Raw genomic sequence first — 60,948 nt, 5'->3', positions numbered from 1 at the left:
TCAGGTGTGCGTAATGAGACAGTTCAGTGACGCCTAGAGGCCGGTGACGTAGATCTCCGGAACTGGTGCACAGAAAGAGCAGCAGTACCAGGGTAATCCGTGACAATGCCCATCTAATGAGAAGATTGAACAATGTGTGTAGTTTGCCCATATTTTTATTCTCTGTGTTTAACCAGCAGACTGCAGTGGAAGGAGAAGCAGGCCTGATGTAGGCCAAACATAGCTAAAGTCGGTCATTAACTTTCCAAACGGGTAAAAACAAGACACTCAATGCTTACAGCATATAGTAAAATGTGATGTATTTTACCATTTTATTGTAGACATAAATCTCAAAGACAGCAGCATCTGAAAATGTTATAATTTCATGTCCAAGGTAAAAACTTTACAAAAATAAATACCTTTAAAAAAGATAGCTACAATAATAATAATAATATAGTATTATGGTCCTTCACTGAAGGTATATCATATTGCCTTTTTTGTTTTATGACATACAAAACTGGAATGAGAAATCAAACATATACATAGATATCTGACAAACAATAGAGCATTCTTCGCATTATGAATAATAACATTTTAAAACACAACTATGACATTATTACAAAGGAGTTGTTCTTTATGCAAATAGATCATATTTTACACATGTTTATAATGAATTTGGGTGTACTTCCAATTCTCTGTAGCCATAGAATTTCTTTAAAACACTACATAAAAAAGGTGCAGAACAGAGGAAAAGTCCCCTGTTACACTTTTGCCTCAGATCAGATTCCTGACCATTGTCTATGCTAAACAACATTTTACACAAAGAAAGTGTAAACTCAAACTAAAGTATTTTTTTAATGAACACTAAAATGTCTGGTTCATTCTTACTACTAACTATGCTGGTTGCTTTTTTGTTACAAAGTACATTCTTCTATTTAGTGTCTGTCAACGTCTAATCTCGGAAGCCCAGAACTAAAATCGTAATTGCGTCAGATTATGTTACGTAGTCTGTCCATGAGAGATTAGTTAATAGAAGACCTAATCACCTGTATGATTTGAATGATAATGGGAGAATTAACATTTATCTGTAAGCATATCAGTACCACATATCATTAATCAATAAGATAGCAGATATTTTTTTTTTTTTACAGGCAGTAACACAATCTCACATTTAGAAAAAAAAAAAAAAAAAGAGCAAACCACAAATAAAGTAGGTATTTTACAAAGTTTTCCATATTGTGTACACAAACCCCTTTTACTCTAAATAATAAGCACTAAGTAGTTGTCTTGCAATGGTAATGTCACATGTTATGGTACAAATAGTATGCCTTCAGACTAACTTTATTTGCCCAGGTCATTTATTGGCTCGGAGTCTCTGACTGTATAGTTCTGGGTTATATGCTGGAAAATTGAGGTATATTTAACCGCAATGGTGTTTGTCAGTAGGTTTTCTGCAAAGTAATAGCTTTTCGGAGAGAATAATAAGTTGCACACAGTACCTTTGTCTATTTTATCAAAACATGTACATCCTGAGGTAGATCTCTATTGGTTGAAATTTCTCTAGTGGTTGTAAAACAAAGTCACAGGCCAGTGCCCTGAACCTGTCCGGGTTAGTTAGTGCACTCTTCATTTCCTAACTAGGGTTTCCCTGCTTTTCTCTAAAGCACGGTCGGGTCGGAGTGGTTAAGGGTCCACTACACTACCCCTACCAAAGTTCTCTATCTCCATGGCTCCTCGCTAGCACATTTGGTAAACACACTCTCCCGACACTGGCGCGGGTTGCTTATTGGTGTCGCACTTCTCCGACTCGACAGTCTTGCCGGTGTAGTCTATACAGACAACACTGCGTCGGCGTTCCCCCTGGCCACAAGTTTGTGAACAGGACGACCAAGGCCCCATTTGCCAGATGGGGCACGGCAGATCAGCACAGGGTCTGATATCTGTGGGTTTCAGGTCCTTATCGCAGGTATTGGAATGGAAACCAGCGTTGTCTCTGCATTCGACGTTCCTTCGGGACCACCCAGAGCCGCAACTCTTGGAGCACTCTGACCATTCGCCCAAACGCCACTGGGGCACACCGAAAGCCTGGATCATATGCAACGAAGCCTTTCTCTCTTTGGATTTAGTGAAAGACACATCTTTGGGGATAAAGAATGTGTATTTGACCTTGGGTGGAGATGCCTCCCCAGCAGTGGCCAGCAACTGGATGGTGATGGCCTCCCTCAGTTGTCTGAAGCTCTGGATTCTCTCCAAGGTGGTGGACGAGCCACTGTACTTCAGCACAGCCCCGAGAACAGGGATATCCTGCTCCACCGTGGACACAGAGAAGTTACCATTCAGTATGTAGCCACCGCTCTCTCGCTTGACCGCCAGGTAGTTTCCATCGTGTTTGATGTTTCTATGGCTACGCTGTTTGATGTCAATATTGGTAGCCCCGACAGGAATGGTCACAATGTCGCTGTATCCGTAACTGAAAGAAAGAAGCTAAATGTTTCATTACAGCTGTAATCACATCAGCAGCACAAAAGACTATCAACCAATAATACTTTCTAAATATGCCTATTATTTAGTTTGGATCATAATAGCTATTAGGGTCATACATGCTTGTTACCAGAAATGTAATTAGAATATTTAGGTGTACTCACGTGGCTTTGTTGTATGAACCAGTGATCTTCCTGCAACTGAGGCCATTCCCACCACACAAGCCACACTTGTCAAGCCTCTTGTTGGAGCCGATCTCTTTGTCACAGCCTGCCTTGACACATTGGCCTTGTACACAGACAGACGTAGTGTCGGGGCCACATGTGGTGCCGTCGACAACCTATGGACCACAAATGCACAGTTGAAGTCTCAATTGACTAAACACTGTGATTCACCAAACAGTGAAGGCAAGCTGTAAAATTATTTATTTACAGTGGCTAACTTTCTACAGATGACTTTTAGTCAACATACCTTGGCTTCAAAGACTTTGAATTCACTGCTGCCTTTGGCCCGGCAGAAGAGTTTACACCTGTCCCGGGGCGACACACCAGCGTACTTTGGAATCCATTGCTTCATGTTCCCCAGAATGTCCAAATAGTTGAAGGTGTTGTACTTCTCACACTGCTCCTCTCTAAAACTCTTCGCTAATGTTGGAGAAAATGACAAAGCAAAAAAATAAATGATCCATCAAACTAATATCAAAGCAGAGACATTTATTGAAAAACCTAGGTTACAAACATCACTATAGCTCACCACTATATAAAAAAGTGAAATGCTATAGTGCAAGTATGGCTTACCATCATTATCCTCACACGCCTGGGTGTTGCAAGACTGGTACTGAACTCTCTGGCCCTCGCAGTATTTGCCACCGTTCTGGGGCACGGGATCTGTGCACTCCCTGTAGGAGAACTCCACACCCCCCCCACATGTCCTGGAGCACTGTTGCCATGGCCCCCAAGCGCCCCAGCCACCATCCACAACCACCTGTGGTAAAGCCAAAACGTAACAGATTGAGTACTGAGTGCCATGATAGCATGAGCCGTCCAACTCAACCACACTCTAGGCTGAGACATCAGCGTCTCTTGGCATGCCATGACTTGGGTAAATCTGTCCGTCAGTGTGGCACGCTTCTGCTGTCTACCACATTCCTGCCCTGTGTGTCACCACTTGCAGAACCCGTTGCGCCCTTGGCAATGCTAAACTGTGTGTGTTCATGTGTGTGTTTTCACAAGCTTTTATTAGTGGGTGAGAAAAAAGTATATTTACTGACAGCATGTCAGTTTATAAATCCAATTTATTGACATGCTAAAGAGCTTGTACTCTCAAAAGTACGGTCTTCCTTACAACGCAGGAAGGAAATACTCTATCACAGATAAATTAATACACATACAGTAACTAACAAGGCATTCTGAGCCAGTGCTGGTATCAAAATGCAATACTACAAGACCAAATATGGGGGATTTTTTTTCTCCCCCCTTTTCTGAGAAAAACTAGGGCTTACCTTTGGCTGCATGACCTCGTGGGCTGCCATGCATGCACCGTGCAGACAGCTCTTGTTGGTGGCGCACGTGGTGCCATCTGCCCAGTGGAGGCTGCCGTTTCTGGTGGTGCAGTGGGGCTTGCCCTCCTCCCGGCACCACAGCTGGCTGCAGACGTCACTGTCAGAGGTGTTGGGGCAGTGCACAAACTCCTCCCCAAACATCTGCTGGCACTGGCGGTCGAGGCCGTATGTGGTGCCTGGAAGTACACTGGGTAACGGTAAGATGCTCTCCGGTGGATCCAAGAGGCAGTCGCCTGTGATTCAACACACAAGAGTTCTGTTTTAAAAAATCTGAAGGTTGTATAATGTGGAGATTTGACAGTGACAGAAGCTGACTTTGTTGGAGTCTTCTCACAGACACATTCTGAACAGTTGAAGCTTCTCAAACCCATGATTACCTAAACTCAGCAAGAAAAGAAACATCCTCAGCAAACTTTACATGTGTAAATATTTTTATGAACAGAACAAGATTCAACAACTGAGACAAACTGAACAAGTACCAAAGACGTGTGACTAACAGAAATTTATTCATGCGTCCCTGAACAAAGGGAGGAGGGTCAAAATCAAAAGTAACAGTCTGTATCTGGTGTGGCCACCAGCTGCATTATGTACTGCAGTGCATCTCCTCCTTATGGACTGCACCAGATTTGCTGTGAGATGTTACCCCTCTCTTCCACATAGGCACCTGCAAGTTCCCGGACATTTCTGGGGGGGAATGGCCCTAGCCCTCACCCTTCAATCCAACAGGTCCCATACGTGCTCAATGGGATTGAGATCCAGGCTCTTCACTGGCCATGGCAGAACACTGACATTCCAGTCTTGTAGGAAATCATGCACAGAACGAGCAGTATGGCTGGTGGCATTGTCATGCTGGAGAGTCATGTCAGGATGAGCCTGCAGGAAGGGTACCACATGAGGGAAGATGATGTCTTCCCTCTAACGCACAGTGTTGAGATTCCCTGCAATGACAATAAGCTCAGTCCGATGAAGCTGTGACACACCGCCCAAGACCATGATGGACCCTCCACATCCAAATCGATCTCGCTCCAGAGTACAGGCCTCAGTGTAATGCTCAATCATTCGACAAACGCGAATCCGACCATCACCCCTGGTGAGACAAAACCGCAACTCGTCAGTGAAGAGCACTTTTTGCCAGTCCTGTCTAGTCCAGCGACGATGGGTTTGTGCCTATAGGAGACATTGTTGCCAGTGAGGTCTGGTGAGGACCTGCCTTACTACAACAGGCCTACAAGCCCTCAGTTCAGCCTCTCTCAGCCTATTGCGGACAGTCTCAGCACTGATGGAGGGATTGTGCATTCCTGGTGTAACTCGGGCAGTTGTTGCCATCCTGTACCTGTCCCATAGGTGTGATGTTAGGATCTACCAATCCTGTGCAGGTGTTGTTACACATGGTCTGTCACTGCGAGGACGATCAGCTGTCTGTCCTGTCTCTGTAGTGCTGTCTTAGGCATCTCACAGTACAGACATTGCAATTTATTGCCCTGGCCACATCTTCAGTCCTCATGTCTCCTGCAGCATGCCTAAAGCACGTTCACACAGATGAGCAGGGACCCTGGGCATCTTTCTTTTGGTGTTTTTCAGAGTCAGTAGAAAGGCCTCTTTAGTGTCCTAAGTGTTCATAACTGTGACCTTAATTGCCTACCGTCTGTAAGCTGTTAGTGTCTTAACGACCGTTCCACAGGTGCATGTTCATTAATTGTTTATGGTTCATTGAACAAGCATGGGAAACAGTGTTTAAACCCTTTACAATGAAGATCTGTGAAGTTATTTAGATTTTTACAAATTATCTTTGAAAGACAGGGTCCTGAAAAAGGGACATTTCTTTTTTTTCTGAGTTTATTTGTAGAAATGTTCAATGAGCTTTAGTGTGATGTGTTCTTGACCCAGTGATCAGACCACATTCTTAGCCACATACGCTCTCTTTGGAATCACTGACTAACTGATAAAGAACATTTGCTTGTAACAGCTGTTACTTTTGGCTAGTGAGAAACAAAACCTTCTCTGTATGTATGACTCAGAGGAAAGGAAGGGCTTGAGTAAATGTTACAAAAAAAAAAAAATCAAATAAACACATTGCCATTCACTCCCAATTTCAAGTAGTAACCACAAACAACCTGGCAGCCAATCTCTAATTTCCTTATGACGTCTCCAATGTACAGTGCATTCAGTATTCCGACCCCTTGACTTTTCACATTTTGTTACGTTACAGCCTTATTCTAAAATTGATTAAAATTGCTGTTTTTCCTTCTCAAATCTATGCACAGTACCCCATAATGACAAAGCAAAAACTGATTTTTTGACATTTCTAAAAAGGCCATACCATAAAGACCTGATTTAGTGGAGTGCTGCAGAGATGGTTGTCCTTCTGGAAGGTTCTCCCATATCCACAGAGGAACTCTATAGCTCTGTCAGAGTGTCACCTCCCTGACCAAGGCCCTTCTCCCACGATTGCTCAGTTTGGCCAGCCAGCCAGCTCTAGGAAGAGTCTTGGTGGTTCCAAACTTCTTCCATTTAAGAATGATGGAGGCCAGTGTTCTTGGGGAACTTCAATTCTGCAGAAATGTTTTGGTACCCTTCCCCAGATCTGTGCCTCGACAAAATCCTGTCTCGGAGCTCTACGGACAATTCCTTCAACCTCATGGTTTGGTTTTTGCTCGGACTTGCACTGTCAACTGTGGGACCTTATATAGACAGGTGTGCCTTTTCAAATCATGTCTAATCAATTGAATTTACCACAGGTGGACTCCAATCAAGATGTAGAAACATCAAGGATGATCAATGGAAACAGGATGCACCTGAGCTCAATTTCGAGTCTCAAAGCAAAGGGTCTGAATACTTATGTAAATGTTGTGTTTTATGTAAATTGTATATTTCATAACTTTGCAAACATTTCTAAATACCTGTTTTCGTTTTGTCATTATGGGGTATTATGTGTAGATTTATGAAGATTTTTTTGAATAAGGCTGTAACGTAACAAAATGTGGAAAAATCAAGGGGTCTGAATACTTTCCGAATGCACCGTATCTCCATATTGAGATTTTTTTGCAAATGCAGAGAGTCTTTTGCATATAAGCAAACCTGAGGTGAGAAATTAGGTAACATTGTGAACACTTGTGAAGCCCGCAGGTATAATGCTTTTAAACTTGTTATAAGCCTACTGGAAGAGTATTTTCAGTGGCCATATTTAGTTTAATTGGGTAGATATTGTAAAAGAAAATAGAGAAGTGAAAACTGGGCCCTCATACGAGTGGTTTAACCTAGACGGCTCTAGTAAAAACAGAAGGCTCTAGTATAAAAAACTAATATTTAAATAATATATATATTTTTAATTCGTTCTTTAAAATGTATATCAGATTTCATTCACGTCCAGTCTTCTGACGTCACTTCCTCCTAGGAAGTGTTACCAAATAAGTTTTATTTGCCTACATCAGAGTTGTCAGTGTTGTTTGTCAGCATGACATACCGTGTCCGTTGTCAAAGAACTCTGTGACGTAGAGAGCGCTGCAAGGGGACCAGGGGAAAGTCTTGTTGAGGTGAACGAACAGAGGGGCCATCATGTGATGGCCGCCTAGATTCCCAAACATCCTCTCGCAATTCTTGGAGTCGTCGTGAGGCATACTCAGCACATGGCCTAAAGGAGAACAATACTGTATCAGTATTCAGTACCGATCATGGGACGAAAGAGGCACCCTGAAAACCCATTCAAATTAAATTTGAACTATTTAAGGTATGCTATGGAAGTAAAGTTACTAATAGTTTAGATCTACATTAGGCTTGGGGGTTGACTATCTTATCAAGTTATTATCTCCTTAAACCACACAATTATTAGTTGTAGGCTAAAACTTTTGCATAATCTTTCGGCTCATGGGTGTGCCCCTTTCTGTCCAAATTACGTTATTTGTAGACAATATTTCTGTGCATATAGAGGAACATTTTTGACAAGAGGCAAAATGTATGTAGACCTATAGTATCTTTATATATGGTCGCTATAGAAGTTTGAGAAAGTCTAATTTTTTAATGCCCAAGTCATACCAAGTTCATGGGCAGCAGTGAAGGCTGCTTGAAGTCCATTGTCCTCAATGACAGAGCAACTCCTTTTTGGATCGCACATGGTTCCCACATCAGCAACTCCTAGGGTGTCACAACTCTGATGTCCACAAATATCCTGGAAGACAGACAGCAGCAGTTTCAAACAGTGAATCTTTAGACAGCATTTGTATTTGTCCCTGGTTGTTTTTTCTCTCCCCTTTTCCATTATAAAATGAAGCAAATAAATATTCCTGGCAGACAGAAGCAGATATATGATGTGGGGAAAGTAAAGGTGTGGTATCAGAGATATACACTGCTCAAAAAAATAAAGGGAACACTAAAATAACACATCCTAGATCTGAATGAATGAAATATTCTTATTAAATACTTTTTTCTTTACATAGTTGAATGTGCTGACAACAAAATCACAAAAATGATCAATGGAAATCAAATGTATCAACCCATGGAGGTCTGGATTTGGAGTCACACTCAAAATTAAAGTGGAAAACCACACTACAGGCTGATCCAACTTTGATGTAACGTCCTTAAAACAAGTCAAAATGAGGCTCAGTAGTGTGTGTGGCCTCCACATGCCTGTATGACCTCCCTACAACGCCTGGGCATGCTCCTGATGAGGTGGCGGACGGTCTCCTGAGGGATCTCCTCCCAGACCTGGACTAAAGCATCCGCCAACTCCTGGACAGTCTGTGGTGCAACATGGAGTTGGTGGATGGAGCGAGACATGATGTCCCAGATGTGCTCAATTGGATTCAGGTCTGGGGAACGGGCAGGCCAGTCCATAGCATCAATGCCTTCCTCTTGCAGGAACTGCTGACACACTCCAGCCACATGAGGTATAGCATTGTCTTGCATTAGGGGGGACCCAGGGCCAACCGCACCAGCATATGGTCTCACAAGGGGTCTGAGGATCTCATCTCGGTACCTAATGGCAGTCAGGCTACCTCTGGCGAGCACATGGAGGGCTGTGCGGCCCCCCAAAGAAATGCCACCCCACACCATGACTGACCCACCGCCAAACCGGTCATGCTGGAGGATGTTGCAGGCAGCAGAACGTTCTCCACGGCGTCTCCAGACTCTGTCACCTCTGTCACGTGCTCAGTGTGAACCTGCTTTCATCTGTGAAGAGCACAGGGTGCCAGTGGCGAATTTGCCAATCTTGGTGTTCTCTGGCAAATGCCAAACGTCCTGCACGGTGTTGGGCTGTAAGCACAACCCCCACCTGTGGACGTCGGGCCCTCCTACCACCATGGAGTCTGCTAAACGGTCAGAAACAGACACATGCACATTTGTGGCCTGCTGGAGGTCATTTTGCAGGGCTCTGGCAGTGCTCCTCCTGCTTCTCCTTGCACAAAGGTGGAGGTAGCGGTCCTGCTGCTGGGTTGTTGCCCTCCTACGGCCTCCTCCACATCTCCTGGTAGCGCCTCCATGCTCTGGACACTACGCTGACAGACACAGCAAACCCTCTTGCCACAGCTCGCATTGATGTTCCATCCTGGATGAGCTGCACTACCTGAGCCACTTGTGTGGGTTGTAGACTCCGCTACCACTAGAGTAAAAGCACCGCCAGCATTCAAAAGTGATCAAAATATCAGCCAGGAAGCATAGGAACTGAGAAGTGGCCTGGTCACCCCCTGCAGAACCACTCCTTTATTGGGGGTGTCTTGCTAAATGCCTATAATTTCCACCTGTTGTCTATTCCATTTGCACAACAGCATGTGAAATGTATTGTCAATCAGTGTTGCTTCCTAAGTGGACAGTTTGATTTCACAGAAGTGTGATTGACTTGGAGTTACATTGTGTTGTTTAAGTGTTCCCTTTATTTTTTTGAGCAGTGTATTTCAACAACATGCCTTTCCCTTCACATGTCAGGATGGCTCTCTGTAACTGAGATACATGTTTCCTGGGGAATATGACCCAAACCACAAGACACAACCATACATGATTCAAAGGACATCTGGACTTTGAGCGACATGCTGAATTCAACTCAGCATGTGTACACCTTGTTTTGTAGAAGCATCACTCACTGGAGACCGCATGTACAAACTACTTCCAATTTAGGTCTCGAGTTTTTGGTTTATCTTATGACAAGACATGTGGCACACATTCTTTGGCAGGTCAAATTCAGGGCAGCAACATCACACCCATACTCTGGCCATTTTAAGGATGTCATCGTCACTCAAGGCTGATTTGTAACCATTCTAAAAATAGCTCATAGGAGAGCCTTCAGCCCTATATGTTTCAAAGCTCATTCGATCTGATTCATTGACACAGGCAATTGTGTTTCATTAGAGATCACATAATAAAATATGACATTATTTCATTAACTCTCCAAACCATATGGTAACATGGTTATGGAATAAGTGGTTGGGGAAAAACCTGTGACATTGATCCAGGCAGTGCTCACCTCTCGGGTAAAAAGCAGAGCAGTGTCGTAGTGCTCAGGATGCCTCTGGCTGGCCGGGTTGAACTGTTGTTGCCAGGCACAGAAATTACGCAGAGCGACTCCCCCGTTATTGGAGAGTGACGGTCCAACCTCCTCGTCTTCCACCACCACCATTTTCACCACCACCATGTGAACAGGGTTCTTGATACTGGGATGTTTGTAAAGCTGGGCTGCCACAGAGACCAAGGTCAGGATATAGTGCTGGATCAAGGGAGGACAACAGGCAGTTAGATATTAGAGAGGATTACAAGGCAACACTGTTGGTGATGATTTAAGCTAAAATCCTAAACCTAAGTGAGTGAAATAACAGCGAGACTGGAATTAAACACACAGTACCAGTCAAATGTTTGGACACACCTACTCATTCCAGGTTCTTTATTTTTACTATTATTTTACAATGTAGAAAATAGTAAAAAATTAAGAAAAACCCTTGAATGAGTAGGTGTCCAAACTTGTGATTGGTACTGTATACAAAAAAAGGAAGTATCCTTAAAAATGTCAAATGCTCTTTATCATTTACATGACCCCAACATTGTTTAAATGGTGATGCTCACAGCTAAGTCATAAAGAATGCGGAACGAAATTACTGCCAAAGCATGATTCTCCTGCCTGACTTCATCAGATGTTTCCCAATCCCATCATTAATCTATATGAACTCATATTTTTTTTAAATGATCTCATTACTCCAACTTAGTTTACACCATGCATATCAGATAAATAGCAAGTGTGGAGAGCCTAGTCTTGCATAACAGAGCAGAAACATTGTTTCTGCATCCAAAATATAGCCTAGCATTATTTCAATTGAAACAGAAATGAGTTTTTCTTCTTTAAAGCATTTGATTGTGGGTGTTTCCGCATTGGGAGTTGGATTGATTTTAAACCTTGAACTAGCCTGTTAAGAAAACTTCCCACTGGGTACAGATGTCGTTTCAACGTTAGTTTTGATTTACATTTCGTTGAGTTGTCAACTGACAGTGAATTAAACGTGAAATCAACAGCAAATGTCACCATGTCATTGGATTTAGGTTAAAAGTAGGGCTGAAAAAAATAGGAAAGGCCCTTGCATTGACTGTGTTAATTCACTCAGTTTTCCCACGTTAATTCAGTCATCACATAGATTTTTTTTGGGGGGGGGGTTAAATTAAATTAAATTATGTGGAAGCAACTTTGATTCAACCAGTTTTTGTGTGCAAGAAAGTGTCATTGCAATTATAATGTAGTAAATTATCAATATAGAATTGAGACAGTATGGCACTTTCATTTTTGTTAAATGCAATCAAATGAGTGAATCAGCATGGGCTATATTACTCGAATATATCCTACCTTTATCTCATCTCCATAGAAATGTGTCATCGACGTGTCTGCAACCACCAGCGTCTCAATAAATCGTGGTGCTGATACAAAGCGTTTCCCTCGTAATTGTCTCTCAGGATCTTTTTTCTCATGCAGAAAACGTTCGTTGTCTGCATTTACATTACTCTCCTCCCTCAGTTGATCAAAGACAGTTTTAGTGTGATTTGGTGCTTCTGTGGGCGTCCTTCTTTTGATAAAATGTAACTGTTCAGTGGACCTCTCCCTTTTCCCTGAGCCGAGCACTTTGGGCTCAATTAAATACTCATCCCCGTCTGTAACAAACGATCCAAGGATGCCATAACAGATACTGACCGCAACAACAGAATCTTGGTTGGAGTCCACAGTCCCCGAGTAAAAACAGCTTCTCAAATCTCTTTCTATCTGCTCAGTCTTGTTTATCAAGTTGTGAAAGTCAGTTTCAGTTTCAGAGTGTCTCCCCTGGGCACCTGAGGCGCTGCGTAAAGCGTGGATATCTTTAGCTTTGATGCGTTGAATTGTCAGTGTAGGAGATAAGAAACTGTTATCCGGGCTTAAATTCAAAGTGAAATCGCGGCCAAAGGCACTGAGTCTAAACCTCGGCTGTTCTTCACTTCGTTTCCAAAAACGACCGCCGCTTCTTCCATTTATCCGAACAGGTACAATTTCCTCGGATTCAAACAATTTCGAAAGTGATTTGTCTATTACGCACAGAACTAGTAAAACGAAACACCGTTTTGAACACATCTTCTGCAACGTAAATTGCACTCAAAAAGCTATTAAAACAAAGACAAGCTTTCAACCGAAATTCCGGACCAAGCCCATACGCAGCTGGACTCGTCAATTGATAGTGTCGGTAGAAAATCTTTAGTCACTGCTATTTTTAGTCTTGTCGACCTCTTAACTAAAATATTTTTTCATCAATATAATGTAACAAAAATCCAATGTTGTATAGTCAGTCTGTGTCGAGAATGTCTGTTATTTTTAGTTTAATTGTGTGCTCTTCATTGCTATTATAGCGGAGCTAAAATACTGTTCTACCACTCGGCAGCACCACTGAATACTAGGAGTAGCAGCGGTATTTATACTTTCTTGTCTTCCCTGGACAGAAGAGGATTGTTTTTTATATCACTCGTTGCCTCAAATTCTCCTCCCACTCGTACCTCATGAGAAACTCTTGGAATCAACGGATCCAATGAGAATAGACCAACCCCCCCCCGTCTGAAATAGCTGCAGTTCGACAACCCTGCAACTAATATTAACTCGGCATAGGCCTGCAGCACATGACGCTTCAACCTGGACACCCATACTATAATTTAAGGGCTCGGTCAGTTATTTCTGAACTTTGAGTGACTGCCAGTGCAGTGACCCCCAAGTGACTCCCATATGTAGGCCATAGCATATCCATCACGACCATCGTCCTCATCAGTCGAATAAACCAATGATAAAGGGATATCATGGAATACATTAGATAATTATCTTTAAGAGATAGTCAAAACTGTAATATAACGTAACAAATGAACGCTGATATTACGTTGGGCTCATAAGCTTCGAGGTGGCATTGGCAAAGAGACATGTTAGCGCTACATAAAAAATAGGTTATTTTAGGTAAGGTTATGAGGAAGCATTTCAACCACAAGGTGGTAGTATTTGATTACTAAATAATGACATGCCTTTTACGCGAGGGAATGACCAGAGATGCGCACTCTACTGCAGGCGCAACAGGTGTCGCTCTTTTTTAAGCTATAGCCTATGTACTGCACACTGGAACAGGTTAGAGCAACATAAGTGATTTTTGTTGGAAATATTATTTGACTATTTCTCAATCAATCTTGGGTGTACTTGCATTACGCATGGAGTTTGAACTGTTAGGTCATTAAGCCTAGTTACCCTGTACGATAATTAGATTGTAAAAGATTATAGTTTAATTAATCGATTAGTTATGCCAGATTAAGTCATATTAGTTTCACCTGAATCTATAACTCACACTGTACAATTGGTCTGAACAATGTTTTTTAACCAAAACTGTACTTTTGTGGTAGGTGATGAGTGTTCAACCTATCGCGTCAGAGACGCACTTTTGGTTCCGATAGTGGGACGAGACAGTTCAGCTCTTGCCACATGTGATAATAATATTTAGAGCGCTACAAGTGGCTGCGGTTTAAAGCATAAACCAAGGGGGTAGACTATGTCCAACCAGCTTTTCTCAGCACCTCCCCGAATTTCCGTTGACAGTTCTCAATGTTTATGAACATGACTCCAGAGAGTCAAACTCACAAAGTCCAAAGAGCAGTCTGGGCTCAATAGTCTGGTTCAAGATGGGAATCGATCACATCGTTTGGTCTTTCATCCTTTGAGGACGCCCATCTGCGGCTCTGTGACACAGCGCACTGGATTGTCAACCTCACATGCAGACGTGGTACCACCAAGGACAGTGCCGGATTTATCGATAAATAATAGTTTTTGTATTACAAAGATGTCTATGTTTATTGGCTCTCTGTTTATTTTTATGGATGTCCTATTATATGCTAAATTTAATTATTGCATGGAAATAGATTTTTGCGTACCTGTTCGATTAGATCATCAACATTTAGAAAGACATACTATTCGACAGACGGAGGGGAGAATGAATGACCAGCTAGTTGTTTTTAAAATTACTGCTTTCAGGCAAGAATGTTATCTAAACCTTTCACCGGATTCTACATTTATTGCGCCCAACATCACTCCTCACAGCGGCTCCTTAGCATCAACTTCCTCTGCAACCACAGACCTGAACCACTGCTTCTACTCCGGTGATGTCAATGCAGACCAGGAATCGTATGCTGCGCTGAGCCTGTGCAAAGGCTTACAAGGCGCCTTTTCTTACCAGGGCATGGAATATTTCATCAATCCACTTGGGAACGAAAGGACCGGAGGAGGATATACAGTGAATACTGAGAGAAGAACCCATGTCATACGTCGCCGGGGAAGCGACAGGGACTCCAGCGGCAATACCACCACGAACAGGTGTGGAGTAGAACCTGGTTTGACCCAAAACCTTCCAGGGTCTTTTGAGAAATATAAACGCATGAAAGGACTGGAGATGGACAGCCTGACTGAAACTGTATTGAAGAGCCTGGGTAGATCCAAAAGGTTTGCCTCCATCCCTAGGTTTGTGGAGGTTCTTGTCGTGGCTGATGAGTCTATGGCCAAATTCCACGGGGACGACTTGAAACATTACCTGTTGACCCTGATGTCTGTTGCTTCAAGGCTTTACAAGCACCCCAGCATCATGAATTCCATAAACATAGTGGTAGTGGGCTTCATGGTGATCAACGAAACAGAGAAAGGACCCAAGGTTTCCACCAATGCTGCCCTCACTCTGCGCAGTTTCTGTTCTTGGCAGAAAAATTTAAACAAATACGATGACAAGCACCCTGAATACTGGGACACTGCAATCCTATTCACCAAACAGGTAAGGTGTGGTGAGTTGCAGCCAGGTGTCAATGTTTACTTGCAAATTAGCTTCCATGCAATCATCAATTATTTAAATTTTGAATTATTATCTCATTGTCACCCAATACATTATCTCCAAATACAATACTAAGTGCTCTTTTATAGACACATCCCTGTGTGTTACATGCAGCCTGATAATGCTGAGACAAGGTGGGTTTGGGTGTCAATTCCTTTTCAGTTAATTAAGGAAGTAAATTACACTTACACTTACACTTCCAATTCCAATTTCTACTCTATGCATCTCTACGAGAAAAAAATGAAAACATTGCTTACAACTAACTGCACAGCTGAAAAGCAACTCATCTGTCTTCACATCTTAAAAGTCCACCTCCTTTTTCCTATCATGAATCACATTGCCAAACATTTAGCATAAAGGCCCCCACAATCGTGATCACTGAGCCAAAAACATGCTCATGGAACAAGATGAACCATATGAACAATGACTGTTGCACATCTTTCAGAATGTGTCTAGCCAGTCACCTATTTTTCCACCCCAACCATAGAGATAGATAGCGGACTCAGCTTTATATCTGTGCCATTATAGGGTCTGTGACAGCATGGGCAGCGACATTGAGGCTACAACCCATAGGAATCCCCACCCATTTGACTACTTTGACTACTTTAAATTGGCGGAAGCAGTGGCGATTTAAGCATGTACATTTTGGTGGGGCAAAGTGAAAAAAATGTATGCATGCCAGCAAAGCCACTACACAACACAACACTAAACATACATTAATTGCACTATAACGGTGACAAACAGTGCCCACAAACTGTTAGGGCCTACATAAAGCTATTTCAACAGCAGAGTCCCAACACCTTACCACTGCTGGCTATCAGCGGAGCCTTTTCTGGCAGCGAAACAGTTTATTCAGCCTCATTTAATGCCTTAGAAAATATATACAGTACCAGTCACATGTTTGGACAGCTACTCATTCAAAGGTTTTTCTTTATTTTTACTATTTTCTACATTGTAGAACAACAGTCAATCAATCAAATTTCAATCAAATTTATTTTATATAGCCCTTCGTACATCAGCTGATATCTCAAAGTGCTGTACAGAAACCCAGCCTAAAACCCCAAACAGCAAGCAATGCAGGTGAAGAAGCACGGTGGCTAGGAAAAACTCCCTAGAAAGGCCAAAACCTAGGAAGAAACCGAGAGAGGAACCAGGCTATGTGGGGTGGCCAGTCCTCTTCTGGCTGTGCCGGGTGGAGATTATAACAAAACATGGTCAAGATGTTCAAATGTTCATAAATGACCAGCATGGTCGAATAATAATAAGGCAGAATAGTTGAAACTGGAGCAGCAGCACAGTCAGGTGGACTGGGGACAGCAAGGAGTCATCATGTCAGGTATTCCTGGGGCATGGTCCTAGGGCTCAGGTCCTCCGAGAGAGAGAAAGAAAGAGAGAATTAGAGAGAGCATATGTGGGATGGCCAGTCCTCTTCTGGCTGTGCCGGGTGGAGATTATAACAGAACATGGCCAAGATGTTCAAATGTTCATAAATGATCAGCATGGTCGAATAATAATAAGGCAGAACAGTTGAAACTGGAGCAGCAGCACAGCCAGGTGGACTGGGGACAGCAAGGAGTCATCATGTCAGGTAGTCCTGGGGCATGGTCCTAGGGCTCAGGTCCTCCGAGAGAGAGAAAGAGAGAAGGAGAGAATTAGAGAACGCACACTTAGATTCACACAGGACACCGAATAGGACAGGAGAAGTACTCCAGATATAACAAACTGACCCTAGCCCCCCGACACATAAACTACTGCAGCATAAATACTGGAGGCTGAGACAGGAGGGGTCAGGAGACACTGTGGCCCACTCCGAGGACACCCCCGGACAGGGCCAAACAGGAAGGATATAACCCCACCCACTTTGCCAAAGCACAGCCCCCACACCACTAGAGGGATATCTTCAACCACCAACTTACCATCCTGAGACAAGGCTGAGTATAGCCCACAAAGACCTCCGCCACGGCACAACTTAAGGGGGGGGGGGGGGGGGGCGCCAACCCAGACAGGATGACCACATCAGTGACTCAACCCACTCAGGTGACGCACCTCCTCCAGGGACGGCATGAGAGAGCCCCAGTAAAGCCAGTGACTCAGCCCCTGTAATAGGGTTAGAGGCAGAGAATCCCAGTGGAAAGAGGGGAACCGGCCAGGCAGAGACAGCAAGGGTGGTTCGTTGCTCCAGAGCCTTTCCGTTCACCCTCCCACTCCTGGGCCAGACTACACTCAATCATATGACCCACTGAAGAGATGAGTCTTCAGTAGAGACTTAAAGGTTGAGACCGAGTTTGCGTCTCTGACATGGGTAGGCAGACCGTTCCATAAAAATGGAGCTCTATAGGAGAAAGCCCTGCCTCCAGCTGTTTGCTTAAAAATTCTAGGGACAATTAGGAGGCCTGCGTCTTGTGACCGTAGCGTACGTGTAGGTATGTACGGCAGGACCAAATCAGAGAGATAGATAGGAGCAAGCCCATGTAATGCTTTGTAGGTTAGCAGTAAAACCTTGAAATCAGCCCTTGCTTTGACAGGAAGCCAGTGTAGAGAGGCTAGCACTGGAGTAATATGATCACATTTTTTGGTTCTAGTCAGGATTCTAGCAGCCGTATTTAGCACTAACTGAAGTTTATTTAGTGCTTTATCCGGGTAGCCGGAAAGTAGAGCATTGCAGTAGTCTAACCTGGAAGTGACAAAAGCATGGATTAATTTTTCTGCATCATTTTTGGACAGAAAGTTCCTGATTTTTGCAATGTTACGTAGATGGAAAAAAGCTGTCCTTGAAATGGTCTTGATATGTTCTTCAAAAGAGAGATCAGGGTCCAGAGTAACGCCGAGGTCCTTCACAGTTTTATTTGAGACGACTGTACAACCATTAAGATTAATTGTCAGATTCAACAGAAGATCTCTTTGTTTCTTGGGACCTAGAACAAGCATCTCTGTTTTGTCCGAGTTTAAAAGTAGAAAGTTTGCAGCCATCCACTTCCTTATGTCTGAAACACATTCTTCTAGCAAGGGCAATTTTGGGGCTTCACCATGTTTAATTGAAATGTACAGCTGTGTGTCATCTGCATAGCAGTGAAAGTTAACATTATGTTTTCGAATAACATCCCCAAGAGGTAAAATATATAGTGAAAACAATAGTGGTCCTAAAACGGAACCTTGAGGAACACCGAAATTTACAGTTGATTTGTCAGAGGACAGACCATTCACAGAGACAAACTGATATCTTTCCGACAGATAAGATCTAAACCAGGCCAGAACTTGTCCGTGTAGACCAATTTGGGTTTCCAATCTCTCCAAAAGAATGTGGTGATCGATGGTATCAAAAGCAGCACTAAGGTCTAGGAGCACGAGGACAGATGCAGAGCCTCGGTCCGATGCCATTAAAATGTCATTTACCACCTTCACAAGTGCCGTCTCAGTGCTATGATGGGGTCTAAAACCAGACTGAAGCATTTCGTATACATTGTTTGTCTTCAGGAAGGCAGTGAGTTGTTGCGCAACAGCCTTTTCTAAAATTTTTGAGAGGAATGGAAGATTCGATATAGGCCGATAGTTTTTTATATTTTCTGGGTCAAGGTTTGGCTTTTTCAAGAGAGGCTTTATTACTGCCACTTTTAGTGAGTTTGGTACACATCCGGTGGATAGAGAGCCGTTTATTATGTTCAACATAGTAGGGCCAAGCACAGGAAGCAGCTCTTTCAGTAGTTTAGTTGGAATAGGGTCCAGTATGCAGCTTGAAGGTTTAGAGGCCATGATTATTTTCATCATTGTGTCAAGAGATATAGTACTAAAACACTTGAGTGTCTCTCTTGATCCTAGGTCCTGGCAGAGTTGTGCAGACTCAGGACAACTGAGCTTTGAAGGAATACGCAGATTTAAGGAAGAGTCCGTAATTTGCTTTCTAATAATCATAATCTTTTCCTCAAAGAAGTTCATGAATTTATCACTGCTAAAGTGAAAGTCATCCTCTCTTGGGGAATGCTGCTTTTTAGTTAGCTTTGCGACAGTATCAAAAAGGAATTTCGGATTGTTCTTATTTTCCTCAATTAAGTTAGAAAAATAGGATGATCGAGCAGCAGTAAGGGCTCTTCGGTACTGCACAGTACTGTCTTTCCAAGCTAGTCGGAAGACTTCCAGTTTGGTGTGGCGCCATTTCCGTTCCAATTTTCTGGAAGCTTGCTTCAGAGCTCGGGTATTTTCTGTGTACCAGGGAGCTAGTTTCTTATGAGAAATGTTTTTAGTTTTTAGGGGTGCAACTGCATCTAGGGTATTGCGCAAGGTTAAGTTGAGTTCCTCAGTTAGGTGGTTAACTGATTTTTGTCCTCTGGCGTCCTTGGGTAGGCAGAAGGAGTCTGGAAGGACATCAAGGAATCTTTGTGTTGTCTGTGAATTTATAGCACGACTTTTGATGATCCTTGGTTGGGGTCTGAGCAGATTATTTGTTGCAATTGCAAACGTAATAAAATGGTGGTCCGATAGTCCAGGATTATGAGGAAAAACATTAAGATCCACAACATTTATTCCATGGGACAAAACTAGGTCCAGCGTATGACTGTGACAGTGAGTGGGTCCAGAGACATGTTGGACAAAACCCACTGAGTCGATGATGGCTCCGAAAGCCTTTTGGAGTGGGTCTGTGGACTTTTCCATGTGAATATTAAAGTCACCAAAGATTAGAATATTATCCGCTATGACTACAAGGTCCGATAGGAATTCAGGGAACTCAGTGAGGAACGCTGTATATGGCCCAGGAGGCCTGTAAACAGTAGCTATAAAAAGTGATTGAGTAGGCTGCATAGATTTCATGACTAGAAGCTCAAAAGACGAAAACGTCATTTTTTTTTTTGTAAATTGAAATTTGCTATCGTAAATGTTAGCAACACCTCCGCCTTTGCGGGATGCACGGGGGATATGGTCACTAGTGTAGCCAGGAGGTGAGGCCTCATTTAACACAGTAAATTCATCAGGCTTAAGCCATGTTTCAGTCAGGCCAATCACATCAAGATTATGATCAGTGATTAGTTCATTGACTATAATTGCCTTTGAAGTAAGGGATCTAACATTAAGTAGCCCTATTTTGAGATGTGAGGTATCATGATCTCTTTCAATAATGACAGGAATGGAGGTGGTCTTTATCCTAGTGAGATTGCTAAGGCGAACACCGCCATGTTTAGTTTTGCCCAACCTAGGTCGAGGCACAGACACGGTCTCAATGGTGATAGCTGAGCTGACTACACTGACTGTGCTAGTGGCAGACTCCACTATGCTGGCAGGCTGGCTAACAGCCTGCTGCCTGGCCTGCAGTGAAGCCATCACAACCATGAAATAACACATATGGAATCATGTAGTAACTAAAAAAGTGTTAAACAAATTCTTCAAAGTAGCCACGCTTTGCCTTGATGACAAGTTTGCACACTCTTGGCATTCTCTCAAGACAGTGTCACCAGCAAAGCAACCCCACACCATCATAACTCCTCCTTCATGCTTCACGGTGAGAACCACAGATGCAGAGATCATCCGTTCACCTACTCTGCATCTCACAAAGACACAGCAGTTGGAACCAAAAATCTCAAATTTGAACTTATCAAACCAAAGGACAGATTTCCACCGGTCTAATGTCCAATGCTAATGTTTCTTGGCCCAAGCAAGTGTCTTCTTATTAATGGTGTCCTTTAGTAGTGGTTTCTTTGCAGCAATTCAACCATGACGGCCTGATTCACGTAGTCTCCTCTGAACAGCTGATGTTGAGATGTGAGCCAGTTTCATCATAGCGCTTGATGGTTTTTGTGACTGCTTTTGAAGAAACTTTAAAAGTTCTTGACATTTTCCAGATTGACTGACCTTCATGTCTTAAAGTAATGATGGACTGTCATTTCGCTTTGCTTATTTCAGCTGTTCTTGCCATAATATGGACTTGGTCTTTTACCAAATAGGCTATCTTCTGTATACCACCCCTACCTTGTCACACACAACACAACTGATTGGCTCAAACGCATTAAGAAGGAAAGAAATTCCACAAATTGACTTTTAACAAGGTACCCCTGTTAATTCAGAACATGGGCCATTCTTACATTATTCTCCCTGTACACCAAGTCAGAACCATAGGATAAATAAAGGGGGCATATAAGCAGACAATGAAAGCTTTTACTATATTCGATGATGACATTTCTCTGAAACAGGCTATAGGCTAGATGTGCACCACCAACAGCTAACAGCTTACTACACAACATACATTTAGTATTACTTTCGTAGCTACAGTAGACATATCTCTCTGGTATATTACATATTTTATGCAGCAGCATACAATACATTTTCGGACAAACCTTGTTGTGCTGTGCTCACTTGAACAGGAAGGTGGCGCGGCAGTTGTATTTGGGCAAATTTTGTCATCAAACTTTGTCATAAAAGTCTGGCATTCTCTGGATTGATGGTGCTTTCAAGACAATGAAAAGTCTTGGAAAAAACAAGGATGAATCATGATGACGTCGGTGATCTTCAGGCCGGAGCTATAAAATGAGGCCTGAGTTCCCGACTTGCAATTCCGAGTTGGATGACCGTTCAAAACCTATTTTCCCAGTCGGAGCTTGTTTTATTTCAAGTTCCTAGATGTCTTCAACGCACTAAAGTAAGATTTCCCAGTTCTGAGTTTCCTGTTGTTTTGAGCGCGGCAGAAGTCATGCTGGATTAACAGCATGGCCAATGTTGAATGTTTATCCTTTTAAACTTGGAAAAGAGACTCTTAAACCCAGACTTGAGACCACACACCCATTTCACTGAATAGCAGGCTAGTGATTGCTTTGCAATGCTTGCAGTTATCCACTGATTCCTTCCAAACCACTCATTGTTGAATTTTCGATTTCCAACTTGTTGTGTAATGTTTATAACAATGTTCGATGAGCACTTAAACATTTTATCTATAATTTCTCTTCATTATTTCTCTTCATATGACAAGGATTGAAAATTATTTGCCTGTAGATTGTCGACTTGATTCATGATGATGACTGCTAGCTAAGATTTTGAAAGTATGATGTTGACATGATCAGTCCAATCAAAGGTACTGTAGATAAAACATTATTTGATGTCAAACTGATATGTGACACGTACTAATGCCAAAATAACATGCAAAACAGGTGGGGCTCGAAACAAATGACGGTCGCCACAGGGCGGAAGCACGTTGGAAGCCCTCAATTGCGCTGCCCATGCTAAAACTGCCTTTTGGCCACTAGAGGCCTCTATCACACGTTATACAACGGGTGGGTCTAATCCTGAATGCTGATTGGTTAAAACAGCATTCAGCTGTGTATAAAAAGCATATATTATCATTACATTTATCTCACATTTATTTTAGACTAACATTTCGTTTTCAACAGCAGAGATTTGTATAAACCTTGCTGTTTGTCTCTCCAACATTTGCAACATTGTTTCAATATTAAAGTTCGATCTCCTGCTGTCCCATAGTAATGAACGTGTCGGGACGACACAGACAGGCATGCAGTGTTTCTCAGCTAGTCGAAATCATGAATCAACTGGCATCATTTTTATGGATATATACAAAAAAAAATCTATAGAAAAAAGGTAAAAAACGAAATGCAGCTAATTTGCAGTCTTTCCAGCTTCAGTTTGAAGTGATTGTGTTACTGTAGCGGTGTTGTTGGCTAGCTCCTCTGAACAACAGTGTCCTGACGAGTGAGCACATTTTCTATGCCAGGCAAAAATCCCCCTCATTAGCTCATTGTTATGGATGTATCCAAATAAATGTCACAGCTTAAACAAATTCAAATGCAGCTACTTTGCTGTTATTCTGGCTGCACTTTTTGACGTGACTGTAAGTTAGCCATAGTTGGCTAGGTAGCAAGGGATAAGAACGTTGCCAGCCAGTATGGCAATGGAACATTTAGAGTGAACGACCGGGTCGCGTCCATAGATATAGAACAAAAAGACTGGGTCGCGTCCATAGATCCAGAACAGAAAGACTGGGTCGCGTCTCTAGAAACCCTGGATTTGTGTCTTGTGGAAGGATGAAATGGTATGAATAAATTAATCCAAACAACGTTTTTAATCAAAATATGTAAATTATTTGAATATGTTGGTAATACGTATAAAAGTGATTAGTGCCCTCAAAGCCAGTGTTTGGAGGATATATTGGCATGGTTTCCCGGCGTTCGACTTTCGACTCGGGCCTAACAACACCCGTGCCAATATATTCTCCAAACATCGGATTCTCGGGCATTATCACTCAACGATGATCCCAACCCATGTTAGCACCATGCCACTGAGTTTTGAAATGGCACAGGTAGAACAGGCCAGGCAGGGGTTTCACTAGCTCTGGTCCAGGAATTCAGCACAGCTTGCTAATGGCAGGCTCAGCATTAGTACTAACGCCTGGACCAGAGCTAGAATTTGACACACGCTGATGGTGGAATGGGAAGTATCCATTTCTCTGTGATGATCCACTCACTTCCAGCTGTGAGCCTTTAGTCCTGCCTCTCAGCCTGGATTCAGACAGTCTGTCTGTTTTCCATTAAGCCTAGCTTGGCCGGGACCAATCTAATGCATTGGTTCTCTTTGAGTGCATAACACTTAATTCTGAGGCTGAATCTGTCCAACTGTGATCAAAGTGGTGTAAAATGATCCCACTTATATGGTGAAGATGCCTTGACCTATACAATTACCTTAAAGTGTGTTTATTTACTTTATTGGGAAAGGGGGTTATTGAATTTAATATTGTATGCTAGAGGTATGGTGTTAATGTGCTTGTATGAACAATGCAGTTATATCAGATAATAATTCTCAGACTCAAATCAAATAAACTTGTGTTTAAAAGCATTGTACAATGGTCAAGTACAATACATTTTTAACAGTTCCATTGTCAGACAGACCTCTTGGCACGTGGCAGTGTAATTGTTCTTCTCTGACAGCTGTAACATTCCATAAGCATCTTGTGGATTAAAGGGTTAGTTCACTGGGCCAGATTGAGAGAGGGAGAGATATATTTAAAACATGGGCCTAACCAGAACAACGGACCGGATTGTTAGTGTTTTCTGTTTAAATATCTACCAAAAGATGGTGGATATGCAATGAAATAACAACACATACACGCAAGACAAATTACATTACACACCTACACACATTGTCCAGATGATCACATGTCATTTGTTTCCTGCAACAGGACTTGTGTGGAGCCACTACCTGTGACACCTTAGGCATGGCAGACGTGGGCACTATGTGTGATCCCAAGAGAAGCTGCTCTGTCATCGAGGATGATGGTCTCCCCTCGGCCTTCACCACTGCTCATGAATTGGGTGAGTGAAGATCACTCTACCTTGTGTATTATCGGTATCTACCAGGGTTCCAAAAGGGTTCTTTGGCTATCCCCATAGGAGAGACATTTTGGGTTCCATGTAGAACCCTCTGTGGAAAGGGTTCTACATGAATCCCAAAAGTGATCTACCTGGCACAAAAAGTTTTTTTTTACCAAGAACCAAAAGTGGTTCTTTAAAGGGTACTCCTATAGACCAAATCAGAATGTGTATAAACAAAGCTTTTCTGTTAGTTCCAGGTTGTGAGCGTCATAAAGCTAGACTGAATAACGCATAGGAAACAATGTGCAGACCATTGGAGACTAGCTAGATTATCTAATGAATAATGGAAATACTCAATTTTCTAAAATGTTTCTAAAATCATCAACACTACTCTCTTGTTATTAACCCATTCATGTCCATAACAGAAATAACAGAAATGTAACATTTAATTTGGTACACTTGCTATCTGAGCTTACTGATCAACAAAATCTCATTTCCGCCAAAGCTTTTGTCTACAATGTCAGGTTTTATTGTACTATGACATAGACTGACCAGGTGAATTCAGGTGAAAGCTAAGATCCCTTATTGATGCCACTTGTTGAATCCACTTCAATCAGTGCAGATGAAGGGGAGGAAATCGGTTAAAGAATCATTTTAAAGCCTTGAGACAATTTAGATATGGATTGTGTATGTGTGCCATTCAGAGGGTGAATGGGCAAGACAAAATATTTAAGTACCATTGAACGGAGTATGGTAGTAGGTGTAAGGCGCACTGGTTTGAGTTAAGAACTGCAACGCTGCTGTGTTTCTCATGCTCAACAGTTTACCGTGTGTATTAAGAATGGTCCACCACCCTAAGGACATCCAGCCAACTTGACACAACTATGGGCAGCCTTGAACGTTTTTGACACCTTGTAAAGTCCATGCCTCAACGAATTGAGGATGTTCTGAGGGAAAAAGTGGGTGCAACTTAATATTAGGAAGGTGTGTATATATACAGTGCATTCGGAAAGTATTCAGACACCTTGACTTTTTACACAATTTGTTATGTTACAGCCGTTTTCTAAAATGTATTAAATTCATGTTTTTCCTCATCAATCTAAACACAATACCCCATAATGACAAAACAAAAACAGGTTTTTGGAAATGTTTGCAAATGTATAAATATGTCAAAATGGAAATATCACATTTACAAAAGTATTCAAACCCTTTACTCAGTACTTCGTTGAAGCACATTTGGCAGCAATTACAGCCTCGAGTGTTCTTTGGTATGACGCTTCAAGCTTGGCACACCTGTATTTGGGGACATTCTCCCATTTTTCTCTGCAGATCCTCTCAAGCTTTGTCAGGTTGGATGGCGAGCGTTGCTGCACAGCTATTTTCATGTCTCTCCAGAGATGTTCGATCGAGTTCAAGTCTGGGCTCTGGCTGGGCCACTCAAGCACATTCAGAAACTTGTCCCGAAGCCCCTCCTGCATTGTCTTGGCTGTGTGCTTATGGTTGTTGTTCTGTTGGAAGGTGAACCTTCGCATCAGTCTGAGGTCCTGAGTGCTGTGGAGCAGGTTTTCATCAAGGATCTCTATGTACTTTGCTCTGTTCATCTTTCGTCGAATCCTGACTAGACTCCCAGTCCCTGCTGCTGAAAACATCCCCACAGCAAGATGCTACCACCGCCATGCTTCACCATAGGGATAGTGCACAGTTTCTCCAGACACCTGGCATTCAGGCCATAGAGTTCAATCTTGGTTTCATCAGACCATGTTTCTCAATATTCTCCCTCTTTCTCTCCCTCTCTCACAAACGCACATGTGACATACAAACACGCTTGCACACCCACGTGTGCACACAGACACACACAAACCAACAAACAACACCGGGTGGGAAAGCCAAACCATTCTGAATGTATGTACAAATACAGATCTTTGAAGCTAATCTTATTTAGTCTGATGTCCTAACTGGTTTCATTCATTTGTGGAAACTGTAGAATTGATATTCTTACCCTTTTGCTGTAGAATAAGTGTGGGTCGTTCATGTTATAGGTGTAATCACTTTTTGACTGCACCCTTTTTGATTTGAATGACACCTTCCATATATGTCTGCGCATTGTAGAAGTGGTCAGAACGTGCACAAAGATGACCCATTTGGCACACCCCACCCTCCCATGAGACCTCCATGCACACCCGTGTGTGTGTGTAGATCTGTGGTATTTGTGTACACGTGTGCTTTTGAGAGAGGAAGAGAAAGAGGTAGGCCTCATTCTCTATTGACTTACAATGGAATTGCTTATACTGTATACTATAATCTAGGAGTGTGTGTGTGAGAGACAGTGTGTGGATTTATTTTATATTGTTTTATATAAGGTCCAGACCATCTATATACCAACAATTATTAAGATTAGAACATGTTTAAAATCTGAGAAAGAGGAAAAACACTGTAAAATGTAAAATGAGCCACTCTACAGTGGCTCTGCTTATAATACTGCATATACTCAAATAGGGGTGCTTACAATTGTCCTGTTTTACTGCATGTACAAGAGGGTAGCTTGTACACGTGTGTTTTTTGTACATTCCAACTTCCCCTGAGACACCTTCGGAGAGTGAGGTCACGGCCAGGGATCATCCATTTTTGACCACGTTTCATTGCCTTGCTGAAGGGCAGATCGACAGATCTTTCACCTTGTTGGCTTGGGGATTCGAACTAGTAACTTTTTGGTTATTGACCCAACACTAAGCGCTAGGCTACCTGCCCCTCTTTTTATATGTTGGTCCAGGCAATTTAATACCAAAGAGTATTAAGATCTGATCATTTGAACATGTTCCATTTGTGAAAATAGCGACAATTTTACTGGCCCCCTACCATACTGTCAATTACATTATACAATAATGATTTGTAAATGCAGAATAGAGCTATGCAGAGAACCAACCATGTCTGAACTCGGTATTTACAAACCAGAATTAAATTGACTTGCTATTGTGACATTGTGTCACGACTTCCTCCGAAGTCGGTTCCTCTCCTTGTTCAGGCAGCGTTCGGCGGTCGACGTCACCGGTCTTATAGCCATCGCCGATCCACCTTTCATTTTCCATTTGTTTTGTCTTGTTTTCCCACACACCTGGTTTCCATTCCCTCATGACGTGACATGTATATAACCCTCTGTTCCCCCCCATGTCTGTGTGTGAAATTGTTTGTTGTAAAGTGTATGTACATTATTGACTGGTTTGCGACTGGTTATTTCAACCCATATTGTGATGTTCTGGGTGCCGTTGGTTTTGCCTCATTAACTTCTTTGGGACTGGGGGGCAGTATTGAGTAGCTTGGATAAAAAGGTGCCCAGAGTAAACTGCCTGCTACTCAGGACCAAAAGCTAGAATATGCATGTAATTAGTAGATTTGGATAGAAAACACTCTGAAGTTTCTAAAACTGTTTAAATGATGTCTGTGAGTATAACAGAACTCATATTGCAGGCAAAAACCTGAGAAAAAATCCAAACAGGAAGTAGGAATTCTGAGAGTTGTAGTTTTTCAAGTCATTGTCTATTGAATATCCAGTGTCTATGGGGTCATATTGCACTTCCTACGGCTTCCACTAGATGTAAACAGTCTTTAGAACCTTGTTTGAGGCTTCTACTGTGAAAGAGGAGAGAATGAGAGCTGTTTGAGCCAGAGGTCTGGCAGAGTGCCATGAGCTGATCACGGAATTCTCCGGTTGGAACATTATTGAAGATTTATGATAAAAACATCCTAAAGATTGATTCTATACATCATTGATTCTATACATGTTTCTATGAACTGTAACATAACTGTTTTGACATTTCGTCTGAACAAGTGATTATGCATTTGGATTACTGGGCTAAATGCGCAAACAAAAAGGAGGTATTTGGACATAAATGATGGACTTTATCGAACAAAGCAAACATTTATTGTGGAACTGGGATTCCTGGGAGTGCATTCCGATCAAGATCATCAAAGGTAAGTGAATATTTATAACGCTATTTCTGACTTTTCTGACACCTCTCCTTCTTTGGAAAATGGCTGGATGTTTTTCTGTGACTAGCGCTGACCTAACATAATCGCAAGGTGTGCTTTAGCTGTAAAGCCATGTTGAAATCTGACACAGCGGTTGCATTAAGGAGAATTTTATCTATATTTCCATGCATAACACTTGCATCTTTTATTAATGTTTATTATGAGAATTTCTGTAATTTGATGTGGCTCTCTGCACTTTCACCAGATGTTTGTTTGAGACAATGCATTTCTGATCATAACACACAAATTTCAAATTAGGTTTTTGGACATAAAGATTAATTTTATCAAATAAAACATACATTTATTGTGTAACATGAAGTCCTGTGAGTGCCATCTGATGAAGTTCATCAAAGGTTAGTGATTCATTTAATCACTATTTCTGATTCTTGTGAGCCCTCTCCTTGGCTGGAAAATGGCTGTATGGTTTTCTGTGACTAGGTGCTGACCTAACATAATCGTTTGGTGTGCTTTCGCCGTAAAGCCTATTTGAAATCAGACACTGTGGCTGGATTTACAAGAAGTTTATCTTTAAAATGGTGTAAAATACGTGTATGTTTGAGGAATTTTAATTATGGGATTTCTGTTGTTTTGAATTTGGCGCCCTGCAATTTCACTGGCTGTTGGCGAGGTGGGACGCTACCATCCCACATATCCCAGAGAAGTTAAACTGCTCCGGTTATTACCCAGTTCTGCTCTCCTGCGCCTGACTTCACTGCAGCCAGTTACGCACCTCTTACACATCGTGGTGATTTGATCTTTGGGGACAGCCAAAGAACCTTTATTGGTTCTAAATAGCGTGTGAAGACTAAATAATAAAAAATAATAAAATATTTATTTTATATAGCGCTTTTCAATACAAGTAGAATCAAAGTCGCTTAAAAAACAAAACAAACAGAAACATTTACAAAACAAATGTAGGGATCTGGCAGTTCTTGGGTGTTAGTCTTCCACAGCTTTAGATGATAGGAGGTTAATAATGTAGTAGCTTGAGAGGAGGGAGCATAGATTGAACAGCCAGGCAGGGAGGTAGCGACATCTGACAAACAGGCCAAGGAGCTCTTCATCAGGCACCTCATCGTCTTCGATGTTCACAGCTAATAAATAACATGGCAATGCCCAAATAGACTTGTATGTTGATTATGTTAATGCCAGAGTGAACTTGTAGGCATTATGCATGTCTTGAACAAAAGATGATAGGTGTTGATGATGTCATTTGGTGTTAACTAATTCAGTTCTAGTCTGCTGTGGATGTACTGTACAGTTCATCAATCTCTTCATCAAAGTCGGACCAAAGAGCATACATCATCTCTCCATGTGTGAACTGCCCTGGGGGTCCTTGACTCCCCACATGCATCATTTGATTACCATTTCTAATTTGTCAGACATGGAATGGGGGGAAAAGGACTAAGGCCCATTGAAAACTCTTGAACTTTTCTCGCCTTCTTCCTTTGATCCAATGAAATGGGTGTCATTCTGTCCAACGGTCTCGTTACCACTGAAGCCATTTTTGTCAAGGCTGGTATTATTAATGAGACAAGTGATAGTTGCGATCAAGTGTTTTCAGTCATCCATGTGGGGCTGTGAAGGAAGTAAAGCCTGAAAACAGATGGGGAAGTACTAGCAGATGTGAGGCCCCATTGAGAGGCACTGGTTTAAGGTGCACACGTCTATTAACTAATTATACAATTTCCTTTCAAAACGGACCCTGTCATATTTTACATCCATTTGTGAAGTCGTAATTTCCGTGTGGGATGTGATGACTTGGTACCGAGGACTTTGTTTCCAATAACATCGAACTAAAATTGTTATTTTACTTCTACTGCCTGTGAGTATTATACTTTATAATCTATGACAGCATTGGGGAAAGTGGTTAGTTTGATATTTGGAGTGGAATGGATGGAGTTCAAGTGAATACATTACATTTCACAACGTAGTGTATAATATACATACTAGCCCTACAACATGTAGGCTACATGAGTTTGAATAGAAAAGTATGGGGATCATTAGTCACAAGTGTCCTGCCATGAACAGTTGCAGTGAAGAATTTGTATTTATTATGGATCCCCATTAGCTGCTGAAGGCAGCAGCTGCTCTTCCTGGGGTCTGGCAAAATGAAGGCAGTTATACAATTTCAAAAACATTCTGAACAGATTTCACAACACACTAAGTGTGTGCCCCTCAGGCCTCTACTCCACTACCACATATCTACAACCCAAAATCCAGGTATAAGTGTATGTATAGTGTGTATGTTATCATGTGTGTGTGTGTGTGTGTGTACATGTGTCTGTGCCTATGTTTGTGTTGCTTCACAGTCCCCACTGTTCCATAAGGTGTGTTTCTATCTGTTTTTTAAATTTGATTCTACTGCTTACATCTGTTTCCTGATGTGGAATAGAGTTCCATGTAGTCATGGCTCTATGTAGTACTGTGCGCCTCCCATAGTCTGCTATGGACTTAGGGACTGTGAAGAGACCTCTGGTGGCATGTCTTGTGGGGTATGCATTAGAGGTCGACCGATTAATCGGAATGGCCGATTTAATTAGGGCCGATTTCAAGTTTTCGTAACAATGGACACCGATTTGGCCAAATTGTTTTTTCTTTTGTGTGTTTTTTTTTTACACCTTTATTTCATCTTTATTTAACTAGGCAAGTCAGTTAAGAACACATTCTTATTTTCAATGAAGGCCTAGGAACGGTGGGTTAACTGCCTTGTTCGGGGGCAGAACGACAGATTTTCACCTAGTCAGTTCGGGGATTCAATCTTGCAACCTTACAGTTAACTAGTCCAACGCTCTAACCACCTGCCTCTCATTGCACTCCACGAGGAGCCTGCCTGTTACGCGAATGCAGTAAGCCAAGGTAAGTTACTAGCTAGCATTAAACTTATCTTATAAAAAACAATCAATCAATCATAATCACTAGTTAACTACACATGGTTGATGATATTACTAGTTTATCTAGCTTGTCCTGTGTTGCATATGATCGATGCGGTGCGTATTTGCGAAAAAGGACTGTCCTTGCTCCAATGTGTACCTAACCATAAACATCAATGCCTTTCTTAAAATCAATACACAAAAGTATATATTTTAAAACTTGCATATTTAGCTAAAAGAAATCCAGGTTAGCAGGCAATATTAACCAGGTGAAATTGTGTCACTTCTCTTGGGTTCACTGCACGCAGAGTCAGGGTATGTGCAACAGTTTGGGCCGCCTACTTTGCCAGAATTTTACATAATTATGACATAACATTGAAGGTTGTGCAATGTAACAGGAATATTTAGACTTATCGAGGCCACCCATTAGATAAAATACGGAACGGTTCCGTATTTCACTGAAAGAATAAACGTCTTGTTTTCAAGATGATAGTTTCCGGATTCGACCATATTAATGACCTAAGGCTCGCATTTCTGTGTGTTATTATGTTATATTTAAGTCTATGATTTGATAGAGCAGTCTGACTGAGCGATGGTAGGCACCAGCAGGCTCGTAAGCATTCATTCAAACAGTGCTTTCATGCGTTTTGCCAGCAGCTCTTTGCTGTGCTTCAAGCATTGCGCTGTTTATGACTTCAAGCCCATCAACTCCCGAGATTAGGCTGGTGTAACCGATGTGAAATGGCTAGCTAGTTGGCGGGGTGCGTGCTAATAGCGTTTCAAACGTCACTCGCTCTGAGACTTGGAGTTGTTATTCCCCTTGCTCTGTATGGGTAACGCTGCTTCGAGGGTGGCTGTTGTCGATGTGTTCCTGGTTCGAGCCCAGGTAGGGGCAAGGAGAGGGACAGAAGCTATACTGTTACACTGGCAATACTAAGGTGTCTATAAGAACATCCAATAGTCAAAGGTACAGTATATGAAGTACAAATGCTATAGAGAGAAATAGTCCTATAATTCCTATAATAACTACAACCTAAAATTTCTTACCTGGGAATATTGAACACTCATGTTAAAAGGAACCACCAGCTTTCATATGTTCTCATGTTCTGAACAAGGAATTAAATGTTAGCTTTCTTACATGGCCCATATTGCACTTTTACTTTCTTCTCCAACACTTTGTTTTTACATTATTTAAACCAAATTGAACATGTTTCATTATTTATTTGAGGCTATATTGATTTTATTGATGTATTATATTAAGTTAAAATAAGTGTTAATTCAGTATTGTTGTAATTGTCATTATTACAAATACATTGAAAAAAATCGTCAGATTAATCGGTATCGGCTTTTTTTGGTCCTCCAATAATCGGTTTTGGTATCGGCGTTGAACAATCATAATCGGTCGACTTCTAGTATGTATGGGTGTCCAAGCTGTGTGCCAGTTGTTCAAACAGACAGCTCGGTGCATTCAACATGTCATTACCTCTCACAAATATAAGTAGTGATGAAGTCATTCTCTCCTCCAATTTGAGCCAGGAGAGATTTACATGCATATTACTGATGTTTGCTCTCTGTGTACATCCAAGGGCCAGCCGTGCTGCCCTGTTCTGAGCCAATTGCAATTTTCCTAAGTTCCTCTTCGTGGCACCTGACCACACAACTGAACAGCAGTCCAGGTGCGACAAAACTAGAACCTGTAGGACCTGCCTTGTTGATAGTGCTGTTAAGAAGGTAGAGCAGCACTTTATTATGGACAGACTTCTCCCCAGACTTCTGTTGTATCAATATGTTTTGACCATTACTGTTACTCCAAGCAGTTTAGTCACTTCAACTTGCTCAATTTTCACATGATTTATTACAAGATGTAGTTGAGGTTTAGTGTTTAGTGAATGATTTGTCCCAAATACCATGTTTTTAGTTTTTGAAATATTTAGGAATAATTTGTTCCGTTCCACCCATTCTGAAGCTGACTGCAGCTGTTTGTTAAGTGTTGCAGTCATTTCAATTGCTGTAGTAGCTGACGTGTATAGTGTTGAGCATACATAGACACACTGGCTTTACTCAAAGCCAGTGGAATGTCGTTAGTAAAGATTGAAAAAAGTAAGGGGCCTAGACAGCTTCCCTGGGGAATTCCTGATTTGACCTGGATTATGTTGAAGAGGCTTCCATTAAAGAACACCGTCTGTGTTCTGTTAGACAGGTAGCTCTTTATCCTAAATATAGTAGGAGATGTAAAGCCATACGTTTTTCCAGCAGCAGAATATGATTGATAATGTCAAAATCCTCACTGAAGTCTAACAACACAATCTTTTTATCATCAATTTGTCTCAGGCAATCATCAGTCATTTGTGTAAGTGCTGCGCTAATTGAATATCCTTCCCTATAAGCGTGCTGAAAGTCTTTTGTCAATTTATTTACTATAAAATAGCATTGTATCTGGTAAAAAAAAAATCTAAAACATTTCTAAGGACTGTTAACTGGCTGATTGGTTGGCTATTTGAGCCAGTAAAGGGGGCTTTACTATTCTTAGGTAGCAGAATGACTTTTGCTTCCCTCCAGGTCTGAGGGCACACCCTTTCTAGTAGGCTAAAATTTAAAATATGTCAAAAAGGAGTGGCAATATCGTCCGCTATTATCCTCAGTAATTTTCCATCCAAGTTGTCAGACCCCGGTTGCTTGTCATTGTTGATACACAACAATGATTTTTTATTTCTTCCACATTAATTTTACAGAATAAAAAATGACAATGTGTGTCTTTCATTATTTGGTCAAATAAACTTGGATGTGCAGTGTCAGCGTTTGTTGCTGGCTTGTCATGCATACATTTGCTAATCTTGCCAATGAAAAATTCATTAAAGTAGTCTGCAATATCAGTTGGTTTTGGGATATGAATGAGCCATTCAATGAATGATGGAGCCGAGTTGACTTTTTTCAAAAAATGTCATTGAATATGCTCAAGTTTTTTACTGTCATTCTTTACGTAATTTATCTTTGTTTCATAGTGTAGTTTGTTCTTCTTTTTATTCAATTTAGTCACGTGATTTCTCAATTTGCAGTACATTTGCCAATCAGTTGTGCAGCCAGACTTATTTGCCATTAATTTTTCCTCATCCATCTCAACCATACAATTGTTCAATTCCTCATCAATCTACATGGATTTAACAGTTTTTACTTTTTACAAACATTTTTTTAATGGGTGCATGCTTATTAGTAACTGGGATAAGCGGTTTCATAAATGTGTCAAGTGCAGCGACCGTTTGCATCTCATTACACACCATGGACCAACAAATATGTTTTACATCAACAACATAGGAATCGCTACAAAACTTATTTATGACCTCTTATACACTCTATATTAGTCCCAGCCTTTGAAACTTTGGTTTTCCTAGATATGGCTACTGTATTGTGATCACTACATCCGATGGATCTGGATACTGCTTTCAAGCACATTTCTGCAGCATTAGTAATGATGTGATCAATACATGTTGGTTTAAATATTGACTGGCTTTCATCAAGCTGTCCACTCAAGAAAAATCTTCAAACTGTAACCAGTGCCTGCAACCTGGTTCAGGTTATCAGTCAACCTTACAGTATGAAGCTTTTTCTTGAGTGGGCAGCTTGACGAAAGCAAGTCAATATTTAAATCACACAGAAAATATACCTCTGTTGATATCACATACATTATCAAGACTTTCACACATGTTAACAATATACTGACTGTTAGCACTTGGTGGTCTATAGCAGCTTCCCACTATTTAACATGAGGTCCTCTCTAAGCTTTACAGGAATGTGGTTCTGAATATAAACAGCAACACCCCCACCATTGGCATTTCTGTCTTTTCTTAAATGTTATAACCTTGTATTGCTACCACTGTATCATCAAATGTATAATCTAAGTGAGTTTCAGAGAGTCAGAATATGAATGTAATCTGTTTCTAGCAAGTTATTCATGTCATGAACCTTGTTTCTTAAGCTACAAATGTTAACGTGGGCTATTTTGAGCCCTTTTGTAGGGATGCTTGCTTGTTTTCATTGCTTTTCTGGGAAGCTTAGCAGAAGTAGATATTGTCATGTTATTTATGTTAGTGCAGGGTGAGCTGCACACAGTGGACCTCCTACTAGGGCACACCGCCTCAATGATAACACTAGAAGACTAGTGAACCTCCTTGAGTGTCCTTGTTCTCGTCCCAATGAATCTGTGATTATGTTCCACTGTCAGCGGTCTTCATTACAAACATAAGCAAATGGTACTAAGCCAGGCTAGCACCATGAGCTACAGCAGGCTGAGCAAAACAAATGGACATTGCAAACTTAATAAAAGGGGGAAATATCTGCAAACAAACCACTGCTCAACAGTAGCAAGGTCTCAATGGCTTGTTGAGCAGAGATGGAATTTTTCCTCTTATTTAAATCATCCTCTAATTAATACATGGGTGTCATGTCATTCCATGGAGGGCCTAGTGTCTGTGGGTTTTTGTTTTGTCCCTTCAATTAAGACATAAACAACCAGGTGAGGGGAGTTCCTTTCTAATTAGTGTCCATATTTAATCAATCAAGTACCATGGAGGAGCAAAAACCAGCAGACCCTCTGTCTGTGTTTTTATTGACATGTGAATTAGAACATTATAGGATTTTGTTGATGATGATTGACACTGATTCAAATTATGATGATGAAATGAACCTAGTACCCCATAACCAATATTACACTTTTTCAGATTTTATAGTCGTCCTGGTCATATTTCCTCCTTGTGCTATTTTTTTCTGTCCTCCAGGCCATGTTTTCAACATGCCCCATGACAATGTGAATGCCTGCAAGGAGGTGTTTGGGAAGCTCAAGGACAACCACATGATGTCCCCCACGCTGATCCAGATCGACCGTGCCAACCCCTGGTCTGTGTGCAGCGCAGCCATCATTACAGACTTCCTGGACAGAGGCCACGGTCAGTCAGCCACTCAGCTCGGTCTCTGTCAATTGCAGCTGTTGTGCGTGTGCGTGTGTGTGTGTGAGTTCTGCCTGTGTAAATTGTAGCTGTCATACGAATGTATATACTCTATGCCCCCCCCCCCTCCTTCTTTTTGAAAAAGATTAGACTTTGTTCTCACCCTTGCAACAAATCTAAACAGTTTGAACTATTGTAGTTCTTAAACGAGGTCATGCAATTAGCAGTAATAGCACTGGAGTTCATGGGCCGCTCATTCCCAATACTGTCCCTGTTCAACGTCTGCATTAGCTGACTGACGTATAAAGAGTTCCAATGCTTGTTTAATGTTGCACAGGTTTTTTTGCACAGGTATTTGTACTTATTTGGGCTGGAAAATATGATTATGTAATGGTTTACAAATCTTGAAAAACTAAGAGGAGTGAAGACTGCTTTGTTCAACTGCAAGGGAATTTTGAATAACAGTGCAGAGATATTGCTTCCTACGACAACACCTGTCACTCTCAGATATAAACCATAACAATTGTCTTCAACCTGACTGGCTTTGCACGGCTGATATCTTGACACTGTGGTTGTTTTTCTTAAAAAGGGGACTGTCTTCTGGATCAGCCCCAAAAGCTGCTGGCTCTGCCCGAGAGCCTCCCAGGCACCAACTACAGCCTCCACCGCCAGTGTGAGCTGGCCTTCGGTACGGGCTCCAAGCCCTGTCCCTACATGCAGCACTGCTCCAAGCTGTGGTGCACGGGCAAGGCCAGAGGCCAACTGGTCTGCCAGACACGTCATTTCCCCTGGGCCGATGGCACCAGCTGTGGCAACAGTAAGCTCTGTTTCCGAGGGGTGTGCACCGACAAGAACAACACCACTAAGACCAAGGTGAGCACACTCATTGTCTGTGTTCTGATCTGCTTAGTTACTGCTATTGATGTAGATGTTGGTAGAGACTGATCTCACAATGAATACAATGATTTCACAATCTAACAACAATGAAACATCTATATCTTAATAATTATATGTACTGGAACCTCTATTTCTAAATGTATACTATAATGTAACTCTTAGGCTATAGGCTCTACATGTAATTTAGACTGCAGGTTCTAAATGTGTGTGGTTCTCCTACAGGTGGACGGTGGATGGGGGACGTGGGGTGTGTATGGGTCATGTTCCAGAACCTGTGGAGGAGGAGTTCAGCTTGCCAAAAGAGACTGTAACAACCCTGTTCCAGAATATGGGGGGAAATACTGCAAAGGACTCCGTGTGAAGTATCGCTCCTGCAATTTGGACATCTGCCCAGAATCAGGTAGAACTCATTGTGAAGTATTAAATAATCCTTAATTACATGATTTTGAAAACTGGAAGCATTTAGCTTCTTTACCACAAGAAATAAGATTTGCTGACATGTTAATATGTAAAAAATATGCTGAATGAAACCTGAGTGTGAAACCTGAATGTCCCACTTTAAAATGACAATTTGCCGTGTTAAAGAAAGACACAAGTCCTTGATAAAGCTTATATAAAAGCTTCAGAAATCATTCATAAGCAAATGTTATGTTATATGAACAGTCACAAAAGGTAATGTCACATTTGGCAAAGTACCAGATGTAATCAACATGTTTCAGTGCACCTGTCCGACAATAAAACATCTTATTCTTTTACTTTTCATGTCAAGCGTGTATGTAGTGCTCATGAAGACTTTATGCATGTCCTATAATGCCTTTATACATTGCTTCATTAAAGGATGACCCACATTTGTTTTTATAGATGTGTACTCGTATGGATCCCCGTTACTAATAAGCATACAATCCATAGGAAAAAGCTTCCGCGAGGAGCAGTGTGAGGCGTTCAACGGATTCAGCCTCAACACCAACAGGCTCTCAGCGTCTGTGGTGTGGGTCCCCAAATATTCTGGAGTGTCACCCAAGGACAAGTGCAAGCTCATCTGCAGGGCCAATGGAACAGGCTACTTCTATGTCCTTGCTCCAAAGGTGAGTACCTGCAGACTGCAGTTACAACCTGCTGAAGAATGCTGAGAAAGGCTGTTGAGAAATGAACTTCTCCTGGCCTGCGGTAACAGATTGCACCAACAAACAACAAAACGGTAACACTTTACTTGGCACCCAGTGTCACAACACGTTATGACGCGGTCATAACCATGTCATAATATGTCATAACAGCTGACATAACTTGTCATACATAACCTGTCATAATATGGTCATAACACTCTCATGACAGATATATTTACACCTGTTGTGACATATATTTAGTTATTTCATGGCTGGTTATGACACTTACATAAGAGTGTCAAAACCCACATTTAATCAAATTAGTTTGTTCCCCTGCCAAGAAGTTTCCTTTCGTTTAAAGTTTGTTTCTTAAATCCTTTGTTGTAATGAATTCTTAACAGTCATGTTTTTTTCATCATATTTTAAATAACTTGTAGAAAAGACACTTTATGACACCGTCATGAAGCATTATGACCTGTGTCACTTTACTTGGACTAAGAAAATGCTCTTTATGACACTGTCAAGAAGCATTATGACCGTCATAATCATATAAGCCAGATAGGCTTATCACGTACATGCCCTTATGTCAGTCATCAGTCACAAAGAGTGTGTCTTGTCCTGCTCCTGAAATCTGCTCCTGCATTCATCCCAGTCATCAGCAACAGAGCATTGGGGTCGGTGCATGTCTGACAATTATATTTTTAAAATTATATTATATAAGCATAAGCATACTGTAGACACATAGGCTATGGTGTAAGGTTTTGTGGGTTTTGACACTCTTATGTAAGTGTCATAACCAGACATAAAATAACACAATATATGGTCACAACAGGTGTAAATATATCTGTCATGACAGTGTTATGACCATATTATGACAGGTTAGGACAAGTTATGTCAGCTGTTATGAGACATTATGACATGGTTATGATTGTGTCATAACTTGTTATGACGCTGGGTGTCAAGTGAAGTGTTACCCAACAACCACTGTCTGTCTCACATTTAGTGATGTAATGACAGGTGGCACTGTCAATGAAGAGTTAAGCGCGATGTTGTAGGCTACAACCATTGTAACCAAACTAAGGCATAAGTCATGTTTTCTCTGAAGAGTGTGAAGAAGAATGCCAGTCAGAAGCTTGATTACAGGAGAGAGAGAGAGAGAGAGAGAGAGAGAGAGAGAGAGAGAGAGAGAGAGAGAGAGAGAGAGAGAGAGAGAGAGAGAGAGAGAGAGAGAGAGAGAGAGAGAGAGAGAGAGAGAGAGAGAGAGAGAGAGAGAGAGAGAGAGAGAGAGAGAGAGAGAGAGAGAGAGAGAGATTACAGCTGTTGTATGTCGGCAAGTATTTACACAGCCAACCGGTGAAACAAGCTTTTATATCAAACAAGCTTTTATATCAATACATACCAGACCTCCCTTTCTCTTTGAGCACTCTGATATTTGTATTGCTTGTTTGCTGTTCTGTCCTTAGATGGTCCAGATAGTTGCTGGATAGAAAGTGTGGATCCATTTGTGGTCTTTTAGAATGGAATCTCTCTCTGTTTCCTCTCTCTCTCTACTCTATCTCTCTCACACATGCGCAGGCATATACACATGCACGCACACACACCAAAATTAACGCTTATCGGGGACAAGTAAAAAAAATTGGGCAATAATAATATAGATTTGAGTCAGTTGAAAAATCACAACATCTAACAATTACTCCAATCAGAATTGGATAAGAATTGGTTCATTGTCCTCTGGACGCGAAGTATTGCTGTTCTCCCAACTTCTGCAGATCGCATCAAGTAGGATTGTATTGCATTGACAGGAGCAGTCTTTCAAACATTCCCGGTTGCAAGCTTTTGAGATCAAATCGCAGAGCTGAGTGTAGCTGGGTTTGCACATATTGATATTCCTTTGCACAGTTATGACACATTTCTGGTCAGCAACAGAGTTTGTACGGTCATGGAAGTCCTGGAAAAGTTATGGTGTATGCTTGTGCATGTGTGCCAGTGAGAGGCCCTAGCCTATAAAAAAAAATTATAGACTACAGGCTAATTAGATAGCTAATTCAACACATATCGTGTAGCCTGGCTAGTTATATCAATAGTTAACTATTTAGCTATTCGCATGTGTTAATGTCATTGGCAAGTCCGATGTCCCTTAAAACCTTCTACTGGCACACTGCAAATGGGCGACATGCAGTTGATGAATGGGTGCCTTAATAAACCAATGCTACGTACTCCGGTTGTAAAACTGTCTCTCCAGCGCTGAGTATTGGGAGCTGAAAAGATAAATCTGACACTGTTGGAAAGCTGGGATTCCCCTCTATTCCACATTGGCTTTAAAATATATTCTTATAATTGACAATCTCCCATGCTGTCAATAGATATCCCCTGAAACCTGAATGTAAACATGTCTTAGTTAGTTACCTTGCTTTGGAGTAGCCTACTTTAGCCATTTGCCATCTGATTCTTTGAATTAGAAAATTATTTAATAAAGACATGAAAAGTATTTTGTTGTAATTGTAACCCTAATGTTGCAATCATCCTTGAGAAGAGACTTAAAGGCCCAGTGCAATCATCCCTGAGAAGAGACTTAAAGGCCCAGTGCAATCATCCTTGAGAAGAGACTTAAAGGCCCAGTGCAATCATCCCTGAGAAGAGACTTAAAGGCCCAGTGCAATCATCCTTGAGAAGAGACTTAAAGGCCCAGTGCAGTCAACATAATGTTTTTACATTGTTTTATATCAGCTGATAAAACTAAAAATAATTGCTCAGTGTTATTTCCTGATAGTTGCTGGTTGAAAATACAATCTAATCAGCAGGTTTGCATTGGCGGGAGTTTCGGCTTTCCATGGTGACATCACCATGCAATAAATTGGTTAATAGACCAATAACAACGAGAGTTCCAAACCTCCCTGCCAATTACAGCTGGTATTTAGTTTTCCCATCCCGACTCAGACCGCTCCCAAACAGTCCTAGCAAATTGCTAAAAAAGAGACTTTTGTAAAGTTACAGTAAGGTCCTTAATTGTTACGCAGAAATGATTTGATATTGCTATAAAAGGGCTGCATTGGGCCTTTAAAGGGGCAATGCCGTATTTTGAGACAGTCTTGAATCTGCAAAGAAGCCAGTAGGCAGAGGGTAGCTTACATTTTTGTCTGATTTTCTCTGTGCTAATAGGCATAATAATGATAATGCTACATTTTATTTTGTAAAATGGTTCCATGCAGCATACAACACTATTTACAGTTACCTTTTTGGCGCATTGTGTTACAGACCATTTTTTGACATGAGCTTTCGGACAAGTAAAAAATATTTTCCGAAGGACAAGTTCATGGCAAGCCCTGCACGCACACCCTCACACATCACACCCGCACACACGCACACAAACGCACAACCTCACACTCACACTCGCACGCAAGCACGCACACACGCACGCACGCACGCACGCACACACACACACACACACACACACACACAAGCCCGCTTCCTCTCACTCTCACTAATATATTTCTCAATCTACTCACACCTACAGGTTGTTGATGGAACACCCTGTTCTCCCGACACCTCTGCAGTGTGTGTCCAAGGGAAATGTATCAAGGCGGGCTGTGACGGCAAGCTCAGCTCCAATAAGAAGTATGACAAGTGTGGTGTGTGTGGAGGGGACAACCAAAGATGCAAGAAAGTGTCCGGATTGTTCACCAAACCCATGTAAGTGACCAGCACACAGTATGCTGTTCTCAATGTATACAAGAATCTTCTACTTTATGTCATCATACTTTATGCCACCATACTTTATGTCACCATACTTTGTCACCATTCTTTGTCACCATACTTTATGTCATCATACTTTGTCATCATACTTTGTCACCATACTTTATGCCACCATACTTTATGTCATCATACTTTGTCATCATACTTTATGTCACCATACTTTATGCCACCATACTTTATGCCACCATACTTTGTCACCATACTTTGTCACCATACTTTGTCACCATACTTTTGTCATCATACTTTATGTCACCATACTTTATGTCATCATACTTTATGTCACCATACTTTATGTCACCATACTTTATGTCACCATACTTTATGTCAGCATACTTTTGTCATCATACTTTTGTCATCATAATTTGTGTCACCAGACTTTATGTCACCATACTTTATGTCACCATAATTTTTTCAGGCATGGCTACAACTTTGTGGTGATGTTGCCTGTGGGAGCGTCCAACATTGACATCCGACAGCGTGGCTACAGGGCCTTGGTTAACGACGACAACTACCTAGCGGTGAAGAACCGACACGGCAAATACCTTCTGAATGGGAACTACGTGGTGTCAGCGGTGGAGCGGGACATCATTGTGAAGGGCAGCCTGCTGCGCTACAGCGGCACCACTAGTGCTGTGGAGATCCTCCAGGCCACCAGGCCTCTCCAGGAAGCCCTGACCGTGGAGGTCCTCTCGGTGGGGAAGATGACCCCGCCCCGGGTCCGATACTCCTTCTACCTGGCTCGCGAGCACCACAAGGAGGAGAAGATCTTGAAGAAAGTGGGGAGGAGCCACTCGCAGAACAGCGTCCTGATGGACAGCAACAAGGTGGAGCTGAAGGGGCCGTCGCACAAGTCCATTCCCCCGAACATGTGGTCGACGGGGGCATGGGAAGAGTGCACCGTGACCTGTGGGAATGGGCTCCAGAGTAGACGGGTTCAGTGTACGGACCCAGAGGGCAAAACAGCCACGGACTGTGACAGCTCACAGAGGCCGGCTGCCACCAGGGTATGTGGGGACCCCTGTCCCATGTGGGACATAGGCCAGTGGTCGTCGTGCTCCAAGACATGCGGGAGGGGCTTCAAACGGCGGCCACTGCGTTGCACTACTCAGACTGGCTTGCACCTACCCAGAGAGCACTGTGCTGGTATGAAGAAGCCACAGGAACTAGATTTCTGCACAGTGCAGCCGTGTTAGAGAAGTTCTATGTCTGCTGACTCTTTGTGTTGTTCCAGTGATGCTCTTGAAAAGAAAACCCATTCGCTGTCCTATAAGGTTCTGACGGACTCCCATAGTGCATGGCATTGTTGTGGAGGACTGTGATGACAAAATGGTATTTGAAACAGCTAAGGGAAAGAAAGTGGTAGAGGTACAAACTGTGGGACCATTTCAGTTGAGTTGGAGTTACTGGCTGTGTCCAACTACTCGTACTTGTGTCCTAAGTAGTAGGGTCTTTGCGTATGCGAAAATATAACGTTTTATTGTATGTGAAATTTCTAATATTGAGTGTTTTTAATGCCAGGATGCCATACTTCTTTCGGCTTTTGATATAATATGAATTCGCTGCACACTATTGAAGAAGATTCTCGTGTTTATTAGATCCATGTGAGTTTGACAACAGCTGATAATCAGAAAAGGGGAACGGCTGTACCAAAATAAATGAAAGGCGGGGGACAACCCAGCTATGCATTAGATGACACCCTCTCGGTATGGATGAGCCTAGTATGTTGATATTTGTTCATTACTGCATACATTTTTACTAAACAGTATGTTCTAAATAGTATGCAGTACGGTTAGTACATAGCTTATTATTTTAGTTGAGAGTACGCAACAACAATTTTTTGACACAGCCACAGCCAGTCTACCTCTAGTGAGACAAAGAGTAAAACACACATGCACACACACACAGTGCTGGTCTAGGTACAGTCTATATGGGTCTATAGACTATTTACTGTATATAACACAAGAGACTCAATCAACTTCAAATCAGTCACTGGATTATCATTGGAGCAGGATGTTTGTTATCTTGATTTACCTACATCTGAAGTTCACCATCCCCATTTTTTCAGTAATAATCTTAATGAAATGTGAAGTGCAGTACTGTGTCTGCAAAATATAAGACCTGTTTCGTCCATGCACTAGTTTCAAATTATATTTTTGTATTTACAATGGAATTGTATTGTTAATTGTTAATGTATTAGGTACATTGACATAAGTTCGATATAAAAATACATTTAAAAAATTGTCAAAAATTACTACTCTAATCTAAAACCATTTTGAAAAAGTCTTGTTAAAAACCCTACAATATAACTTTATCAGTTTTCATGATTAAACAGTAAGTAATATTTCTCATGTGATGATAATGAAAACTTGTTAATGAAATATCCTATACACTTGAAAAGATTACCAGCAATAGGCAATTATGAAACCAATTAGGAATCGATTTTAATCAATTCAGTGATACAATAAAGCTTTAATTTGGCCAAACAATTAAATATTTTGAGAGAAACAAACCTTATATATAAACATCAAAGGTACTGTATGTACTGTATAACTAATGATTCATTTCAAGAAACAATGTACTTGTATTGTGCAATGCATCATTTTCCTGTTAATGTTGTGTCTTGAACAGTGCAAATTTCACAAAGCTCAGATTTGATTCATGTTTTCGCCAAAGAGATGAGGATACTGAATTAGAGGAAACCCTTAGTACTGCAAGAGACACATCTCAGATTCACTACATGAACTTGACATAGCATTGCTTTCTTACCTCCAGCAGTGGAGCAGATACTACTATTCTTCCTTTTCCCCTTTTTCATGGTCATTTGAGAACTTGATTTTCCATTAAATACTATTAGTTACGGTGTGTTCAGTTCAGCTATTTCAATATAATGCTGGTAAATTATAATAGGAACTTTACAAGACCATGTCACATCATTAGTGATGCAATTTCTGATACTTTGTCCTCTCTACTGACTTTTCTAATAAAGCCTGTGTTATTGACATTAATATGAAATAATAATTGTTTTGTTGCAATGCATAGGAAAGTGACAAAAGGCATTTTGTTTTGCTCTACATTCCATTCAGACCCACTGTAAATAAGGGCACCTACCTAGAAGAGAGAATCGACTCCCATGATACAATTCTGTTGTCTATTTTGACAGTCTTGGTTCAGTCTTGTCTCCATCTTTTAGATGGTTCCTGTATTCTTTGGAATTGTAGCTGTTTCATTTTCTTTTGCATCATGTACAGCAAAAGACTTGTTCTTTCGTCAGCTGCATTTGTATACCATGTATACATTCATCTGCGCACAAATAAACAACACGTGAATATTGTGTTCTTTGTGTTTTGGTCACATGTGTTTAATGTCAATGATGTGGAGACAAGTAGTCAGATGATTCCCCCATACAGTAGGGAGCAGTAGCAACCAATGACCGACTCAAAAGTTGTCAAATTTGGTCGTTATAAAGTAGTAATGGAATGTTGAGGCCCGCAACTTTGAATCAGCATTGAAACAATGTTGTGTGGTAGTTGTGTGTTTGCTGGCTAGCTACTGTATGTAGGCCTGCAAACTATCTTAGATTTGCCAAAAAGTTGACAGATGTGTGGAAGTCGTTGGCTAGGCTCTTTAACTGTAATAACACATACTCATAAGACCACAATCTGTAAGGGATAGTTTTACAGATTTAGATATTTGTTTCCCTACCTTGAAAGCAGTCTGTGGACAAGGAAAAACATATATATATATTTTTTTTTACCTGTTTCTTTCCCCCAATTTTGTGGTATCCAATTGGTAGTTACAGTCTTGTCTCTTTGCTGCAACTCCCGTACGGACTCAGAGGAGAGGCGAATGTCAAGAGTCGTGCGCCCTCCAAAACACAACCCAACCAAGCCGCACTGCTTCTTGACACAATGCCCAGTTAACCCGGAAGCCAGTCGCACCAATGTGTTGGAGGAAACACCTTGCACCCGGTGACCGTGTCAGCATGCACTGCACCCAGACCACCACAGGAGTCGCTAGTGCACGATGGGACAAGGACACGATCCCTGCCGGCCAAACCCTCCCCTAACCCAAACGACACTGAGCCAATTGTGCACCGCTCCATGGGTCTCCCAGTCGCGGCCGACTGCTACAGAGCCTGAACTCGAACCCAGAATCTCTAGTGCGTTGCAGTGCCTTACACCACTGCGCCACTAAGGAAATACGTATCTAAATACATAAAATCACTGAACTATCCCTTTAACTAAACTGTTTAGAATGCCAAAGATAAACATGATGAGGAACAAACGGTTTGCTTTTCAGTCTAGATCCCCAAGTGATGATGCAGCCAAAGAGGCACATCACCAGAGCCTATCTTCAACACATCCACCTCATTCAGTCACTGGAATTTGCTGATTCAAGTGTTCTGGCTTCCCTGGAACAACAGTCACAGACCCACTACATCATGCCGGGTAATCCACGTCTATTGTTGGGGAGAGCTAGGCAGTCTCCCACATTCATTGGGTATTTTGAGAGCACTTCCGACGACAGGTCCTGACCACTCTCCTTACCCAAAAACACTGACCTAGTAACTTTCACAATGACATGTTATCATATGCATTTGGTTGTCATTATACAATGGATAGTTCTGGTCTTGGCTAACACGTCAACACTTACAACTCCCCCTAGCCATGACAATACAGAAACCCTATCCACGGCTTCACTTGATTATGTCATTTATTTGCCCGTTTAAAAAATACATACACATACATATCTTTTAAAAACGTGACAGGGATATCACAAAAAAAGTCAGAGGCATGTATTATGCAAAAACAAAACGTTTTCGGTGGAGATGGAGATTGAAAAGTCTCTAGTAGTTGGTTCCAGATGATGGAAAGGGAGCTGAGGCCATGGGATGGAAAGGCAGTGTAGCTTGAGTGGACGGGGCATTGATGGTATGTTGATGGCTGGGGAACAACAAAGAGGCTGACAAACAGGCCTGGAGCGCTTCTTCAGTGCACCGCACCTGCTTCTCCGACGTTCAAATGTTATTACATATATTTTTCAAAATTATGTTATACTTACTCTACCTTACTATTAAAGTCATAGTTAAGCAATTTTGCATATTTAGATATTTGTTTCTTTACATTGAATGCAGTCTATTGACAAGGAGTGACAGCAATCCATATTTGAATATGTAAAATCACTAAACTATTTTTTAAATTATTACTACCACATCACAGTTTGTTACTGAAAAACGGATAGAAAGGCTGGTTGTAGAATTACAAAAGGTCTTCTCGCCCGTACATGTGAAAAACACACAAATATATGGTATAGTTTGCATGTATTTCCATCTCATTTGGTAAGAGGGTAATTCCTATGAAGTATTGCCCTCTCGTTTCCATCATCCAAACTGGCCAGCTCTGTGATCTTTCATGACGTTATCAAAGTAGGAATTTGTGGAATACTTAAGCAGGTTCTATAGAGGAAAATGAGCCTGTAAGAAAAATATACACACTTTATATCACGCCACATACAAAATATACTGGTCTCAGATCTCTCCTGGCTCCTGTCCATTTTCCTCCTTCATGTGTGTTTAAATGTCAAGGTTTAGCCACGGTGGTCGACTAATTGTTTCCATTTCAATAAAAGTTGAACTAATAAAATCTCCCCTACCCAGAATGACATGGTGGGTAGCAGGCCACAGTCACCGAGCTATGCATAAACTGTTTCTTTGCTTTCAAATATTAATAGTAACTCGAAACAAGACAAGTGGCGCTCAAAGAAATGACCTTTTCCGTCCTCCACAGAAACCTGTTGATGTATTGGGATGTTGTTGGTGCTTGTTGCACAGATTGAGAAAAAGGAAAGACTTATCTAAACATGCCACCAGTTTTTTATTTTATTATTTCATTCAGTCCACACAAATCTGTCTTTTGAGTTCAGCTGAAAGGAACCCCAGTACTACCGCATAATGTGTGAGGATCATTTCTGTCTGGAAGTCCCATTATGCGCTTTGACATAACGGTGCAATGGATGACACACGGACACAACAAGTAGCAGAAAAGACTTCCCCCACTCATTTCCCCCTTTTCTCTACGTGGATGGCTGTGTGCCCCTTCACTCTCTTCTGATGGGGCAAACAACCTCAAAGGGTTAATATTTTCCAGTCCTTTGGAACCATTGAGCCCTTATTAAGTTGGCCTTTACAATGGCTGAGCCACTTAGATAACCTTGGATATCAACATGACCAGCGTTGCAGAATTAAATGCATTTAGAAGGCCAGACAGATTAGCAAATCTAAGAATGTATTTTAGTTTCAAGAGAGGTCATTTCAGCTCATAGATGGAGTGTTTTTTTTTTACGTTGGATAAAAGTAAAGACTCAGAGCTAGAAAATGGTATATCATACACTACAGTTGATGAACAATGGGAAAGTGATTTTGCTTTGAAAGTTGATCAACTTGTAACCTCACTTTTGAGAAAATACCCTTGAATGTTTTGATAAATCTACTGGAGAGTAGTAGTCTTTGTTTTCACCCATTCAGCATTGTTCACACCCTCTTAAGCCTTAGCCCCACCCATCTCTTTAAGGATTCACATGAGCCCATGTACTAAACAACAAAATGTTTCAAGACTAAAGGCTGGTTTATACTACGTCTATCGACAGTTGTTGCAGTGACATCATGAACATTCTATTGTCGTCCGACATCAAACTTGTCATTGTCGTTATGAAAAAGTATAAACACAAAAACTACAGGCTGCATGACATCAGCAGCCTGGTGGTCCAAAATAGCACAACTAGTGTATTTTAACACCAACAAACCCAACCGTTTAAAAATGAATTTAGTGTATGTCAAATCTAGCAAACCAGGCAACTAAAAGCAACTTTCTAAACAACATTTTGGTTAGTTTCTAGCTTGTTAGCTAGCTAGCTAGCTAGTTAGCTAATGTTAAGTTAGCTGGCTAGCCAGTTCAAATAATAGCCGTATCATATAGCTGACAACGTCTTCACTTTAGCTCATTTGTTTTCATTATTATAGGAACATAAACTCACAACACAGTCATTATTTACAAGGTAATGGCAAGCCAATTACAGATAAAAGCAGGGCATTCTACAGCAGAATTTTAGAACTTGGACACTATCTCATTGGCCTAATGTTATATCCTAATTTGACTTTGGTGCAGGTCATGTTCTTCACATTGCTGTCTCTGGTAAACACGTACTATATCAAATAAAATCAAAGAGTATTTGTCACATGAACATGATACAGAAGGTGTAGTGAAATGGTTACTTGAATGGTGTCTTTTTGTTTAGACATGTAGCCAGCTAGCTAGCTAGCTAAACAATGAACCATAATCCCAACTCACAATGTTACTACCTTGCATGGATGCCATGATTGCCCTTAGTTTGAAGATGTAATCCGGAGACAGGTGTTTTATACAACAGCCTTCTTTCTGTGTGTTCTCTTTTCAACTCCTTCTGCATATTTGCAATCAAACGGCAGAATTTTCTGAATCTCCTTAGCTATCATACTGTAATTCCATCAGGCATTCCACTGATTTCAAAACTCGGTCCTCAAGAAAGTGCAGTTCTACTACATGATACCTTTAAAAATAAATCTGCATTAAAAAGGATTACCTACACATACTGAGCAGCTCATGTTATAGACAGAAACATGCTACATGGCAGACCAATCCGAACTCATCTCTCGGCATGTCCAGCCCGTCCATTATCTCAGCCGATCATGGCTAGCGGGAAGGTTCCTGTCTTTTTCCGTAGCTAAACCAACTAGGCTCGTAATTTAACCATTTTATTTATATTTACAGATTGCATACAAGTTTGTTACAAAGGCACATGAAAGTTCATATGTTCCAAAAGGCATTTCTGCTCAAAAACGTGTTTTGAGCTTTGACATTTCTTTACGTTCAAATGCCTCTCCTGTGAAGTAGTGACGCACGACATATGCCTAGTTTCCTGAAACAAGTCACAAATACATATCCACTGAAGGTTATTCCATATGTGTAATTACTGATGTTATTACACATTTTTTTCTTCCACTGTGTAGCTATTGTCTTGTAATTACACATTTGAAAGTAACCTGTGAATTACCATGTTAATAACTCAAACCAAAATCTGACCTTGTTACATGTAACTAACTACAAGGTGCCACTCCCATCCAATCCACATGTAATACCAGGGTGGATAAATAGGCTATGACCTGGTAAGAACAATTGTAAGAAGGCACTCCCTGTCATTAACTACCAGTCATTTTCAATTTCTTTATTTCTATGTTATGACCAGGCTCAAATGTTATGCTGAATCAAGTGTAAGAACAATGTGGTTACATAGGATATACTTGTAATCATCATGTACCTACCAAGAAGCAAGCAACTTAATGAAACGTGAAACCTAGCAGGGTATTACTCTTATAATCACTTTGTAACAACCATTGCAGACAATAGGCTAACCAGGATGAATTAGGAGACAGGAGAGCAATGGTATAACCCTTTTAGTTACATTTTACTTACAATTTAACAATCTTGAACAATCAGCTCTGTAATTACAACGTTACAAGTGACATACATGGATTTATAATGTACTTTCCCAGGAGCAAGCAACTTACTGTAAAGTGAAGTGCCATTTTTATTACTTTGCACGTTTGCAGACAACAGGCTAACCAGGAAAAATAAGGAGACAGGAGAACATTTTTCAGTTTGACTTTTCTTTAATGGATTTGACAAAGATTCACATGAACTGAGAGCGCTACAACCTTATTACCACGTAATTACATGGTAATACCTATTTAACTACTCTGTTGCTACTACAGTTATGAATGTGTAGTTGCATAGTAATAGGGGCAACTTAATGTAAAGTGTTACCCCATTTTCTAAATGTGTCCTTGCACTAGGCCTCACAAGTCAAACTATAGCCTCCGACCTAAACCTTCAAGGAAACCCGGCAGTCCACTGAAAACCAATGGAATTCCAACGACCACTGTGTCGTTCGAAAGCAGAGCGTGAAAAACAGCCCCAGAGGTCTTAGAAATGGCATCTGTGTGAAAAATGACTGTGTGCATTCTGTGTACACATGCAGCTTCTGTTGGTGCTCCTTTGTATGGACGCCATGCCTAGATCACGGGCACGTGGGATTCAAACGGATTCATTCTGTTTGGGTAAGGAGACTAGCGAAGGCAATAAGCTAAAACACAGTGGTAGAAGTCTCAGGCTAAAAGAAACACATAAAGGAAGGATTACCCCTTAACAGTGTGAGATGTTTTCCGTACTGTCGGCCCCCGTTTGTCAGGGGCTCCAGATAAGTTGTTACTCGTGACAAATGGAGGTTGGGATGGACCACAGGCCACAGTCATGAGAAAATACTCCATGGACCCATGGAAAAAAAAGAGAGAGAGAGAGAGAGAGAGAGAGCGAGAGACAGGGAAAGAGTGAGACAAAGAGAGAGAGAGAACTCGTGTTTACATCTTCACTGACATGCAGATAAGCCAAGTGTGCTATGCTCCACACATCTAAAATGGGATCACTTGTGGTGCGAAGATCCCATTTCTGGAGATTATGTGGCGATCAAGAGTTGCCAGAGTCGGTGGTGGTGAGGTCAATGTGTTCAGTGATTTATTTATTTGTTTACTTTAATACCATAAGCCCCTGGACGAGATACAGAATGTGCCGAGTTGAAAAGAAACATAAACAACTGCAGCTCATCTCACTGGCGCCTGTGTCATCAGCTCCACATCTTGACTTGGGTCAACGTGGAGCCAAAATGGAGGACCGCTTTGTATGAATCAAAGACTGTGTGGTTAAAACATTCAGAGAATCAATAACTCTTTGGATGACACACTTGAGTATGCAGAACTGAGTGTGCGTACTTGAGTCGTCTCTCAGCAGTTTATTTGTGCTGCCTTACCCCCGCAGTGATCTTGTTTTCAAGTTCATTAGCTAATAGATGGTGTACCACGAGAAACAATGACATTATGTCATTCCAAACATTACCACAACGTGATATTCCATTTTGTGTGATTCAAGTGTTTTCCCCTGCTTGTGCTGCTTCTCCATGTGGCCCGCTCATGCGCACACGGAAAAGTATCTTGAGCTGCACAGAGACGTATCGCTAGAGTCACACAAAATGGAATATAGTGTTGGGAATAAAGGTCGGGAATTACACAATTCTATGTGTACAACATCTAAAGACCTGCGTCACTATACTCAGAGAATTCTCATTTCCAAAAAGGATGTAATTGGGTGTTTTTGCAGCCTATGTTCACATTTTATCTCTGCCCCTATAACTGATGAATGAGCATGAGGAAGTATATAATTGGTGGGGTTTCTCAAAAACAAAAAGTGTCTGGACACTGCTATAACCATGCCACTTACATCAAAATAGAGATTTGGTACAAATAAAGGTAACTTCTCCTTTAATGTGTTTGTACTTAATGCTACTGTAATAATGTACACACGCAAACCAAAGCCTGACATTTGATTTGAAAAGCTCATGACAGTAGCGGAAATACAACTGGCAGGCATATTGCTGTGTTCATCAAATGTCCTGACAGGGCCCGTAAACAACACCCAGCTGGGCTAAATTAGGTCCCCAGAAATCTTGGGACTCTCCCAAAAAATATATAAATTGTGCAGCACAGCTATAGCAGCTTTGCTCTCGTAATTACGGCACTACAGTCAAAATGACAGCCATCATTCAACATTGTCTCTGGCTAAATACGTCACGTAACCGAAAGCCTGTCCTGAGTTGAACTGAGCTGAACATTTCTGCATTGTACGTTGAGCCAGCATCAGTGGGCATACATCCAAAAGACCTCTTCAAAGTTAAGAGGTTAGCTGTTATTCTGAAAATGTACTGTGTCTCTAATAAATTCCACAACTTTTCTGCTTAAAACAGCATTGTTCACTTGCCACATACATTTTTGGACTTTTAAATGAATGATATACTGTATAGCCAGTCATCAGCTGTTTACCAAAACAAGTGGTGGGGCAGCCAGTTTGTTGTTTTTTAAATCGCAGGAATGAGGAACCAGTCTAGCTTTTTCACACTCACCCCCTCCACACACACATTCACTCCCCACTCTAAAAAGCACCTGTTCAACTCCACTATTTACGTAGACACGTACATTCAAAATTACAATACTCCTTTGCCCCTGTAAGTTCCCCTGGAGTAGTTTCAACAGCACAGAGAAGACCTACAGCTCAGCATTAGGGAGAAAGAACAGTCTCACATTGCCTTCTTATTCCTCTGGATAATTTTTTTTAATGAGGACATAAATAGGGATTTTCCAGGGTTAAAGTAGATTTAGGTTGCTATGGTGAAAACGTATGGTGCACATCAAAATAAGGGCAGGGCTAACTGCAGTGTTGGGAACTCTAGAAGGCAAAGCAACACCAGGGCGTAATGAAAAGCAGTGGGCTACAAGTGGTGAGGTCACTGGCTCGCTCACATCTCCATGGCGACCTTCTCATCTGAATAATCGGACTATACCCTGAGGTAACATAAAAACGAAAAACCAATGTCCATATTTGTTTGATATTTAATTGAGTTGAAACATTGGTTTACTGTATTTTTGCCTGGTGACTATCTATCTGAAGGAGCTCTTATTCTCCTTTTCAGGTTGGTTGAAAGGTGACGGCTACTTTCACAAAGTCTACCAGAATGTGTATGATACCTTAGAAGTCTAAACCAATAGTAATTGAGGAGTAAATCAAATCAAATCAAATGTTATTCGTCACATGCTTGGTAGACAACAGGTGTAGACTAACAGCAACATGCTTACTTACAGGCCCTCCCCAACAATGCAGAGAGAAAATAGAAAAATAATAGAAAAAATAAAATCAGGTGGAATAAATACACAATGAGTAACGATAACTTGACAAAATACTGTACATACTGTTGTTAGAAAAGACATGTCTGAGATTGCATAAGGGCTGAATACCTACCAAGGACCAGATGTTGCTTTGGAAAGGGTTTCAACATGCCACAGAGATCACTCACATGACCTATAAGTGACATGATGAATATAGTTTTTTGGTAGGCATTCTTTCCAAACGGGTAACAATAAAGAACATGGATCATTTCTGATTAGTTAAGAACAATTGTAACAGAGCCATTGTGTGTGAAAGTAGCTTATTTCCCCAGTTTCCACTGTCCGCCTCCATAACAATTCGAACGAAGAAGAAACAAGACATTGATCTTTCCCCCTGGGAGTGCCAAGGTCTGTGGTTATGTTGTGCAATATCTCCCCTTTATTGTTCCAACCAATCTGTCAGTAAAAGGTGTACTTGCTGATGATTCCCATGACATGTATCTACAGTATCCATTCAAATCCACAACATCAAAGAAGCGAAGCAGAAGAAAAAAATTGTTATGCCAAAACTGTTGCAACTGATATGATTTAAACCAGATGGAACATTACGGTTTTATAAAGAGGGATCAGACAGCCTATGTGCACAATTACATCACTGAGCATGCAAAGGCCTATACAAACAGGAAGAATTTTCACTCGACAGACTTTACTGTATTCTTATACAAGTTTGAACTGGTCATCACTGCTATGGACCTTTCCACTCCTTAGTTCAGAGATGATGACATGTAAGAAGACACACCAGCAACGTATAATAAGTTGACTTCTAAGTAGTCATGTCACATGTCTCTGACACTTCCTATGCCTTTCATTTAGCTCTGAAAGAAACATTAGTTGCACATGGACCTTAGAAAGACGTTGGTTGAATTCCGAATGGCACCCTGTTCCCTACACAGTAAAGTGCACTACTTTTGACCAGAGCCCTATCGCATTAAAAAAACAGTAGTGCACTACATATGGAATAGGGTGACATTTAGGATGCAGGTAATTTTAAGGATGGTCTTGATATAGATGAGTGTATTCTGATAAAATGAACTGGCAGTTATAGGAGTTGCTACAGAGAGTGTGTCCATTGGCTTTGCCTTTGGCTACAAAAGTTGAGGATAACTACAATCATGTGAGTACTTTTTTACTATTTGATGTGGCCATGCTGAAGACGTGAACAATGAGAGTTTCACTTGCCTGCAAAACTTTGCCCAATTTCAACGGTTGCTTGCCTTCACATAACAAAGACCGCCTTTTGTTATCTTAAGGGGATGGAACCAATGAATGGCAGGAATCTACCAGCCATGCCAAAGGACTTTGATTTTTTCAACTGCCCTCTGTGATGCTTCGCTGTGAGCATGTCCTCGTTTAAAAAAAAACAGACACACACACTAACACACTAAAAACAGACACACACACTAACAAACACACATCCTATTTTCAATAATGAGTACACACAAGGTATCTCAAACTGACTCTGGTTGATGGCTTTGTAAAATGTACAGAGTGAGAAAGAGGGGGAGGGAGAGAGAGAGACAGAGATATTTCAGCCCTATAAAGGCCTGTTGATGTGCTCGGTTATTATCGGTGAATCATAGCAGAGGTAGACAGTATGGGTTTAATCTTAATTTGCTGTGTTTGCTTAACGAGTTTACAGTAGAGTGATTTCTCTCCCCTCCTCCGCATTCACTGGGCCACTCAGAGGGAATCTCTGTTTGGGGGAGGATAGTTTTACAGACAGTCAGCCAGGCAGAATGGAAGCAATTTGCTAGGATGAAAGTAATGAGATCTTCAATGCTGTTTTCACTCTCGGAGTGATTTCAACAATGTATGTGCCTGTGGGAGCTTAATGAAGTAGGCTGAGGGATGTGCAGTGAACTGTCTCTGCCCACTGGTTCACCCCGTTCTCTCTGTCTCTCTGTCCACTGAATCACACTGGACACATATGGTGTTCTGCAGACCTGGGTCCAAATAGTATTTTAAATATTTCATATACTTTAGTTGTACTTGATTGGTGCAATTGTCCCAAAAGTGCCACACTACCTATCTGGTGCTCCAGGTAGGCTCAGTCAAACACTCAAAGTATCTGAAGGAATATACTATTTGAAACTGAGTTCTGTGGTATAATGGTACTGCACTACGCTGTGAATGTCCTCTTAAATATGTCAACATTGTGGTTTTAAGTGGAGAAAATATGTGGTCAATCATTTTCCCAAGGGGCAGTAAAACAGTTTTGTAATGGGTGTTCTCATGCTATTCATATGTTTGTTTTCAAAGTGACGACATTGGATAAAAGACTTTGAGTTCAAAATATATGAAACACTATACAGTCATACTGGCGACCTGATCTTATGTTTGACAAGGTATTGGATTTCACATGATGAGAGAACGATGATGTAATTCAACAGCGGACTTCGAATACAGCCAAAACACCCCATCCATCATTGCCAGTCTTTAAAGTATCCACGTGCCACACACTGTACTATTTTTTTGATTTACTGAGGGTTCGAAAAGAACAGCTCCAAAGAAAGATCATAACAAAATTATGACTATTGGGATATATTATTTTCCAAGTTATAGACGCTTAGGGGATGATTATGTCTATGCATCAAACATGTAAAACCTTGTGAAATACCTGGTTCAATGGAAACAATCAAAGGAGTTCCTTTCATATAGCCTTTCCTTTGTTGGAGGGTCCTTAACTCTTGGTAACCTGCAGATTTAGATTAGTTGCATGTTCTCTCTCTCTATGGACAGTAGAACCAGATAGAGAGAGAACATCTGGTCTCTCCTACACACTTTGCTACAAATTGCTGATCAAAGACCCAAAACAGCAATGGGTGTGTTACGTCTGAGCATATCCTTATTCCCCTCAAGCCTGTAGGTTTAAACAGAATGGCCATTTTTCATTTAGTGTTTTCTACAAATAATGTGAAATGAAGGTTTGTTGTCACCTGTTTTATTAGAAGGTAGAGAAAGCAAGTGATAGATAAGCTACAACTATGGCCCGTGGCTAAATATCTGGGAGTGAGTTGTGTGCAGTATATCCCTGTCTTTCAACAGGTACTTAATACAAAATACCACAAGCGGTGCCAAGTTCCTCTCCAGAAGATATACGGTCCCTTCTCAGGTGTAGGGAACCTCTCATCAGTCGGTCAATAGCAAATGAGCTCAAGCTTCCTTTGCATGTCTTAAAGGAGTTATTTTCTTGCTTCCTGGTGCTAACATAATGCTGCGGCTGACATGGTTGTCAATATGCTCTACAAATGTTTATGTGGCAGGCTGGACCACAGTGGGCCTGGTGAGGATGGTAATTCTAGTGTATTCAATCCCTGAGGTACTAAAACAGCAGAGAGGTTTAAACGCTACATAAACATGGAGGCAGACAGTTTGAATTAGATGTGTATGTGGTGTCATGGCGGTGGTTCGGATTACCCATTCCCTCATCACTCCAAATGGATTCTGTAATACATCACTGTCACTTTAATCCATTGTATTTTAATCAGAGACAAACCACTTCATACAAGATAGTATTTGGCTTGAGCCTGCCTGGGGTGCAGATGGGGGTGGGGTCTGCACTTTTGGGACTATTCCATTGGTTCCATTACGCCAGACAAGCTCAGTCAAGCACGGCAAACATACTTCTATGATTTGAAATACTGTTTGTACTCAGGTCTGGCAGTCGGTTCCTTTTCACTGTCACTACAAGGATGTACACAGGGAGGACATGAGTTGAGCTACTCAGGATTCAGTTGCTTTAGTGTGTTGTCAGCAATACCGTCCAGAGTCAGGTTGTCTTGATTCTGCTCAAGCCATTTAGACTTCTAAATGCTAACATGATGGATTCCCATCTTCCGTTATTTTCACTGCCTGCAAGAATTTGACAGTCTCTCATGTGGACGGTGGAAAGGGACTCCTGGAAACCAACACCTCGTTCCAAACACATTACATTTTCAGCTGTCAGGGGCCATTATTCCATGATGATGATGATAGACGAATATCATCCAGAGAATCACTTCCAAATAAATCACTCACATAGTAGAGTTAATAAGGATCAATAATGAATAGGAAAAAAAACAAATAATACACTTTGTTCTTCACATTGGGAAAAAGTTAAATGAATAAACGATCTAAAAAACATGCCATTAAATTGATTATGTTTGCTCATATGTATGTTTTTTTATTTAACTAGGCAAGTCAGTTAAGAACAAATTCTCATTTACAATGACAGCCTGCCAGGGAACAGTGGGTTAACTGCCTTGATCAGGGGCAGAACGACAGATTTATACCTTGTCAACTTGGGGAGTCAATCCAGCAACCTTTCGGTCACTGGCCCAATGTTCTTACCACTAGGCTACCTGCCACCCCATGTAATTTGACCACACAGTGATTTCATAGACTTGACCTTGAGGCCCCACTAGTCAACTAGCTTTACAAAAACAAGAACTGCAGCAAACTGTTAACCCCTGACATATGATATTATTTGGGGAATACTACAATGTGAACGCAAACACATTTGTAGTGCATAACATGCTATGGTAGGCCTACAGAGTTTCCACACTACACTGTACAGAACATATCTGAAAACCATGCATGACAGCAGGGGTTAGTCTGACAAGGATACATGTGGCTCGCCTTATCCATTCTTCTTTATAGGCATATGCTACAGTCGACTTCATCATCACCATCATCACTTCTTGGGGGGAGGGTAGAATTCTACAATTAAAAAAATACAAACAAAGCCTAGAGGATAACACATCATCATCATAATAATAATCCTCATTTTCAGTCTCACCCTCATCATGCAAACGAGAGTCTGTTCTTAATGTATTGACCTGTAAAGACAAGGTAAATAAATATAGATCATCTGGAATGACGATATAGATCATTATGATACCAAACTACATGGTGTTATCTATTGAGTTGGAGACTGAAAACAATCCAAATATCCTAATCCAGTTACCAGTCAATGCAAAAGCAACAGGCCCCTAGCTCTGCCTTCAGTCCTTCACCTTGTATTGCTTCAACAAGGCCAGATGCTTCCTGGACGTCAGCAGATTAAAGTAGCTGGAGAGACAGGCTGTCAGTCCTCATCAGTGAGGAGCCCCACAAACCACAGAGTTCTGCTGCGTGTGAACACAGGTCAGACCTTCCCCTAGCACTCAGGGCCAGCCAGGGGACTGCAGTTAGACCAGGGAGAGGCTCAGGCCTTCCCCTAGCACTCAGGGTCAGCCAGGGGACTGCAGTTAGACCAGGGAGATGCTCAGGCCTTCCCCTAGCACTGAGGGCCAGCCAGGGAACTGCAGTTAGACCAGGGAGAGGCTCAGGCCTTCCCCTAGCACTCAGGGCCAGCCAGGGGACTGCAGTTAGACCAGAGAGATGCTCAGGCCTTGCCCTCGTGCTCAGGGCCAGCCAGGGGACTGCAGTTAGACCAGGGAGAGGCTCAGGCCTTGCCCTAGCACTGAGGGCCAGCCAGGGGACTGCAATTAGACCAGGGAGAGGCTCAGGCCTTCCCCTAACACTCAGGGCCAGCCAGGGAACTGCAGTTAGACCAGGGAGATGCTCAGGCCTTCCCCTAGCACTCAGGGCCAGCCAGGGGACTGCAGTTAGACCAGAGAGATGCTCAGGCCTTGCCCTCGCGCTCAGGGCCAGCCAGGGGACTGCAGTTAGACCAGGGAGAGGCTCAGGCCTTCCCCTAGCACTCAGGGCCAGCCAGGGACTCAGACATGAAAACTCTCTCCTTATGGAGATGGGAAGAGATGTTGTGTCTAGGACAGTTAGCAGAGATGTTTTGTACTGCCATTGCCAAAATCAGACTGCGCCAATTGTCCAATGTATAGTGTAGCTGTAAGGGTGTAGAATGGGTTTTGTCAAACAGAGGGGTGGACCAATGGCAATAGATATTGAGTGTTCAGGATGAAGTGAACAGGGGAGAAAGCCAACCCATTCTCACTTGGAATCTGCTTGATAAGAATGAAGTCATGCTAAGTCAAATAATCAGATAATAATAAATAAGGCAGACAAGTTGAACATCCGTCCACAGTTGAGTTGAATAATATGTTGAAAGGTTTGATGCAAACATGAGCTTGCCAAAGCATACAGTAATATAGTGTAAGAGGATAGCTTATTACACATGGGCTACCCCTGGGCTGACATAAGTCACAATGTCTCAGTTTATATTAAAACTCATCGAACCAGATAAATCCAAAGACATCCCTACAAACAGCCAACAGCTTTATTGGAGGAAATCCAATAAAAAGAAATCTTAGGTTTAGCGTGTTTGTGTGTGTGTGTCCCGGTTCCCAAGCGCTCCAAGGTAACCTGCCTAAATGTCTACCGCCCTGTAACACTCACATCTGTAATTATGAAATGCTTTAAAAGGCTGGTCAACACACATCAACACCATCATCCCAAAACACCTAGACCCACTCCATTCACATACCAACGCAGAGACTTAGCAGAGTGGTGTCAGGACAACAACCTCTCCCTCAACCTCAGTAAGACCAAGGAGTTCATCATGGGCTACAGGAGAGCACTCCCCAATCCACATCAACGGAGCTGTTGTGAGGCAGGTTGAGAGCTTCAAGTTCCTTGGTGTCCACATCACTAAGGACTTAACATGGTCCAGACACACCAACACATTCATGAAGAGGGCACGACAGTGCCTCTTCCCCCTCGAGAGGCTGAAAAGATCTGGCATGGGCCCTCGGATCCTCAAAAAGTTCTACAGCTGCACCATCGAGAGCATCTTGACTGGTTGCATCACCGCTTGGTATGGCAAATGCACCGCCCTTGACCATAACGCGTACAGAGGGTGGTGCGGACAGCCCAGTACATCACTGGGGCCGAACTCCCTGC

The 60,948-nt window shown here is 41.6% G+C and overlaps 2 protein-coding genes across 2 annotated transcripts; one reads left to right on the top strand and one right to left on the bottom strand.

Moving 5' to 3' along the window:
* Positions 1–277: 277 nt before the first annotated feature.
* Positions 278–13,296, bottom strand: LOC110507162 (A disintegrin and metalloproteinase with thrombospondin motifs 8). Its single transcript, XM_021587037.2, has 9 exons — positions 11,838–13,296; positions 10,476–10,715; positions 8,054–8,186; positions 7,485–7,652; positions 3,962–4,254; positions 3,258–3,444; positions 2,932–3,104; positions 2,625–2,800; positions 278–2,449 (listed from the first exon to the last, which is right to left on the bottom strand). Exons 1-9 carry the CDS (start codon positions 12,588–12,590, stop codon positions 1,717–1,719), a joined length of 2,856 nt encoding a protein of 951 aa, XP_021442712.2. The 5' UTR covers positions 12,591–13,296; the 3' UTR covers positions 278–1,716.
* A 772-nt stretch (positions 13,297–14,068) lies between these two features.
* Positions 14,069–45,576, top strand: LOC110507161 (A disintegrin and metalloproteinase with thrombospondin motifs 15). Its single transcript, XM_021587036.2, has 8 exons — positions 14,069–15,297; positions 24,521–24,653; positions 36,325–36,492; positions 37,082–37,365; positions 37,612–37,789; positions 38,299–38,474; positions 42,007–42,182; positions 42,661–45,576. The coding sequence occupies exons 1-8, from the start codon at positions 14,320–14,322 to the stop codon at positions 43,436–43,438; spliced, it is 2,871 nt and encodes a 956-aa protein (XP_021442711.2). The 5' UTR covers positions 14,069–14,319; the 3' UTR covers positions 43,439–45,576.
* The last annotated feature ends 15,372 nt before the right edge of the window (positions 45,577–60,948 follow it).

This window comes from Oncorhynchus mykiss, chromosome 27, assembly GCF_013265735.2.
Source record: "Oncorhynchus mykiss isolate Arlee chromosome 27, USDA_OmykA_1.1, whole genome shotgun sequence".
Taxonomy (NCBI): Eukaryota; Metazoa; Chordata; class Actinopteri; order Salmoniformes; family Salmonidae; genus Oncorhynchus; species Oncorhynchus mykiss.
The sequence above is the reverse complement of the archived record's forward strand: the minus strand, read 5'-3'. Positions and strand labels throughout refer to the sequence as shown.

What these genes read in the sequence shown, in the direction of transcription:
- LOC110507162 (XM_021587037.2), bottom strand. Translation starts at nt 12,590, where the DNA reads ATGTGTTCAAAACGGTGTTTCGTTTTACTAGTTCTGTGCGTAATAGAC. An exon ending in CTCTGCTTTTTACCCGAGAG is followed by an intron (nt 8,187 to 10,475) that starts GTGAGCACTGCC and finishes TCTGTCTTCCAG; the next exon opens with GATATTTGTGGACATCAGAG. An exon ending in CACTGCTGCCCATGAACTTG is followed by an intron (nt 7,653 to 8,053) that starts GTATGACTTGGG and finishes GTTCTCCTTTAG; the next exon opens with GCCATGTGCTGAGTATGCCT.
- LOC110507161 (XM_021587036.2), top strand. Translation starts at nt 14,320, where the DNA reads ATGTCTATGTTTATTGGCTCTCTGTTTATTTTTATGGATGTCCTATTA. An exon ending in TCTATGTCCTTGCTCCAAAG is followed by an intron (nt 38,475 to 42,006) that starts GTGAGTACCTGC and finishes TCACACCTACAG; the next exon opens with GTTGTTGATGGAACACCCTG. An exon ending in GGATTGTTCACCAAACCCAT is followed by an intron (nt 42,183 to 42,660) that starts GTAAGTGACCAG and finishes TAATTTTTTCAG; the next exon opens with GCATGGCTACAACTTTGTGG.